This window comes from Nymphaea colorata, chromosome 10, assembly GCF_008831285.2.
Source record: "Nymphaea colorata isolate Beijing-Zhang1983 chromosome 10, ASM883128v2, whole genome shotgun sequence".
Lineage (NCBI taxonomy): Eukaryota > Viridiplantae > Streptophyta > Magnoliopsida > Nymphaeales > Nymphaeaceae > Nymphaea > Nymphaea colorata.
The window spans coordinates 6,658,905-6,719,852 of record NC_045147.1 but is presented as its reverse complement, the minus strand read 5'-3'; the positions used below and the strand labels follow the sequence as shown (position 1 = coordinate 6,719,852).

At 39.5% G+C, this 60,948-nt stretch overlaps 1 protein-coding gene across 1 annotated transcript; it reads left to right on the top strand.

Moving 5' to 3' along the window:
• The first annotated feature begins 12,710 nt into the window (after positions 1-12,710).
• LOC116262899 (RING-box protein 1a) lies at positions 12,711-25,574 on the top strand. The gene is made up of 5 exons (XM_031642437.2): positions 12,711-13,097; positions 13,468-13,518; positions 13,717-13,776; positions 25,019-25,090; positions 25,187-25,574. The coding sequence occupies exons 1-5, from the start codon at positions 12,962-12,964 to the stop codon at positions 25,222-25,224; spliced, it is 357 nt and encodes a 118-aa protein (XP_031498297.1). The 5' UTR covers positions 12,711-12,961; the 3' UTR covers positions 25,225-25,574.
• The last annotated feature ends 35,374 nt before the right edge of the window (positions 25,575-60,948 follow it).

Genomic DNA, 60,948 nt, shown 5'->3' with positions numbered 1-60,948 from the left:
CACTACACTAGACGCAGTGATTTTTTCAGAAAACAGACGTCGCTTGTAAATTCAATAACTTTTCGTTCAGGACTCTAAAATCATGAAACTTGGTTGAAAAATACTAGACACTTTAAGAAGTCCAACGCCACCAAGTTTAGCTTCTAACTAATCTGCATCGAAAATCGCACCACTTACAAAGTCACGCCTGGCACTAGGTCGCCTAGTCGGTCGCCTGTCTTCAACCGCGTAGGAAACTCTCTAGCAATAGGGGTTTACTAAAAAATTCATAACTTTTCAACCGTAACTTCAAAAACTATGAAATTTTAACTGGAGATACCTGAGACATAGACGCTTCCAAAAAGCCTAAGATCGACTAATTCTGATGCCAGAGGTGACAGCACCAGCCACCAGAATCTGGCATAGTTTCTGGTTTTTCAGAAACTGTAATACGCAGGCTGGAGATGATGAGTTTCTGCCTTTGCTACGCCAAACGGACTCTGTTTCTTACCAAATTTGGACAGAATGTGTTCAAAATATTTACGAATAGGTTGGTGCAGGATTCGTTCTAAGATCACTGGAATTTTGCCTGATTCTGATGTTTGATCAGGCTCACTCGTTACCACCAAGACTGCTGCTCTCCAAGACAGCAGGGCGTCCACCGACTGTTGGTCTGCTGGAACGGCTTAAGACACCTTGCCGCTACTGATCCAAACTGATATAAACCAACTCTAAAAATAGAACACCGAAATAAACAATCTGCTACGAACAAAAATCAGCAAGTTGACTGACACCTACGGCAAACTACTCCAAAAACTGAAACTGCTGTTCCACTGAAAACCGACTGCAATAAACTAAAAATTTGTAACTTCAACTATAGGCTGTGCCCCGATTTGGCTCTGATACCAACTGATGAGTTGGTATCAGCTGGTTCAAGTTGACCTTACTACAGAAAACCGACTGTCCATAAACTAAAATCTGCAACTTCTACTACAACTAGTACTCAAAATTTGAAAACTGCTGGAAATAATCAACTGAACCTGTGCGACTGTGCCCCAATCTCGCTCTGATACGAGGCCTTCAGCCCTGTATGGTGCTAGCCGTAGGATTAATCCCATGTACCAGCTTCCTACCAGCCGGTAGTTTTTTTTTTTTTGCTGCAGCCAAGCACAACCATTCTTTAGCCACAGCCAAGCGAACCACGATCCATGACCCTACTTCCACTTTGAGCTTTGGAAACACCCAAAGTGGACTAGTTTGAGGCCTCAGCCTCAGGACCTGCCTATCGCTCTAGTGTACAGGGCTGCCAAGCTGGCTTTTCTCTAGCCTACCCCCGACACCCTCTTGGCCTAGCTGAGTCAGCTCCGTCTAGTCCTCTTTCCCTATCCCCCTCTTCCTCTTGATGGTTTGCTCGTGCATCGCATGATTTACACACACACACCATGGGAGTTGATCATATACATGAGGTGTATTGTGGTTGGTAAACTTGTACTTGGGTATTCCTGCTCTCGGGTCCTGTTTGAATGGATGCATTGTACTCTTAGACTAGTGAGAGCATAGACACATGTAAGAGATCCTAGGGCTACGAGAGCGAACTCACAAAAAGTGGTTTCAGGGCTATGTTGCATGGTTTTCACCCTATAAGCTGACAAATCACACATATAGAGTGTGTTGAGGAACAAATCGAGAGTTTGAAGGCGACCATGGAGGAGATGCGCAACACCTCAGTGCCACTATAGCACTATTTGGATAGAGTTTCATTCGAAATAGTCATACCATAGCCACCGCCATACCCAGCCTATGCCGAACATGTCTGCGTAGGTCCAACAAGCTACAGTGCCCTTGCACGAGTTCCTACGAGCCTAGCTAACACTTAAGCCCGGACCCTCACAGTAGCCTACATCTTGGCCATTTCTGATTGAGCCCACTCTTCACTAGTTGGCTAATCTTTCTCTTCATTGCTGACTCTAGCCCTTTGTAGAAGACGGCCACTAATAGATCCGCATAGGCTACGCGCACTACAACCATCCATTTACTTCAACATCCCCCATCGTACGCCAAGTGGGATTTTGATCATCCACTAGCATATGATTAGTCCACGTACTATGAGCCATCTCAGCCATACATGGCTGCACCACAGCATTCAGCAGCTGCACATCCCCCTCTTCCACCTCCAACGTATGTACAAGCACTACATGATCACTACGCACCACACTATGGTTTGTATGTTCCTCACCAGCATCTTCCACAGATGCCTCACAATTCGCCTTGGGCAATGTATAGACAAGATCATATGTATGGACAGAGCATGCATAGAGGCCATGTCCTTTTCACCATGTTTTGATGATTATGATTATGATAATGAGATTATCCATGAGAATATGTGGGAACCAGCCCAGGATTGTCTATTTGCCTGTAAAGGTCATAAGCCTGATAAGACTCCTTCCATTCTCCATGTCAAAATAGAGTTTCCTGAGAATGGATTCCAAACATTATTTTTCAAAGTTGAACAATACATTATTTGTTAGGCCATACTCCGTGAACAATACATGTCCATAGCAACCTTGCACTTTTAAGGTGAAGCTACCTATTGGTATCAGCAATTTTGCAACAGAACCCCGTACATTGATTGGGATACATTAGCATGGGAGATGACAATTCACTTTGGAGAGTCTTTGCTTACTCACTATGATGTAGAGCTTAAAAATGTAAAACGACCGACCTTCTACATGAATACATTGCTAAGGTCAAAGACCTTAGCACCATGGTAGGTACCATTCCACCCTATACACTCATATGATCCTTCATTAGAAGAGTTCAGGAAGTCACCTGAATCAAAGTCTTGGCCATCCAAGAGTGTTTTCATTTGGAAAAAAACTAGGAAGTTTTCAGCTTTTAGGAAGAGTTCATATGAGAAAGGCTATGCAAACAACTCTCACCCTACCGACCCTTTGTGAGCCACCGACCTCACTCTAAGCCCATATCCAAACTGTCTATTTCTAACTCATATGAAGCACCAAAGATTGAGTATACCTCTAGGCGACAACAGGAAGAAATGACAGAAAAAAAAATTTTGTGCTACAATTGTAATGAGAAATGGTTTTGTAATCATAAGTGCAAAACTTTGCATGTCTTCCTAATGAGGCATATCGAGGACAAAGAATAAGTGTCCTGGGTAGAAGAGAGTTCTTCTGAAGAAGGCAAGAAGAGAAACCAAGAAGAAGGAGAAGAGATCAATGTGATCTATCATACTCTTGTTGGGGCCAATACATCCAATTCTATGAAAGTCAAGGGTAAAATAGGAGTCACTGAAGTAGATGTCCTAGTGGATACTGGCTCTTTCATACCTGAAGAAGTTGCACAAACTATAGGCTACCCACTCAAGAACCACCCTTCATTTGAGGTCATAGTAGGAAATAACACTAAGCTCTCATGTCAACATGTGCTGAGATGTCAAGATCCATTTACAAAAAAACAACTTCAACATGGACCAATAAGTACTCTCGATTAGGGAGATAGATGTGGCAGTAGCTTAGGACCTTAGAATAGGTCACATAAAACTTCAACAAAATGTGTATGTCATTTCCATTGGAATGGAAACAAAACTAAAATCAAGGCTAAAGTCTTACCTATGCATGTAGAACCTAGGAGACCCTCAAACTCCTTTAGGCTAGCCATGAGAGTTGCATTATGTTTGCATACACTATAGAGAGTCAACCACAGCAATTTGAAGAGGATGCCCAACAGAGTTGGCACATATCCTAGACTAGTTTTCTCCACTGTTTGCCAAGCCCACTAGCCAATCCTTGAAACATAACTAAGACCACAATGTTGTCCTAGAAGTGGGTGCGAAGCCCATGAACCTCCAAACCTTGTCTAGTCCACTTTCCTCTCCCATCCTTCTAGTCAAGGAAAAAGATAATACTTGGTGGTTTTGTCGACTACAAAGCTCTAAATGGCATTACTATAAAAGATAAACATCCTATACCGAAGAGGAGAGCACACATGCCAATGATGGAGAAATCACTGTCACCTATCATACTCTTGCTAGGGCCAACACACTAAATTCCAAAAGAGTTAAGGGTAGGATAGGCACCACCGAAGTAAATGTTTTAGTGGATACAAGGTCTACACACAACTTTATACATGAAGAAGTCGCATAAACTATAGGCCATCCCTTGAAAGACCGCTCATCATTTGATATAATTGTAAGAAATTACACCAAGATTCTATGTGTACATATGTGCTGAGATGTTAAGGTCCAATTTCAAAAGAACAACTGCAACATTGACCTTTTTGTACTCCCAATTAAAGGTATAGATGTAGTTTTGGGAATGCATTGGCTTAGAACTTTAGAAGCATCACATGGGACTTCAACAAGATGTGTATGTTGTTTCCATTGGGAAATAAACAAACCAATATTAACACCCAAGTGTCATCCGTGCATATAGAACCACAGGAGGCCTTCAAACTCCTTCAGAGTAGCAGTGGAAGTTGCATGTTATTTGCACATACAATAAAGAGTCAGCTACAACCGTCTGAAGAGGAGGTCCCAATAGAGGTGGTGCAGATTGTTGACCATTCTTCTCTAGTCTTTGCCGAGTCCATTGGCCTACCTCTAAAGAGATCCAATGACCACCATGTTGTCTTAGAGGCAAACATCAAGCCCATAAACCTTCGACCTTACCACTATGCTCACATCCAGAAGAATGTGATTGAGAGACTAGTGAAGGAAATGCTTAAGACTGGTATCACTCATCCCATTTTCCTCTTCTGTCCTTTTGGTAAAAGGAAGGACAATGCCTGGTGGTTCTGTGTCAACTATCGAGCTTTAAATGACATAACAGTCAAAGGCAAATACCCTATATCTGTCATAGATGAGATCTTAGATGAGCTTTATGGTGCATGGTACTTCACAAAATAGACACCTGATCTAGATACCATTAGATCCAAATGGTATCTCAAGATGTGGAAAAGACAACATTAAAGCACATGATGGGTACTATGAGTTCTTGGTTATGCCATATAGACTCACCAATGCTCCAACTACATTTCAAAGGGCTATGAAGTCTTTTTTGAGAAAGTTTGTGTTAGTGTTCTTTGATGACCTTTTAATATACTCTTGCATTTTGGATGAACAACTTGGACACGTACGTGTTGTGCTAGGTGTCAAGGCCTGGTCTGCCCGCCTGATACTCATGAATAACCACCCGGCCGGGTGAATAGTGAGCTCGATACTTGACTCGACAATACCCGGGCTGGGTTGGGCCTCAAGCTAATCAGGTATTGGGCCGGAGCCTGTGGCCCTGTACCCGTTCCCGCCCGAGAATTTTGCAACATAATACAAAAGTCAGGCTCTAGGCCTAGCCCAAGGTGTTCTGAAATCACATATAATCAATGCTACTAAAAAAATTTCAGTATTCTTAGTTTCTAAAACATAATTCACAAACTAACTAAACAAAGATATTGACAAATGACTAGCAATATGAAAAAATGCTATTACAAAAGAAAAAAAAGCTGAGTCATAACATTAATCCTGTCTAAAACTGGTAATCAATACATCAAAAAGTTTTTAATTGTCACAAGCATTTCCTACATCAATAAACAAATATTGTGTGCATCAATAAACATGAAAAATACCAGATTGTGAACTCCAACAATAAACATTCTCTCAGTACATTGCTCCATTGCTCCATTCTCATCCAATCATGAAGGACCGCAAAACACTAGCAATAATTAATTTGCAAACTACATCAAGACAAAACACCACAAAATTATTTACCATAATGTATTACAATCATGCATCAAAAACCTCATTCTTCAGTAGAAGATTCCTCTTCATCCAATGAACTATAACATATAACATTTGAAGCATACTATTACATTAGTATGTTATGAAAAAAACAAACAAACAAAAGTAACCAATATAAGATTGAATATCTTACCTTTCACATGGATTGTTGTCTTCATCATGAATCCAACTTTGTGTACAAACTAATGCTTCAACAGTTTGAGGAGTGCTTGAACATTGACAATCACTAACAACTCTTCCTGTTGCACTAAATGTAAACTCTAAAGCAACTATGGATACAATAATTTCTAGTATCACGAGCCATCTTGAATATTTATATTTTCTTCATTTGCTTTCCACCAAAATAATATGTTGAAGTTTTCATTAGATGTGACTTCATATAGTCTTTCACTCAACTATATATTCAGATTTGTCTGAGTTGCTTGAGTAGAACAACTCAAATAATATGACTTGAAGGCATTAGTTGTTTGCATATTTAAGGCATTAGTTGAGGCCGAACGACCTGAGCTATTAATTATTGTGTTGATGCTGCTACTACTACTACTACTAAATGCATGTGCATGATCATTCACATGATACATCGAGCTGGTTGATTGTCATTTGTCAAAAACACTGGAACATAATAAAAGTAGAGTTCTATTGAGCCAGAACATCATATGATAATTTCCTTGCTGCATTTAAACCCACTGCTTTTTTACTATCTACAAAACAATGCAAACATTTTGGTGATCTTTTTACGTACTTAACATTTTTTTCATGGATTTTTTCATATTGCATCATGCATATCTTGTATGCCCTTTTGAACCATGAGATTTGGAATATGCGCACTACAATGAATATGGAAGAGTAACCTTTTTATTGAAATGAGATGTCTTCCTCCTAAATTCTTTTTTAGTGTACTTATTGCGCTATCATTTGTTGAACAATTGTCAGTGCTAACTGAAGATAATTTTGTTTGAATATACCATACATAAATACATTCTGATAGTGCCTTATACAAACTCTTAGTATTGTGTGACAAAAGTAGATGTACAAAACTAAAGATATGAGAATGCAACTTCCAATTGTTATCAATGTATTGACCTGTGAGACACAAATATCCTAATGTCTATCTCATTGTACACAATCATTTATAAACTCATTGTACACGATAATTTATAAACTCCCTTGACAATGACATAATATCTCACTTCAATGTTCTTTTAAAAAATTAAATAAATCTTGAATTGAAAGATTGAAAATCTTTTATTAGATATTTCAGTTCTTGTAACCTAAATGACAATTCATGTACTATTACTGCTTTGACTATCAACTTTCTTGTATGATCCATATCAAATTTTTGTAATGCAAGAGAAATTGCACCAGATTCACATAGGTTAAAATGATAAAGTTTTTTGTCTGCTATCAATTGTGTACTTTTTCAAACTTGTTTCCATGTGCCAACTTAAGTGACCAGTACTAGAGTTGCTCTCCATCCTCGTTCACCACAATGTATGCATTTAGCTCTTACTTTTCCTTTATACTTAACTAGTTTAAGATTCAGTCACATATATGAAGTCCTTTTTGGGGCCAAGTTTAATTTCAATAGAATCATATTATTATTTTCATTTCCACCCACATCGGATCCTATATCATTAGAGAACATAACTAACTATGCCAATAAAACCCAACCTACATTCAAAAAGATTTCATAAATACATGCATATTGAAATATATGTAACATAAATATTCATATATGTGCAACAAGAGAAATGAACAAACATGCATATTCAAGAGAAATGAACAAATACATGCATATTTAATATAAATATCTATATAGATCCAGAAATAAACAAATACATACATATTCAAATATATGTAACATAAATATTCAAATATATGTAACCAAAAAAATGAACAAAGACATGCATATTCAAGAGAAATGACATCCTCAATAATATAAATGTGTGCACATTGAATTACTGTCACCCATATATGAAAGATTGGTCAGTCAAAGAAAACCATATGCAGCAGTATGTCTCTCCTTCTCTATTCTCATTTTCTATTCATTCATGCCTTGTTGAGTGAAGGCAGCAGTATGCCTTTTCTTGTCCTCATTTCTATTCAATCATAACTTGTTGAGTGAAAAGGCAACAAGCACATCCTCAAGAGAAATGAACAAATACTCTGCACTTCAAAATAAATTCATCATTAAAAGGGTAAAAAAAGTAATGACTTAGCACAGTTCTTGAAAAAGAATTCTTTTGTTTAGACTGAGAAGGCCACCACAACTTTCCAAGCCTTAAAGGAAGCATTTTTATATGTGCCTATTCTTGCCTTGCCCGATTTCTTGAAGATCTTTGTGATTGAGACAAATGCTAGTAATATAGGGATAGGAGCAGTGCCACGCCAAGATGGTCACCTGATCACCTATCTGAGTAAAGCTCTCATGTCTCGGGCATGCCCTTGACTACATATAACAACAATAAGATGCTAGCCATTGTGCTGACCCTTGACAAATGGAGACTCTATATCCTTGACTATCATTTCATCATTTGGACCGATCACCGCAGTCTGAAGTTCTTGACCGAGTAACGTATCACCACCCCTATGCAGCAAATGTGATTTGCCAAGATCTTGACCTATGACTTTGAGTTCTGATACAAAAAAGGCCAAGAGAATGGCGCAGCTGATGCTCTCTCAAGTGTAGAGCATGACCGCATTAGGGATGGAGTAGTCCTAATGCTATCTAGCATTTTTGTTGACCTATGGCCTAAGATAGTGAAGGAAAACTTAGATGAAGAAATAACCTCAATAGGGTCCAAGCTCAAAGAAGACCCATTGGTATGCACCAAGTACATACTTAGGAATATGATTCTTCATTATAAGGATAGAGTCTGGATGCCTACCGAATCCTCATGAATTCCTCAGTTGATGGATTACTTTCATTGTACACCCTTAGTTGGACATGAAGGTGTCCATAAGACCCTAAAACACTTCAAAGAGTCATTCTTTTGGAAACACATAAAATCTAGAGTCAAGAAGTTTGTAAAGGGGTGTTTTGCTTGCCAAGAATAAAAATATGAGGGCATGAAACCATCAGGCCATCTCTCCCCATTGCCTATACCCAAGAAAGGCTAGGTGGACATTTCCATAGATTTTGTTGAAGCCTTACCCCGCTCCGGTGGCAAGAAAACGATTGTGGTTGTTGTTGACCGGTTGACCAAATATGACCGAGAACCTTCTCTAACCCTTCAGCAGCAGGAGTCTTTCATGAGCATATGGGCAAACTATATGGTATCTTGCAGACCATAGTCTTCGATAGGAATTCTCATTTTTTAATTTGTTTCTAGTACGAGTACTTCAAACTTATGGGAACCAAGCTCCATTTCAGGGTAGCCTATCATCCACAAACTGACGAGTAGTGTGAAGTGATAAACCAAACCCTTGAAACCTTCATTTGTTGTTTTTGTAGCCATTTTCCAGAAGAATGGAACATATTCCTAGCTTGGGGTGACTGGTCGTACTATACAAGGTCCCACTCATCCATTGGCATGACCCTATTTGAGGCTGTATACGGTCATTTACTACTTGTATAAGTTATGAAAAAGGTGTCTCTCAAGATCCCAATGTGGACAAAAAGCTAAAAGAAAGAAATGAAATACTGAGTCTAAGAAAGAAAAGTCTAATCATGACTCAAAATAAAATGAGACTACATGACAAGAATCAAAAAGAAGAAATTTCAAGGTGGATGACGGGGTACTCCTCAAAAGGCTTATGTGTGGACAAAAGGTTCTGTTAGCCTTACTCTAAGCTTCTCCTGAGATTTCATGGACCTTGTAGATAGGGAAGACAAACCTATAGGTTGAGTTTACCCTGATTTTTCATGTAAGTTGATTTAAGCATTTTCATTGTCAGCCCCCATCTGAAGAAGTCGATGCTCCAAATGATGAGCCTTTCCTTCCTACTAATCCAAATCGTTAAAATGAGGAGGATTGCGAGAGAGAGCACAATCGTTCGCAATGTTCTAGTCCAGTGGGATTAAGAGGACATGGGTCAAACTTAGAGGACGAAAATGACCTTGACATATTTCCATTCGTTAGGTCTTGTGGGACAAGACCAATCTTAGGGGAAAGACTTGTTGCAGACCTCAGTAAAGGCCCATACCTTTCTAGAAACTATGTCTGCATCCTTCAGACAGACAGTTTGGCTCTACCACGAGAGGTTAGCAGTACCATGCACCAGCCACATCAGGAGAACTCCGACCAGCACGTTTCAGCTATGGAGCTTAGCTGAACCCAAGTAGGTGCACCCAGCTTGAGCCACCTCAAGCTTAGCACACCCACTGCAATGCCCTATGCCACATCAGCAGCTCCCAGACCATGAGTAGGAGGACACTTCAGATTGGTCCTACATGGCACCCTAGACCAGATTGACTCCACCATGGCAGATCGCGTGGAGGACCCGAACTCACTTTGTTGATATCCTCAGCTCACCACATGCTGTTCCTTCATGGCACCACATCAGCACATCGAGCCACCTAGGATGCCACGAGGAGAGTTACAGTGTGCCATGTCTGCCCTAGGCGCACTTCTCAAATTTGCACAAGAGGGCGCCTCCTCCAAAATCAGAAAGTTCCTAAAAAAGCGCCGTCTAACTCCATTCAGCCAATAGGAGAAGGCCATTTGATTTTTTTTCAACATTGTAGGGGACACAACCCCCAAATCTTTTTTATTCTTTTATTTTTGTGTTTTCTTGTTCATTCAAGTATTTTACACAAAGGCTACAAATTGGATCACACAATAGAGGTAGATTTTGATTTTGTTCTGGTTGTTGTTGTTCTTCTTCCTTGTCTTCTCCGATCTACCATTCATGTGAAGATCTTCTCCAAAGATCGAAATGACCATTGAATTCTTAGATCTCTTGCTGCTGGATGCCACTTCTCCACCCCGATCACCTTAGTTGCCGATAAGACCCACTACCACCAGCATTCTTCCTCCAATCTGGGAACTCACTCTCTAATCCCTGTCTGTCCGTTCCAACCAGCGCATGCTGGCTATCCCCGGTGCCATTGGAAGGTCCTTGTGCAGCAACTACACCCTGGATGCATAGCTCTCCCATGTAAGAGAAGATCCTCTGCACCATCCTTGGCAAGTACGCCGTAGACACGTATCTCTCTTGTGGGTGCATGAGATCTAAGCTTCATGTGTGATATAAATGCTAGATCCAGCCCATGCAAGATGTAGACTAGCTTACTAGTACAGAAGCTAAGTCCCGAGTGCCACCAAGTGAACCGAGGAGTCAAGAGCCGTAATCCATCCTAGTGCACGCTAAGAATATCTTCTGATCTTTCTTGTTGAATTACATGTTTGATTTTTGATTTGGTATTGCTCGATCTGCAATTTCCCTTTGTCTTCGGCACCTAGACCTAACCAAAGGCTAGATCTAGCCTCAGACTCCCGTCTGGCTCTAGATCTGCAGACTGTTCTTCCCGAGAGCACCCACGCACCTCAACAAGATCAAGCTAATGTCGGGAGATCCCTGTTGCACTCGCCCTATGCCTAGATCAGTCATGATCCTTGGAAGGGTAGCTAAGTCCAGCCTTCAGTTGAACCCAACAAATTTCCTCTCTTGGCTGCTCAAGTCCTAGCCTCAGCCTAATCCAGTGTTGAGCCCAGCCCTTGACCTGCCTACTAGGCTCAATCAAGGCCAATGCCCAGCACGCCTCCTTACCCCTCTTGGTTTGCCTTAACCTCAAACTAGGCCTTTGGCCAATCAAAGAGCCAGCCAAGAGAATTCTTCTGCCAGATGACTACCTTAGCCGCAGGCGAGTGCAACCTTTCCTTAGCCATAGTCTAGCTATCGTATAACCTGCATGAACCAACTTACACTCAGCACAATCCGATCAAGCTCCCTTCAGTTTGTAAGTGTGCTGCCCTCTAGAGCGATGGAAGCACCCAAAGCGGACCAATTTGAGGCCTCGGCCTCGAAACGCACCTGTAGCTCTAGAGTAATCAGCTCCTAAGCCCGGCCATAGTCACTACTTGGCCTAGTTGAGGAGCTCTTTGCCATCTTCTATTTCTGTCTCCTCTCCCTCTTGATGGTTTGTTCGCGCACTGCACATCGACACTTGCCCCTATGAGTGATTCATTTGTACGTTAGGAGTATTGAGGTTGGGAATACTTGTATTTGGGTTTAATTTGCTCTGGGGTCTTGTCTAGATGGGAACGTCGTATTCTTAGGCCAATGAGTGTCTCCACATGTTCAAGAGATCCTAGGGCTGTGGGGATGGCTCGCAACATTCAGCCTCAAACCAGGCCTTTGGCCCTACATGGTGCTAAACACAGTGTTAATCCCTCGTACCAGCTGCCTACCGCCGGCTGTTTGTCTCGGCCGTGACCTAGATGCCAGCCAGTCCTGTGCACCTAAATTGCTCCTAGCTAACGTGGGATTGACGCTTGGCCAAGCTGACCACAGTCTGTGACCGTGTTGCCTTCTTGAGCAGTGGAAGCACCCAAAGTAGACTGGTTCGAGGCTTTGGCCTTGGGACCCGAGTGTACACGACTGCCAAGCCGGCTTCTCTCTAGCACCACCCCGGCTCCCTCTCTGCCTAGCCAAGTTGGCGTCGTCAAGTCCTCTTTCTCTATCTCTCTTTTCCTCTCGATGGATTGGCCGGGCACCACACGATCCACATGCGCACTGTGATAATTGATCTTGTACATGAGGCGTATTGAGGTTGGGATACGTGTACTTGGGTATTCTTGCTTTGTGGTCTTGTTCAGACCGGTGCGTCGTGTGAGAGATCCTAAGGTTGTCGGGACGACCCGCAAGACGTCGATAGCTTCCTTACAAACTCTTCGTGTGTCACGGATGTTTCTCTTATAAATTTTTGGTACATCGTCAAGGGTTTCTGAATATTAAGAACGTGAAATGTCAAAAGTTTCAGACATACACCAAACTTGGTATCCGACGGATACGAAGTTGATTGGACCTCACCTGAGAAAGCGTGGGCAGAGCTTGGACGGCTGGTAAGGGCTTTTGGGCCACCCGGCCCGAAGCCGCAGCCTTACTCCCGTTGACAACCAGCTTCGCCTAGAAGGGCGGCATGCAGTTTCCTCCTCGGGGCAGAGGAGGCACGCTAGGGGCAAAATTCCTGGTCGCCTGAAGGGTCGCGGGAGGGGAGAGAGAGAGATGGCATCCTTGGACACAGATATTAACATGGTGCCCGCCGGCGAGGGATCGAGCGGCGCCGGCCCAAGCGTCAATCCCAAGAAGCCGAAACGCTTTGAGATCAAGAAATGGAACGCCGTCGCGCTCTGGGCTTGGGGTAACCCCCGATCCTTCTTCCGCTCTCTATCTCCTCCTCGTGTTTTTTTTCTCCTTTGCTTTCACTCTTCCTTTATTTCTTCTCCTTTGCTCTTCCTTTATTTCTTCGTTCATTCACTCGTTCTTTCTTGTTCTTGTTTTCTTGCGGAAACTCCCTTCCGGCGTTTCTTCTTTATTTACCTCGTTTTCCTGTTGCTTCTTTCTTTTTCTTATTTTTATTATCGGTGGTTCTGATTATGTTTCTGCACCGTTATTCCCCTTCATATAGGTCTTTGTGTTTTCTAGTTATGAAATTTTCGCTCAGTGTGCGTTTCGCTCTCCTTGTTTCCTTCCTGATTCCAATTTCATTTCCCTGTCTTTGTCGTCCGCAGATATCGTGGTTGATAATTGTGCGATTTGCCGGAACCATATCATGGATCTCTGTGAGTCTCTCCACTCCTTGTGCGTGCTCGTTTCTTTCGTTTTTTTTAAGTGAAATTTCCCTAATTCGAATTGTCCAAACAAATCATTGGGGCAATTTTCTTAAGAATAAACACTTTTATGATGGAAAAATTATAGGATTACCTTGATATGTCTGATTAATGGACGAATTGTATAATTGGTTGCTAATTGTCAAGCAGGTATCGAGTGTCAAGCCAATCAAGCAAGTGCGACAAGTGAAGAATGTACTGTCGCATGGGGTATGCTGTTTATACTACGAAATATGATTTTTTTTGTTCTTTTTCCATTTCGTTACTCAAGCTATACAGATTGCTACCGATTCTGTGTGCAAATATTTTTAAGGTTTGGTTTCGATTGTGCCTGTCGTTATTTATTTATTTAGACTATCTTGCCTGTTTGTGTGCACTTATTTGTTCTCAGTGTTTTGTTTTCTTTGTTTTTTTACATAAAAGAAGATCTCTCTTGTCTGATTCTCTTTTCCCTGTCGTTGCCTTTGGAGTGCTTGGAAAGAGCAATGATCCAGTCAAAATAATTTTTCCAGCTGATAGTTCATACAAAAAGGATCCATGATCTGTTAAGCATGGTTCTGTATTTGCTGCTTCATGTAAAAGCTACTATCATCTTGCTTTAATAGCAGGTGTTGTCCTGTCTTGCTTGCTGAGGAAGATCCAGCATCTGTTAAGCAAGGATCTGTATTTTCTGATTCTGTGAAATCTACAATCATCTTGCTTTAACAGCAGGTTGCTGTCCTTTCTTGCTTGCTGAGGACATTGTGCGTAATGTGGTAACACAGAATACACGAGGAACACATTTTCCCTCATGCCTTTTGCAAGAAGGTAGTTGAACACATTTTTTGCTTATTTAGCACATTTAGGTGCTTTCTTATGTGCACATGTATGTCTATAATAGTCACAATTATTGTTCTTGCCAATTTGTTGGCAGGGCTTTCCTTGGGAGCCTTTTTTTTTCCAATAAGTCGTTTCGAGGAAGAATAATCCCAAAAAATTGTCAAAAAATCTACAAGATTAAATAAAAATGAAATAAATGATACAAGGCTATATTGTATTTCTATTATGCACCTCGTATCATATCATATGGAGTAGGACCCAGATCCTTTTATTCATTTTTGGTTGTATGACCATCGTCTTACCATATTCTTAGATACTCTAGGATTTGTGTGAGGGAGTTTTTCTTACGTTGTAGTAGAAAAAGTCAATTTAGTGTTTGATTTGCAGCTTGGAGATAGATTTGTGATTGATGAGGAAGAGTTTTCTTTTGTTGTGGGGCAGCCGATATGTATCAAGAAAGGTACAAAATCTTCCATTTCTATCTACGTCACATGGGTATGGGTACGGGTGCCTATATAGGGACGTCGTATATATATATATATATATATATATATATATATATATATATATATATATATATATATATATATATATATATATATATATATATATATATATAAGAATTTAAAGTTTAATAGACTCATGATAGCAATTGGTATAATGGTATTACATTGTAATACCAATTGCTATCATGCTATGTTCATTAAGTAAAATAAAAGCATATTAATACACTAAAAACACACAACAATAATAGCATGGTATGCAATATACAACATGGCATAACATATAAATTTAAAAGAAAAAACTGAAGCTCTAGCAATATACAACATGCATGACATACACGGTAAAAAAAACAAAATCCCCAATTTTAGGATGGAAAAGGACTTGGTCAACTTTGACCGAGTTTGAAAATGGATGGGTATGGTCATTGGTGCATTGATTGTAGTTGGTATGTTTTGACTGGCGTCTGGACCCATGTCTTGGGCCCCTACTAGTGTTGTACCCATTGGACATGGGTACATTACCATTTTAGCAGTACCCGTGTGTTATACATATATATATATATATATATATATATATGTATGTATGTATGTATGTATGTATGTATGTATCTTGAAGATTTGGCTTCAAATGACACAGGCAGACACACATTTGTATGTGCATTGTGAGAGATATTTGAAAGTTAAAGTGGCTTTCACTACATTAAGAAATAAGCCTCGTTCTGTAAGTTCTAATAGAAAAGTACTTGGCTTGGGTAGTAGTGCCCGCCCATTCTGTCTTGCCTTTTTTGGGCAGACGGGGACCATCGAAGAAGTGCCTCGACGCGCCGCAGCCACTACTTTGACTCCTTTTATGCGATTATGAACTAAATGGAACTTCACTAAGAGTTTGGCCGCTTGTTCGGCAGTGCAGTCAGTGGGTGCCACCTTGAAGGTCGCATACTTAGATTAGAGAACCGATCTACTACCACCATGATGGACCCAAGGCAGGAAACCGTGGGTAAGGTCGGAGGTACAAAGGAAACAAGCCCAACCAAAACGGTCCGACAACGGATCGTCATAGTAGAACGATCAATTAGCAATTATATGTTGCCAGCCTTGCATGAAATCGATCAATCTGGGGGGAAGATGGAACCTTGTTTTTTGACTTTCGGGCAGAGCGAGTGGACCTAGCTTTTCTCTAGATTGATGATGTGCTAATGCGGCGCTCTATAGTTCAACTTAAGCTAGATATTCTTAAGTTGTTCTCGAGGCTCAATTGTTCTGTCTTTCTTAATATGGTCTCCCGTTCCTAGTTGGTTCTTGCAACGAGCATTGTTGGAACAAGTCAAGGTATCCCTTTTGGTGTGCTAGGAGTGTCCTAGCTGCTATACTTTTTGTTTTGGGAAGGGGGGGGGGGGGAGGGTGAAACCGACCTTACAAAAAGTTGGTTTATACTGCCCAGATCCACCCCCAACCTCCCTTTCTGAAGAAAAGCTTATTAGTTTAGTTGTTCGTTTCTATTTACTCGAACAACATCTGGACAGGCTCTGTGCTCAGGTGCGCTTAAAGTCAGATCTTCGATTGAAAGGAATTGACCCTATAGGCTTGATCGTCGCTCCTCCCTGTAATCTTTCTATTGGTTCAACTTTAGAAGTAAGAAACGTAAGGACTTAAAAGTAAAGTTCTTATAATTTGTAAAGTGGGTTATGTGGAAATTGTGATAAAAAAGAGAATGCAAATCTCCAACCTATGTCACATAGATACGGGTACGGGTGCAGAGCACTTTCAAAAAATTTGGGTATAGGAACCACAACTGTACAGACATAGACCCACACACATAGAGACACACACAACAAAAAATAAGATTTTAAGCAAACAATGCAATATAACATGTTTTATTAAAGAAAACTAAGTCATTGTCAAATTGCTGGTTGCCTCGCCCTATCCAAGAGCAAGGGCCTGTCTCCCATGGTCTCAGATGTTGGCTGCATCCTGAGGTGGTTTGTCAAAGGCCATTCCAATCGACCAATCTCGATGATTTTGAGTAAGATATCTGGAAATGCCCGGTTTCTTCTTATTGGCACCATTTCAGAAACAACTGGTACATTCAAAAATTGGGATTTTGACCTAACCTCCTTGACCCTCTACTCGTTTTCTTCCATCCGAAGAAAGGAGAAAGGCAAAAAATAGAAGTTGCTAACTGGAAATCCAATGTGGAAAGATTTCGTTGCAAGTTGCAATCAATAAAATAGAGTAATGGTTAATACAACTCTTTCTACACTAAAATTCCATTACTCTTCCAAATCCCAGTATTTCATTTCCGTATCATTTCATGTCTGTATCTGATCTCAGATGGAATATCAAAACCTAGATCCGCATTTGTATTTTTGTCTCGCCCTATTCCCCGAATCCGAGTTTTGCCGCACTTTTCTTCTTTCTACTCAACAAAAGTCAAAGGTCTACTGAATAGGTGCAGTTAGACCATAGAGAACGTTGACAGCCCCTTAGTGTTAGTCAAGGGCTTTTCGTTAGCATTGTATATACATGATGCTTGATGGTTTAAAAGAAAACCTGATTAGTAGACCAAATAGACTTGGTCAACTTTGACCGAGTCCAAAAAATAGACGGATATAGCTATGGTTGTGTTGACTGCATCCGCACCGTGTCTGGGCCGTGTCCAAGGGCATGCCCATACCCATGTTGCAACCTTGTTGACATAGGTACCTCACCCAAATAAAGGTACCTGTGTGATAGTCTGCAAACATATGTGACACGGGTACGTGAATTTAACCCACGTACCCGCATCGGGTATGGGTTGGAGCGGGTCTGGGTCAGACCCGATCCAAAACAAAAAAAATTGTTTGATTTTATATAAACTGAAGTCGAGCTCTGCAGCCTCACCGGCGTTTCCTGCAGCAGAGCTCTACCGCAACTATGACCGGCGGCGACGACGACGTCCGGTGACCCACGACCATGTCTAGTGGTGTCCGGCGGCAGCCAGGTAAGTGTTTTTTTTTTCTTTTCGATATTACAACTTAGGGTTTCATTTTCTTGATTTGGGTTTTTTTTTTTTTTTTTTTTGTTTGGGGATGTTTTTGTTTGAAGATTGAACGGTTAATCCTTTGATCTTTCCATTTATGAAACCTCCCAAAAAAATCACATAGGCTATATGGGTACCTCGACCATGCATAAGGGCAGCCAGTTGGAGAAAAGCTTGGTTGTTGAATAGAGTTAGAGGTTTTGAAGGGAAGATACAGATGGTCTACCATAAAAACATATCTTCTGCAAAACTCTTTCCCCTGTAAACTTGAGCCATCTTGAGCCTTAAGTCTTGTTCAATGCTATATATGATGGATTTAGCAGACTTTAAAATTTTTGTGGACGTGCAAGTTATAGGCTTGCCTGATCTTCCATATAATCGACGGGGGAATCATGCGCTACATATGTAGAAGTCATTTCATGGAAAAACCGTTGTTTGGTGACTTATTGACATATTCTTAGTATTGAACTAATGTGTATTGTTTTATTCCTTCAATTTTCTGTTCATTATATTTTTTTTGCATTTTTTTATTATATGTTTTTTGCATCTTATGAGATTGTAAGAGTGAACTACTAATGTTTTTTTTTTCATTTTATCATTTTTTTAAATACAAAATTTGCTGTAACCGCATACTCACAATTTTCAAAATTGGTGTCCGAGTACAGCCATACCCGTACCCATACCGTACCCGCAACAATGTGACATAGTCTCCAACACATGAGCCTTATTCCATTTTTTGTTTTTTCTCCTTCTGTCCATGGCTGAAGCTTGCAGTCCCAGTCTCTCTTTTCCTCTTGCCACTTCTTCTCATGCAATAGGTAGTCTTCTTCCTCCCCTCTTCTTCTTCCCCTTTCTCCTCCATTTGCAAGATGACTCTGGTGTGGATATGGGTGCAACAACTAATAATTTGTTTTTTTTTTTTAGTTGGTCTTGTGAATTGTTAATTTCATTGTTAGTGGACTGCATATTGGCAGCCACATCCATGGTTTCTTGGGAAATGTTGTACCTGCATCTTGCACCTTGTGTGAGAAATGCATGCCTTCACCACCTTGTCAGCTAGGAAGCTCTATGCTTTCTCTTCACACCAGCCTGAGGCATATTCAACCCTCAATCATTGTTTTGTGATTCAGCTGGCGATAGAAGCTTGCCTGGGACACTCTATTTGGGCAGAAGTTGTTAGGGGGAAGTGGGTAGCTAAAGCAAGTCTTTGGTTTACAAAACCCAACATAGAATATCATGATTGCAGTGCACCATATTTAGGGATGGGAAAAGGTGGCCTGGGATGGGAAGAGGCTCTGTAACACGGGTACGGCTCCAAAGGAGGAGTACCCGTCCGGTACCGGTACAACACCAGTACCGGTACGGGTACGGCACCCGGTACGACAATTTGAGGCGTTGACCATACCGGGTACGGTCAATGCACCGGAGGCCGTATCCGTCCATTTTTGGACACGATCAAAGTTGATCGAGTCCAAATATGCCTGTTTTTTTATTTTAACGATTATGTGATTTTATCTTTTAAAACTATTTTAACGTTAAAAAACCTTAAGTTCGAAACCCTTTTTCGTTTTTCGTTTTAAGTTTTCTCCTCTCCGAGTCTCCGGCGACGGCAGCGGCAGGGGCGGCGAACGCAGGGTCCTCTCCGGCGATGGCAGCAGCGAAACAAAGGCGACAACAACGGCGGAACGGCAGGGCGACGGCAGCGGCGACTGTGAGGGTATTTTTCATTTTCCACCCCTGCCTTCGCCGCCGGTGACGACCAGCAACGACAGTCGTCGATCTTGAGATGACAGTCGAGTTATTGCTGGCAGCAGACCATACCGGCGACGGCAGCGGCGACTGTGAGGGTATTTTTCAATTTTTTTTTCATTTTACACCCCTGCGGCCCTGCCTTCACCGCCGGCTCTTAAGACTGTTTTTTGTGTTCCGTTTGCGTCTGTTTTTTGTGTTCTATTTTCCAAGTGTTTCGTCAGAGATATGCATTGACTGTCAGAAATATGCATCTCTGTTTGTGTTTGTGTTCCCTTTATTTGACCTCTTAATAAGAAAACGACGGCAGGTTCTGAGATATATCGTTTCGTGATCATCTCTGCGTCTTCCTTAGTTATTGCTGTGATATATCGTTTTGTGAGAGGATTCGTCTATTTGGAATGATCCCCATTTCTATTGGTTCTGTGTTGCAGCTCTTTTGCTAGGTGCTTTTCAAACATAAGTTGTAAGAGCTGATAAAGAAAATGAAATGATGCCTACAGGAAGCGGAAATGTAGAAAGCAGTAGTGGTAGTGTTAATACCGCTACAGTAGAGAAGGATAATTCATCTCAGCCTCTTTGGCGCTATGTGAAGAAACTATCAAAAGGACTAGGTGGTGGTGGGAATGTAATGTTTTCTTGCAAATTTTGTGATATGATGTTCACGGGCTCTTATACACGTTGCAAGGCACATTTGTTGAATATTTCTGGCGTTGGAATTAGACCATGTCCAAAAGTTACCAACGAGGAGATTAAGATATTCAAAAAAGAACAAGATGCAGCTGAGACGAAGAAATCTTCATCCAGATCAAGTGTGTCTGTTCCTCTTTATGCTACTGAAGGAGGTGACGATCCTTCAAAGAAAAGAAAAACATTAGCACAAGCATTCAATAATATGAGAAGGGCAGAGATGGATAGAAGGATCGGAAGGTTCTGTTTTTGCAAGTTCACTTCCTTTTAATGTAGCCAGAAATCTTTATTGGAAAGATGTTGTTATAGGTTTGGCTAATTGCAGTTTGAGTGGTTATGTACCCCCGAGTTCTGAGAAGTTAAGAACAGTAATTCTTGCAGAAGAGAAGGCAAATATTGAAAAATTATTAGAGAAGAAGAAATTTTCGTGGATACAATATGGAGTATCCATTGTTTCAGACGGGTGGACTGATATACAAAGGCAGCCACTGATAAATTTTATTGCTTATTCGCTTGATGGACCAATCTTCTTGAAATGTGTTGATGCATCTGGGGAGTATAAAGATGTTGAGTATTTAAAAGGGCTATTTATAGAAGTCATCAAAAAAGTGGGTGAAGATAATGTTGTGCAACTTATTACTGATAATGCTCCAGTTTGCCAATGAGCAGGAATGAATTTGGCAAGTGATCCCAAGTATAGTCACATATTCTGGACTCCTTGTGTGGCACACAGTATAAATCTAGCACTTAAAAGTATTTGCGACCCATCAAAAGATGATCCAAATGCTGGTTTCTTGTGTTCATGGATTGAGGAGCTTGAGCATGATGTCAGAAACATCAGAAATTTTGTTGTAAATCACAACAATGCTCTTGCTATATTTAATAGACATTCTGATTTGAAATTGTTGAAGGTAGCAGAGACTCGTTTTGCATCCATTATCGTAATGATAAAAAAAATAAAACAGGTGAAACATGCATTAACACTTATGGTGACTGACAATGATTGGGAGTTTTATCGGAATGTTGACATCGTGAAGGCTCAAGAAATTAAAAAATGCATTTTAGAATATGAATGGTGGGTTAAAGTTACATATTTTCTGCAGTTTAGAGAGCCTATTTGGCAGATGCTGAGAGAAGTTGATAAAGAAGGGCCCATGTGAGAAGAAGAATGTTGCACTTGATGATTCTGAGTTTTTCGATCATGTGCATAGAATTTTAGTAAGAAGATGGAACAAAAGCAATAACCCTTTGCATTGTATGGCACACTCTTTAAATCCCAAATATTATGGACAAACATGGTTGGCAGGAGGTACTCGTCGTGTTCCACTTTCTCCTAATCGTGGAACAAAAGCAATAACCCTTTGCATTGTATGGCACACTCTTTAAATCTCAAATATTATGGACAAACATGGTTGACAGGGGGTACTGGTCGTGTTCCACTTTCTCCTAATCGAGATCCAGAAATATCAAAAAATAGGGAGATTTGTTTGGGAAGATTGTATTCTGATTTTCATCGGTTAAAAATAATAAATAATGAGTTTGCGAGCTTCTCTGGTGGAAGAAATGATTCAATACAAGCTGCAATGGCAGGAGATGAAGAAGATCCTGTTAATTGGTGGTTGTGTTTTGGAGCATCGACACCAAATCTCCAACAACTTGCGCTGAAGTAATTATCTCAACCTGCAACCTCTTCATGTTGTGAAAGAAATTGGAGCACTTATTCTCAAATTCACAACATCAAGAGAAATAAGCTAACTAGTAAGCGAGCAGAAGATTTAGTTTATGTCCACTCCAACCTTCGCTTACTTTCACGTACTTCAAATGATTATAGGTATTTCTTTCTTTTTGTATCTTAGATATGTGCACATGATTTAGTTTATGTCCACTCCAACCTCTTCATTTTTTAAAAGAAATTGTTGCAACTTGCAATTCAGGATCATCCAAGTATTGGGATGTTAATCCAGAGGACATTGATGTGGAACTTGAAAGAGAACATGATTTGCATGCTTTTAACATGGACCTTATAGAACCTGTTGCTCCTTCTAATCTTCATGATGCGACTGAGGAGAATCAAGAAAGCTGACATGTTTGTATAATTGTATGTTAATTACTTCCATACTGTATTTTGGACCATGATTTTATTCCGTTTGCAATTTTTGGATATATATGTGTGAATATGTTATTTTGTTTGAAATTTTTTGATATATATATATATATATATATATATATATATGTCCGTGTGTGTACGGCCGTACCCTGTACTCAAATTTTTTAAAAATGGTCCGTACCCGTACCGGTACCCGTACCCGCACCCGTACCTATGTGACATAGGGAAGAGGTTGATCACCTCACCGCACCTTGGGAATGGTGGGTCCATCCATTCATGGGTAGAACCTTGGGGATTTGGTATTGTGAAGCACTTGCTTTCTGCCTAAGATTGGAGGCTTGTAAGTATGCTCAGGCAAACCCAACCCTGTGCAAAAGAAATTTATGTGGGGTCCTAGTGACATCCTAAGACTAAGATGGGGCTCTTTGCCATTTTTACTGGTAGGCATATCTATGATTCTTTGAGAACTTGTTGGGTTCTTGACTGGTCAAGATCCATCTTATGGAAGTGTAAAGCCCCCATTGTCCATCTGATTCCTTTTTGTAAGCTTCTAAGAACAAGCTCCCCAAGAGTGAGGCTAAAAAGATTGAGGTTGATTTTGGCTAGTCAGTTTTTCCTATGCAAGATCATGAGGAATCCACCAAGTATTAGAGAAAGTATGGAGATGTTTTGATGAAGTTTGATAAGAAGATTCTGGAATCTAATGACCTCAAGACTCTCTGAAAGAGTTGGGTGTTTGGTTCTTTTTGGAAAGAATGGCTGTCACACGTGTAATGTGGTTTCATCCCTTATTGGGAGTTTTATATGGAACTACATGAAATAGTATGGGGAGAGGTTTTCCCCTTTGATGTTGTGCAAAATCCTATGGGATGATTGAAGGGTATTTGAATGAGAGGGAATGCTAGTCCCTAAGAGAGAATGGATTTGGGACTATGGTGGTACACTTTTGTGAGGGTGGATATGGGCCTCTTGATGTGGATTCCAAGCTCTTTTCCAGCTTGCCTTTCAAAGTTGAGAGGGGTGGTGGGCCTCAGGTACGCTTTTGCAGTCAAGGAAGTAAAGGTTGATTGGATTTGTCCAGAAGTAACGATCCCCGACCAGCTAATGGTTGCAGTTTTTGGAGCGACATCCTTGACTTAGTTCCCATCCTCTAGAGAAGGATTTGCTTGGTAATTGGACGAAGGTGTGGCATGGCACAACTAGATGGTTCATTATGTCTCCCCTTGACTTTACCTCCAGGTGTTTGAAGGCCTTTACTTTCTATAGGTTATCCTTTTCTCTAATTGTGACCCTGCACTCCTTAAACCTAGGTCACATGGGTGCGGAGTGCAGGTGCGGATGGGATAATTTTTCAAAAAATTTAGGTGTGGTTGCAGGTATGGCCAGGATGTATATATGTGTGTGTATCATTTGTTATATAGTTATTTAATTATTTAGTAGCCTCATTTGTCTATATTTATATATAAACTTTTTTGTATTAGAGCTAGTTTAGTCATGTGTGCATTTAAAATGGTCAGTTTTGTCCTGGTTCAGCTGACTGAACCACACGTGGTGTGTCGGAGAAGCACCTCTCTACCAGCGTCAACACGGGTGTGACACAGGTGCGGCAGCCTTTTAGGAGCTCCCCTGTGACATAGCCTTAAACACTATCATATGGAGCAAGTGAGGCTTTGATGTTGAGAATCATTTTCTTGGGTTTTTTGTACATAATGTAGGGAGTGGGGAGAAAGAAAAGGTGGGGGGTTGGAGATGGGGCCGGGTGGGGAGAGGAGAGAGAGAGGCACATGCGCAAATATGGCTCATTATAGGGTCCTTATGGACTGTCCTTTAAAAACTACAAAACGAACAATTACGATGTGTAAGTGTCCAAGAAAGATGTGAGACGAACAGCAAGTCAGAACTCACCTTTTTTGTTATCCTTTTCCTTGTGGATATAATTTCATTATGCTCCTGAGTCATTGAATTTCGAATAAATGCTCTTACTTTTGGTTTGTTACAGTATTTTGTATTATATTTTGCTTAGAGTTTTTTGTTGGTAGAGTCCTTAAATATCTTATTAAAATGCGTTCTTTGATTCCCCATGCCTGAATCTTGCATTCTTTAGCTAAAGGGGAAATGTTTTTCCTATAAATAAACCCTGAACTTGAATGACAAATATCTATACCAAGCTTGTGTACTGGGAATCATTTTATATTGTTTTTCTTTCATGTTAATATTTCTTAGCACCTAGAGGTCATGTTAGGTTTCGTTTCATGAATGGTGCTCTGTTTTGATTGTCGGTTCACTGATTAATGCATTATCTTGATTGCTGGAACATGGATTTTCGAACTGGAAATTTATTATGCTTTTAGTCCTGGATCTAGACATACCAAGTAGCATTTCCGCTGCAACAGTGGTAGCATTGTAAAATTTCTCTTTTCATGTAGTTTGGGAAATTCTGATGCTGAGAAAGCAATATTTTGTAATATACCTTCAAAAGAACGTGTTCATTTCGACCTTTATACTGAACTTTGTGTTGTGCCTTGGGGCTCTTAAATATTGTTCATGAGCTCTGGTTTTTCTCAGGAGTCTGCAACCATGCATTTCACTTTCATTGCATTAGTCGATGGCTGAAGACACGGCAAGTTTGCCCACTGGGTATATTTCTTCGTCTCCTCATGTCATGTACCTCTTTTGTGGATTGTTTCATTTTTGCTGCGCGAACACTGACCTGCTCTTTTGTGCTGCATGCAGATAACAGTGAGTGGGAGTTCCAGAAATATGGCCACTAGAAATGCACCTTTTAAAGACGGGATATGGCATTTTAGCTTCCTACTGGACCTACTTTGTCTTTTTTATACCAAATGAACAAAACAGTTACATGTTCACTCACGTGGCCCAAGTTTATAGCCCTTTTATCATTTCCTGAACCCATGTTATGAGGTTTGGAAGTGTTGCCAGAGTCGATTCTCTTTTAGCAGGTAGATCATTCTGCTTGTGCCTGTTCTGTGCGACTAGGTTCACTTAAGTTTGATTATGCATCCATTTTCTGCATTTCATGAGGAACCTGGGTTTTTTTGTGGCTGTAAAGTGACTTTAAAGTGTATGGAAAGTGACTCCAAAGCACTGTTAGGTACTGAAATGCTCTACCGAAGTGTATGCATGGATACATAACCGCCACCACAGGAAGGCAGCTACCAGCAGCAGCACGAAATCTGGTGTGCTTGGTTGCCTTTTCCGGGTTGTTTCGGTAGTCCTGACATTCCGACACAGGAGGTGATGATTTCCCTTTTCCGTGCCCATGTGAACATGAATTCTTAGTCTTCGACATGGCTTCATGAAAAAGCTTCTTCCAGTTGCACCTCGTAAGTTTGTGTAACCAGCACGGCCTTCTCTTGGGCGTGAAGCTGTTTTCATTTTAATGCTTGCAGCATCGTAATCACCAGATAAAACTGGTCGGTTTCAAACGAACTGTCGCTAAATGTTGGGCTAAAGCTGTTGTTAGTGGGCCATGAGCTACAGCCCTAATTCATATTCACTATGTTTGACCCGGACTCATAAAGAGTATTTCTTGGACTATAATCGAGCCTTAATTTATGTTCCCTATGTTTGACTCGCGCATATCACTAGTGTGATTTACCCATTTTACATCGATTTTTTGTTTTTTAAAAAAGAGCTTTCCAAATAGGCTATTGCGGCATGTGGCAAGCTTATATTCAACTGCGCTATGTAAAAATGCAAGATGAATCACCAAAAGCCGCAAAGGATTGTAGAATTTGAAAGTCATGATGGAACAGATCAACAACAAGTTGCATGGCACGGGACAGTATTGCGAATTTGAAAGTCATCGATTTGATCATCGATGAGTCGGTTAAGATACTGGGTGAATGCATGTGCATTCATTAGTTAAAATTTTAGACTAAATGTTTGGTGACTATTAGACTGAATGTAGAATATTACGACCCAGACACGAGACTTGTTTTTTCCCGTCTTCTTTGGTTTACTCGTTAATGATTCATCGTACCTTCTACATCATCTTTTACTTGTTTTCTATTTTTTTGTCATTTTCAATTTTTTCTAAAGTCTTTATGCATTTACATTCAATTTTATTTTTTCCCTTTTTGAATTTTTAAATATTTTTTTTTCAAATTTTATTTGATTTTACAGCATAACCTTGCCCAACGGCTTGCGCCTCGGAGAGTTATGGAAAAAAAGTCAATGGTCACGATCAAAACTGTGGCTGCAGCCACCATCATCTTTGCTAACTTGCAACAAAAGGAGTTGTAGCAAAAAATATTAATGGCCACGGTTTTTGTACTCATTACCCATCACGTTATACGGTACGAGACAGTAAAATATTGGAATAAGGGATCTCTTTAATAAGGGTTGCTGTAGTTATTTTCAAATTTAAACAATTTATTGTGTAAAAACAACGGCCAAAAAATTAAAAAGAAACATATTGTCCTTTGTGAGTTGACTTTAGACGTCGATTCATAAACCGTGCCGGTAGCCGAATCCAGGAGCCCCAACAAATTTAATATGGGTGCGATAGTTATTTTCAAATTTAATCAAAATGCACAATAATCAGATAGGCTCTATTTAAAGCTGGATTGCGGCCAAAATCTACGTTCTAAAAGTTGATCACGACATGCTCTTTAAACGAAAATATATATCTGGATCATAGTTTGATTTGGATAAAACTTTATCCTCAAACTAGATAGCATTGTATCTTTTGCATTATGTCAACAAATTGATATGACTTTAGCGCATTAAATCTTAAACCTACCCATTGGGTCACGTCCATCCACCGGCCATTCATATCTAGCAGATTTTTGGTGAAGATTTGCCTCGTAAGGCCTTGGAAAAGTTTGCGGATCTCTTTTTTCTTTCTTTGGTTGCATGAAAAGGTTTTCATTTAGGTGATGTTTGGACACAATCACAAAATACGGGCTTAGTATTTCAATTTTTCAAGTAGGGGCGTCGTTTCTAATTTAAGGTTGTCGAATAAGAGTCTTATCATTACCGTCGCTCTTTATTTTTGCTAAAAATATTAGTTATAATTAGGGAGATCATAATAACCACCGTTCTTTTTTACAAAAAATGAAAAATGCATTTCACTGAAAAGAAATTTTGGAAAATTTTACATCATTCAGCGTATCATAATTTAACAACAGTTTTTCAGATAAACTCATCGGGAATAAAATGCGAGGCTTCACGTGGGATTAAATAAAAGGCAGGCTCTTAAACAAAAACATTCAATTATATAACTAATATAAGTAAATATTTTACAAAAAAGTTATTGTTTGACAAATGTTTTTCTCATCTTTCCTTGAGAAAACACGAAGAGTCATCGATTCAATCAAGTTTAGCCAAATTGTGCCTTGTTAACATGAGGCCTAATGAACTATACAAAATAACAAGAAAGCATGTAACTAAATGTTCCATTAAACACAAGAAAGAACTATATAAATGTTTTGGACAACATAAGACCTTTCCAGGATCGAGCAATGCAGAAAGTCAGATAATGAATACAAAAAATTACTAATACAGAATTATAATGTCCCCTGTTAATCATGTGATGGACCTTAAGGCCCAGTATCGATGAAGTTAGTAATACCGTTTGGAGAGAAAAGAGCACCAGCGGTTTCCTCTTTTTGTACGAAGAGTACCACGTTTTTTCAGAATGACCGTGAATAATATGAATCGACTTCATGACAAGGAGGGGACGGCCACCAGCCCGCAAACTGTCAACATCCCAACTTGGTTCAGGGATGGGCATAGCCAGAATACATTCTTGATACGTTCTGTGACAGACCGTCGACCATCTCATCCACGCTTTCAGTAATTGATTCCTCCTGCACATCGGAGAGATGAATAATTCAAGAATACAATAAACATGATAAAAGACGCCTGAAAAACAGCAAAAAGGAAAGCTAAGATGGAAAATTTTCACTTTAAGATTCTTTTCATGGCCTTTGAATTACAGGTGCGTTATGGTTTTCCGGCACCTCTACTGCAGTTTGGGAGTAGTGCAATGGTGGTTTCACCTAGACGGATTTGGCAATTCTGATGGTACAATTTGCCAGTTGCAGGAACATGGTTTTAGCAATTTCCGTTCTAAGATACCATACTTGTCAATCTTATGTTGGCCTTTTCATCACAATGTAGCTCCCATTGAAGGCAATGGTTAATGCTGCTAGTTTAGCCCAAGTTTGGTTGAACTGACACAAACAAATGACTGCAGGATCAGGCTCCTTGTTTACTGAACTTGGTTATGACTAAAAAGAGCAGGCTATTATGAAATCATAAGTTGAGTTTTAGCTGGATGATAACCAAAGCTAGAGTTTCATAATTTTATGATTGATCAAAGCAGGCAGGAAATTTCAAATATCAAATTCTCATGCTTTGTCAGAATACTTGTGTTAACTCACTGAAACCACATAGCATTGACAGACCTCTGGTTTACTCTCAGCCTTTACAGTCACGCGCTTTGATGCACTGATGCTGGCACTCTTCAATAAATTTGTGTTGTAATAAGTTTTTATCAAGCTAGTTGAAGCTGGTACTCTGACATCTTCACTTTGAGCGGGTCCCGAAGGGCTTTTGGTTGTAACTTCAGCAGTACACTTTTCTGTAAGGATCATTTGGTGGGCCGGCATATGTCTATAAGGAATTTCAGACATTATAGTTGTCTTAATGTAAATATCTACTTAAGTGATTGCATTTTGGGATATTACGTCATTTAATATGGTATGAGGTAATTTTGTAATGTATAGATACCTGTATGCAATTACAGACTCTTTGATGGGTTGAATCCGTAATTGCTCTTGATATAAAATGGTAGTAGTGGTCCATGGGGTCGTGCAATGGTTGCCTGAAACGTTGGTTTCATAGAGTTGTCTTTTTTCCATCTGAGAGAGACCGCACGTGCGCCGCACAGACCCTGGAAGATCCTATCGTGATCTACCATCCGTGCAGTTCAGATAGATTCAAGTACGCTTCCGCTACAGTTAAGGTTTTGATTCAATGATTTAGCATGAATATGATCATATTTAAGGCATATCGTTTTTTGTATATGCATGAGGGAAATCTCCCATCAATTGGTATCAGAGCACTGTTCATTGTTGAATCGTTGAATTTTTGTGCCTCGTTCCCTTTCGATTCTTCCCCTGTTCTCGGCAGCAAGATTTTTTTCAAAAAAAAAAAATGTAGAAAGGGGGGGACGACCTCCATCGCCCAAGTGGCAATGGAAGCCGTTCGGCTTCCGTTGGCAACTGGAGAAAGATGCAAAGGGAATGGCGACGGCCGGCGAGGTCACTGTCGCTGGAAGGGACGGTGTGGCTCTACTTCCTACAAAGATTAGTAACATACCGAGGCAGTGATGCATGCTGCCTCTCCAATGGACTACTTCTTTCACCCTTGCCATAGTGCTCCACTAGATGTGCAAATTGCCTCTTGAAGCGATCAACAGCACTGTCAAGACCGACAAAAGAAACAAAGGTGGAGTACATATTTTAGTTTATATTCATATTAACAAGGTGTCTGAAAGCACTTTGTTTGCCCACCCCATACATTTTATTAAATAATCACAATTCCAATAAAAATGAGAGTCAAAGGATGCAATGTCTATCAAGTTCATGGTAAAGTTGTAACTTGACACTAATTGGTAAAACCTCACAACACAGAGTATGCAATGTTCTGAGTATGCAACATAAAAGAAAACCACTTAAAACATTGCCATCAAATGCTTTTAAGCAATGACCTATGTTATCAACGGGATGCATATGCTCCTGCCTAGCCTCACTTAGGCCCCAAGGCCTGCTGTCATCCACATTGGCTGATCCCAGGCGATGTACCACATCTAAATACTTTGGGCCATTGCCTAGGGTACCTAGGCTTGCATAGGCAAAAAATAGCCCAAGCAATGTTTTCTTCTTCCTTTTCCTTTTTTTTCCCTTTTTTTTCCTCCTTTTCTACGGCACCTAGGCTTGCAACAAGCATTTGGTACTGAGTTTCCTCCTCCGTAGGTGCCAAATCGCCTAAGCAATGTTTTCTTCAAAAACCTAAATTCTATTGCTTTTCTTTTGTCCTTCTTTTTCCTTTTTTTTTATTCTACAGTTCTTATGCCATTTGAAGAAGACATTCTTCTATTTTATGCAGATTTTTCTTTCTCATTATTTTGGATGTGTGTGTGTGTGTATATATATATAGGAATATTGGTATATCCAAGACCACTTAGGTCACAGACAAAATCGACCTCTTAAATTCTTGTAAAAAAAACATTTTAAACACAAGAACCTTCTAATATGTTTATAAATACTAATTTGCTATGCCACATAGGTAAGGGTGTGGATGCCTGTATAGGTATAGAGCATTTTCAAAAGACATGGGTACAAGGACACACACACACATGTACCAAGAGAGAGAGAAACTAGTAGGTAGAAATTCTTAGGTGCCAAACCCTTAAGGAATCATCTTGGCTATTAATTTTTTCAAAGTGGCTGGTTGAAAAAAATGAAGGAGAAAAAGTTGTTAATTAATGATGTATGACTAAAATACCCTATCTCCTTTGTTTCATTGATTTTCTTTCAGCCGCCCATCCTGACAAGATTAACAACCAAGATAAATATTTATAGATCTAACACCTAAGGGTCTTGTAACTACTGAACTTTCTCTCTCTCTCTCTCTCTCTCCATATATATATATATATATATATATATATATATATATATATATATATATATATATATATATATATATATATATATATATATAAAAGATTCAAACAGACAAAACAATACATTCATGATTCATAACTTACAAACAATGAAGAAAAAACTAATGATATATATATATATATATATATATATATATATAAAAGATTCAAACAGACAAAACAATACATTCATGATTCATAACTTACAAACAATGAAGAAAAAACTAATGAACACAATATGAAATAGAATCATAAGATGATGATCAGGAAATAAGCTTAGTTCATCTCACATAGAAGATTCAGCATACGTGACCGCAGCAGTCGTGCATGTTGAACCTTGTTATAAACTTATATTATCTAGGAATTCAAAGAAGATATAAACAAAAAAATGGTTATACGCATGTATACGATGCGATTAAAAAAGAGCACCAATTTTAAGACAAACTTAAGGATGGACACGGCTCTGGATGCGTTGATGGTCAGCATCATGTGCGGACTGTGTCCGACAGTGTACCAGTACCCGTGTCGACACAAATACTCCATCCAAACAGTGTCCATATTATGTAGCTAATTTAACATAAAACATGTCTTAACTCTACGTCATTACTCATGTTCTTTTTACGAAAGTTATTGATTCTTTTACTCTTAAATTTTGATGTTATAAAAGCCATTCATTTTTTTATTACTATAAAACATTATTAAACTCAAAAAAATTATTATAGGATATGCTTCTGTTAGAGCCGGATCCCAAATCAGTGGGATCCAAGGTCTTTAATAGACTATAGGTTCCATCTCCTAGTGAGATGAGTCGGGTCGGGTGGACAACCTATATGTGTATTAAACCCTATCCATGACACTTGTATATAAGCCAGCGAGTTTCACCCTAATTGTTAATGAGAAACATCTGGATTAAGTGAGAGCTGGGCTTTCATCTGTGGCGTGAGTAACTTGAGAACAGCTTGTTAGCAGGAGCTAACAGTTTCTCATCGAAACATTCTTAAGATCATATCCATATGGTTAGATTGTACAACAAGGTAATTTATGATTCAGTTTTGAGGGCTTTGGTTGTTGTCCCTGAAATACTGGTCTGAGATCTACCATCTACTAATTCACTCCTTCCCCGCTTCCGACCCCCACCCGCTCCCAAGTCTCTCCCACACATCCACACACACATATACTTAAAATGGTCAATGTCATGCATCTGTTGACAAATCATATATGTTACAATGTAATACCAATCCTGACTTCCACTAATCCTAACAATTCCAAACTTTATGTGCATCTCTCTCATTGAATGCTGATTGTTGAGCATTCAAAAGTCCGTATCTAGTTTCCTTGCACACATACAGAAACACACACACACACATGCATGTATATACAGTTACACTCTAAACATTTGTATGTTGCTGCTTTGCATGCCTATACATTGATCTTCCTATTATTCTTTCTCATTTATTAGTATTACAGTAGAAGACAATTTTATAACAAGCAATGTCAGTATCGAATTTGTGAATGTTGAGGACATCTGTATCATTTTTCTTGTTTCGATTAGTAATTTTAGGTTTTTGGGCTTTAAAAATTACGATTCAGATTTAGCAGTTAGCAATTAGGAAATTAAAAGATTTTGCATGTTCTATAACATTGAAATGCAATTATTTAAAATTGCCATACATTTTATGGAATGTATGACGTGTTAGTGTTACCATACATTTTATGTTTGTTGTCAATTGTGAATATGAGAAGGAGGGGACTGTTAGTATGCCTAGTCTTGCCTAGTCCCACCTAAACTTTGTCAAGAATTATATTTTAATGTACACGTCTTTGTCTATTATTTCTAGGGATATTTTAGTCTTATTCAAGATATATATTGATAGTGTCTATTAGGGTTATTTTAGTCATGCATATCATGACTTACTGTAAATGACAGCCTTGTAACTAGTAACACCCCACATCATGTGATAGAGGGGTGTATCATGCGATATAGTGTGATATGCTCAGAAACATACGATTTCGGTGGAACAAGAGGGGGGGGGGGGAATAAATCTCTTAGTGGATTATAAAACCTTCCTCCCATTTGACTCTCTAATTCATTTTTAGCATGAGCCTAAATCTTACGAAATTGTACCTAAAATGGAGTAGAAAGACACAATGGCTGAGTATTTAAATGCTTTAGAAAGAACAGTTAATTGAACTTAGTGAAACTTCCTGCTTGAAAGAATGTTGTTGGCCGTAAGTGGGCCTGTAAGTTAAGAACAAAGGTAGATGGAACAATTCAGTGCTACAAGATACGGTTAGTTGTCAAAGGATAAAGTCAACATTTTGCAATCAACTATTTTGAAAAAATTGCTCAGTTGCAGGCATGACTACTACAAAAGTGTAGCTTGCAATGGCCTCATCAAAGCAGCGGCAGTTGGGACTTATGGCAGACAGACATGAATAGTGCCTTCTTAAATAGTGACCTAGATGAAGAAGTCTACACTAACATCATGAACACTGTAATTCAAAAAGAAGAGTGCAACTAAAGAGGACATTATATGGTGATAAGCAAGCTCAAGAGCTAAATTTGGAAAATTCAATGCTTATTTCAAAATAGCTAGGATTAAGATAAAGTTATTGTAATCCACCTTTATTTGTATCCTCGACAACAAACAAAAGTTATCATGATCCACCTTTATTTGCTACTGGTGATTACTTCATCAAAATTGATGATATGATAATGAAAGGAAGATTGCATCAAATTTTTTAGATGAAAGATGTTTAGTACTTGGAATATATTTGGGTATTGAGATTGCGTATTCAAATATACCTGTCGCAATACAAATATATGCAACTGACCTAGGGTCCAAAATAAGGCTCCGTAAGGACAAGAAAAAGTTGGAATATCCATATGAGCCAGATTTTAAATTTAGAAAACTAGACAAAGGAATTAGAAATGTTGTTATCTGTTAGAATGCACTTTTTTCATCGTGTATATGTAGAGGACTGGTTGTATGTTATTTTATTTCTGTATTTATATTTTCTACTTTTGTGTTTCTATTTTATTTTTCCGTAATTTTTTTTATTTTTGTTTTGTATTTCTGCTGTTCAAGGCAACATTAAGCTAGCCATCGGCTAACTCCAACAGAGAGACTTTTAGATGTTGGGGCTAGCTCCATGGCTAGCCCTTGTTTCCATCTGTATAAATAGAGGGAAGAATCCCTCTATAGCATCATCATTGTATTTCCTCTCCTTATTCATTCTTGTAGTTCTTCTATACATCTCAGATTCTCAATTAATCCGTTTTCAGTTTCATGCCTTAGCAAAGACCAACTGTTTGTGTTTAATGGGTTCTTCAAACCTAGAGTGCTTTGAGTCTTGGTACTCTTTGTTGGCTCATTTCCAGATACTTTGTATTTTACCACCCATTCTTACATGAGTGCAGATCAACTTGGTGTCTTGATATTTTCCCAAAGAGTTCATGAAATTGGTGTGATGAATTTTATCAGCTTGGTTTGCTATTTCCTTATCAGAAGTCTATGCTGATTTTCTCCAACGAGCCCGTGAAGAAGTATTGTTGCTTTCTTGAAGGGATTTGTTTTCAGCTATTCTCTTTTCCTTTAAGAAGTATTGTGTTTTTCATGGCAGAATTATCTCAAAGCCATTCCAACAATTCTAATTTCCTATTGTCAAGATTGATGGTAGCAACTATATTTTCTGGCAGGATATTTGGACTTGTGTGGATAGGGCTGCACAATGAGTCGAGCCAACTCGGGCCTGACTCGAAATTGCTCGTAAACCTCTACTTAAGCTCGGCTAGTTTATAAACGAGCTGAGCTCAAGTTTACATTTATGCTCGAAATGTTAAATGAGTCGAGTGCAAGTTGTAAGAATTTGACTTGTTTAAACTCGGGTCAGCTTGACTAGTGTTAACTGTTGTTAGATGGTCGTTCATGGCTGAATTAATTAAAACTTAAAAAGAAATGAGAGATGTTAACATAAACGAGATAAGCAAGTCTAGCTCGAGCTTGATGCTATATCGTTGAGTCAAGCTCGAGCTTGATGCTATATCGTCGAGTCAAGTCGAGCTCGATCTTGACTCGGCTTGTGTGCAGCCCTATGTGGATACATAGGAGGTACAATCACTCAACCTACTCTAAAACTTGTTAAGTATGAAGATGTAACAGATAAAGCTTTTGATGAGAATGAGAGAATTAAGCAATGGAAATGTATTACAAAATATTGAACAATTGGGATATGGAGAATGAAAAAAAAATAGTCATGGACTTTTAGTGAGGTTGAACCCAAAATAGCCTCAAATCTAATTCATTACAAAAGTGCTAGTGAAGCTTGATAGTGAAGTTGCATGTTTACTCAAAAACACATGGCTGATAAATAATATCTTCAAGAAAAAGTCACAAACATTAAAAAAAAGGAGATAATAATGTGGAATTTACTTCGCTTGCAATGAATTTTTCCAACTTCCGGCAAAAATGGGAGGACATTGTCAATGCCTTGAGTCAGGAAGGGCCAAAATTGAAGAGAGATTTTATACTTTCATGCAACAATTAAGGCCAGAATTTGAACAAGACCGAAAAGGATTCTCTCCACCAAAAAAACATTAGCATACCTTTAACGACAATAGTGGACTTTCCTTTGACATAGTCTTACTATATCATGCTGAAGCTTTGGATTGTGGTAAACAGATAGAGATCACACCTCTCAGATTTTTTTTCCCCATCCTTCTTCACATCCAGAAACAGCTAGGAGGTTGAAGTCTACAAAGAAAGGAGAGTAAGAAGAGGGAGGAACGATAAAAGAAAAGTATTAGGAGGTCCACCTTATAAAAATAAGAAAGACATACTTAAGTGGACTCTCATACTAATAAAATTTCCTCTTTTGACATGTATCATATACATATAGTATCTCTGCATTCCTACTTATGCTTTCTGCTTTATTTCGTGTATTTCTGCTGTTCAAGGCAGATTAAGCTAGCTGAAGAAGAAGAAGAAGAGGAAAGGGAGAAGAAAGGAGAGGAGGGGAACAATAAAAAAATATTAGGAGGTTCACCTTATTAAAGAAAAGGAAAAAAACAGACTTAAGTGGACAAACTTAATTACAAACAACGCCCTATAATAATAGCTTTCGAACCCCTCATACTAACAAATTTTTATTTTTTGACATGTATTATACATATATATATATATATATATATATATATATATATATATATGTGTGTGTGTGTGTGTGTGTGTGTGTGTGTGTGCATGTATATATATATATATATATATATATATATATATATATATATATATATATACATGCACACACACACTCACACACACACACACACACACACACATATATATATATATATATATATATATATATATATATGTGTGTGTGTGTGTGTGTGTGTGTGTGTGTGCATGTATATATATATATATATATATATATATATATATATATATATGTGTGTGTGTGTGTGTGTGTGTGTGCACGTAGAGAGAGAGGGCTGATAGCAAATTATGTTATCTCAGTATTTCCACTTGCATTTTTTGATTTTATTTTCTGTTTTTAATATTATGTATTTCTGCTCTACAAGGAAGCATTAAGCTAGCCCAACAGCTAGCCCTTGCTGCCTTCTCTATAAACAGAGGACAGCATCCCTCTGTAGCATTATCCTTGTATTTCTTATCCTTGCTCATTCTTGTCGTTCTTCATACATTTCAACAAATTTGTAGGCAGTTTTATTATGCATTATTGCACAGTTCACACTAACTGTTTGTGTTTTGGGTACGTTGAACCATAGTCACAAATAATGGTTTGGAGTTATAAATGGTGAGCTTTTTCCAGGGTATAATTGAAAGCTTGAAAAAAAGGGAAAAGTACAGTACCAAAAATTTTCCGAGTATGCTACGAGTCTTTGTACTCTTTCTGGGTTCATTTCCAGATCCTTTGGATTTAATCAAGTCATTCTTTATAGTTATCTAGCAGACATGTCGAAGCTTGATATATTTAGCCGATGTAGTAAAAAGCATATCATAATGTGTATCGGTTGGGCTGACCTACATGTGTACCATAACATATCTTAATTGTATTATAAACATATTGTAAAAATTATTTTTAAATTCATAAAAAATAAAAAAATAAGAAAAAATAGAGAAAAATTCAAAAAAAAATCTCTCGAAAAATTTTAAAAACTATGTTCTATATAAAAAATTTGTCACAACATAATGAACATTCATGATTTATTGTTCATAAGTAATGACACGTTAATAAAATAAAGTCTAAACTTTAAAGTATTTTACATCACATCAAAACGTATAATTTGTAGTCATTCACTGTCAAATGAGAATTGAAATAATGTTTATGATTAAATAACACCATGATTATTACCAATCAATATAATAATAATTACCTTCTTCATCTTCATCCTTTCAAGCTGGTGATTTCTCCCATAAGACAATGATTTCTTGGCGACTTCTTTTTAAAATGGTGAAAACTTATCCTCCCACAACTCTTAGAAGCTGTAACACCCAGAAGTTTAATCTTGTATTGAAGATTGTGAGAGATCAGCAGTTGCTATTCTTAAGGATCAAGATTTGTTTTTGTTTTAATGTATTTTCTTTATATAGTTGTTAATCAGAAAGTTGAAGAGTTGACGCCCAAAAAAGAAAGAAGTTTTTTTTTTTTTTTTTCGCTTTGCCCTCTACCCGTGAACTTCTCTTCTCTCTTTACTCTCGCTCTACCTCTCTCTCACGCTGCCCTAGACGCAGCTTGCTTCCCTCTCTCTCTCTCTCTGCCCGAGGGTTTCTCTGCCCCTCTCTGCGCATTCCCTCCTTGGTGCCTTGCAGCCTACGGTCTCCTCTCCATCCTGCCATTGCCAAAAAGGGAGGCTCACTCCATAGAGGCCATAGCCAGCTGCACGTCTTGAGGCCTTAGCCACTCGACATCTTTATCAAGGCAAGTCTTGCCGAGCCTGTGAATCAGAGGAGAGGGCCAACATTTGGTATCAGAGACGAGGTTGTATGCCAAAGCTCCCTCTATTCAAGCCGATGTCGATCATCACAAACGAGGCAGTGCGGGATATTGCTAGTGGGACGTTCCAGTATCCGCTGCTCACGGCGACCAACTACACCAGCTGGGTGATTAGGGTCCAGGCCATGATGGAAGATCAAGGCGTCTGGGAGGCAATCGAGCCAATGGCCGGTGTGGCTGTCGACACGAGGAAGGACAAGAAGGCTAGGTCGCATCTTCTCCAAGCCCTCCCAGAGGATCTCCTAATGCAAGTGGCGAAGAAGGCGACGGCAAAAGAGGTCTGGGATTGCCTCAAGACGAGATTTGTTGGGGCAGATCGCGTGAGGAATGCACGCCTGCAGACGTTGAAGAGTGACTTTGACGCCATGAGGATGCAGGAAGGAGAGTCGTTGGATCAATATGCGGGCAGGCTCACCGGAATGTCCGTCAGGTATGCCAACTTAGGGGGAAAGCTGAGCGATGCCGCCTTAGTCAAGAAGCTATTTGACACCGCTCCAAATCAGTTTCTTAGCGTAATCGCGGGCATAGAGCAGTTTTGCGACCTCGACACAATGTTGTTTGAAGAGGTCGTGGGACGACTCAAGACGTACGAAGAACGCTCTCGTCCCCGAGCATTCGGTACCAGTAGCAATGGCGATGCGCAACTGCTTTTCATTCAGGCTGAGTGGGAGGCACGGCAGAAGAGAAGCGGCAGCGACCCGTCGTCGACCCGAAGGGAGACGGGTCACAGGGAAGGAGGTGCTCACAACCGGGGTGGTCGCAGGCGTGGTAGAGGGCACGGGAGAGGTGGAGGAGGCAACTTCCAGTTGAAGGACAAAGCAGGTGGCTCTGGAGGCGATGGTCGTGACATGAGTCACATCTGTTGCTTCAATTGCAACGAAATGGGGCATTACGCAAACCGATGCATGGCTCAAAAGAAGAAGGAGGAGGTGCATCTCACACAAGCTGACGACACCGAGCCAGCCCTGCTACTTGCAGAGTTGGAAGAAGTGGTGTCTGCAACGCTTGAACCACAAGAATGGCAAGATCGGCAAGATACCGTCCTGCTGAATGAGGAGCAGGTATGGCCGGAACTGCACGGGACCGAGCATAGCATGAAAACTACCGATGTCTGGTACCTGGATAACGGCGCCAGCAACCACATGACCAGAGATAAGGTCAAGTTTCGGGAGTTGGACGAGGCAATCACCGGTAAGGTGAAGTTCAGGGACGGCTCATCAGTGCAGATCATGGGTAAGGGTTCAATTCTATTTAGATGCAAAAATGATGATCAATGGCTGCTCCAGGAAGTATATTATATTCCAAGGCTTCGCAGCAACATCGTGAGTCTCGGGCAACTCACTGAGGCAGGCCACAAGCTGGTTATGGATGAGGATGAACTGGAGGTATTCGTCAAAAATCCATGGCAACTGATCATGAAGGTGAAACGCACGTCAAATCGACTCTATCGTATCGACCTGCAGATTGCAAGGCCAGTGTGTCTCCTGGCGAACCTCGAGGATCCAGCATGGTTGTGGGCATGCTCGTCTCAGCCACGTCAACTTTCAAGCAATGAAGATGCTTGTAAACAAGAAGATGGCAACCGGGGTACCACCTATCTCTCATCCTGCTCAGTTATGCCGGGAGTGTTTGGTGGCGAAGCAGACGAGACAGTCGTTCCCGTCGGCAGCCAACTATCGAGCGAAGGAGCCACTCGAACTCTTGCACGCTGATCTTTGCGGCCCGATCATGCCACCCACCCCTGCCGGTAATAGTTATTTCTTACTAATAGTTGATGACTTCACTCATTGGATGTGGTTGTGCGTGATCAGAACAAAAGACCAGGCATGCTCGGCGTTTATGAAAATCAAGGCGCTGGCCAAGAACGCGTGCGGGCATCACGTCAAGACGCTCCGGACCGATCGTGGAGGCGAGTTCCTCTCTCTTGAGTTTGCCAATGTGTGTGAAAAGGCGGGCATTGCGCGACACCTCACTGCACCATATTCACCACAACAAAACGGTGTGGTGGAGAGGAGGAACAAGACGGTGATGGCGATGGCAAGATCTCTCCTCAAGAGCATGAGCATGCGGGGAAGATTTTGGGGAGAGGCGGTACGACACGCAGTCTACCTGTTGAACCACTTGCCTACGAAGGCCATGGGAGAGCGCACCCCGTATGAAGCTTGGAGTCATAAGAAGCCGGATCTTGCACATCTTCGATTGTTCGGCTGCACGGCGCATGCCATGGTGACAACACCACACCTCAAGAAGCTTGATGATCGCAGCCAGCCAATGGTGTATCTCTGCATCGAGGATGGCTGCAAAGCACACCGATTATTCAATCCGCGATGCGGGAGAATCCATGTAAGTTGTGATGTTAAATTTGAAGAAAAATTAAAGTGGAATTGGAACATGGATGCAGGAGGCAGTGATTCGTCGAATTTCACTGTTGAGGATGCATCAACAGTGGAAAACTCAGTTGCAAGCGGACAAGCAGGAAGGTCGCTATCCATGGATCTAGGCTACCCTACTTCTTCATCGACAACGATGGGTGGCGAAGCAACGCCGGTGGTGACGCAGGCTCGGAGATTGCTGGCGGATGAAACTGTCGCAACCTCGGAGATGGAGGACAGTAATGACGGACCCGTTCGGTATAGACATATCGATGATATCATGCGAGACGCTCGGCATGTCGAGCTCGATGATGAAGACGTCAAAGAAGAGGCCATGCTTGCGGCAATAGAGGAGCCATCGTGTTACCAAGAGGCAATCAGCCAACCGGCATGGGTGGATGCGATGGCCAAGGAGATTGAGTCCATTGAAAAAAATTCGACCTGGATGCTGACAACCCTACCGGTTGGAACCAAAGCAATCAGACTCAAATGGGTGTTCAAATTAAAGAAAAACTCAGACAGAGAGGTGAACAAGCACAAGGCCAGATTAGTCGCAAAAGGCTATGTTCAACGGCAAGGGATCGACTTCGATGAGGTGTTTGTGCCAGTCGCCAGGCTCGACACCGTGCGAGTCATCCTTGCCGTCGCAGCCAACCGTGGGTGGCAAGTTCATCACCTCGACGTCAAATCAGCATTCCTCAATGGCGAACTTGAGGAGGAGGTCTATGTAACTCAGCCAGAAGGCTTCACGGTGAAGGACAAGGAGCATATGATGCTCAAACTAAGCAAGGCATTGTACGGTCTTCGACAAGCACCTCGTGCTTAGAACATGCGATTGGATCGAAGCCTGAAGCACCTTGGGTTCACAAAGTGCGCGCTTGAACAAGCCATGTATACGAGGGGAAAAGACCGCACCGGCATCATCGTCGGAGTTTATGTTGATGATCTAATTGTAACAGGGGAGGATTCGGAGGTGATCGTTGCATTCAAGCAACAGATGATGGCTGAGTTCAAGATGAGCGATCTCGGCTTGCTCAACTATTACCTTGGGATCGAGGTGGTACAAGGCGAAGACGGTATCCAGATCAAACAGGTAGCCTATGCCAAAAAGGTACTAACTCAATTTGGCATGTTTGATTGCAATCCTACTAAAATCCCTATGGAACCAAGGTCACAGCTGAACAAGGATCTCGAAGGACAACTGGTGGATGCAACAGAGTATCGACGAGTCATCAGATGTCTAAGATATCTTCTCCACACAAGACCAGATCTTTCGTATGTCGTCGGTGTAGCGAGCAGATTCATGGAGAGACCGACAGTGATGCACCACAAAGCAGTGAAGTAGATTTTGCGTTATTTAAAAGGCACAATCAACTTCGGTCTTGTATACACCAAAGGAAAAGGAGAAGAGGTGATTATCGGGTTCACGGATAGTGACTTGGCGGGTGACGTCGATGACCGAAAAAGCACCGGAGGCATGGCATTCTATGTAAATGAAAGCCTAGTCTCATGGAATTCGCAGAAGCAGAAGACCGTTGCTCTGTCTTCATGCGAAGCTGAGTTCATGGCAGCAACTGCGGCAGCATGTCAAGCACTTTGGCTCAGAGGACTGCTGGCCGAGCTGATTGGAAGAAAGCCACAGGCGGTGAAATTGTATGTGGACAATAAGTCCGCAATCGCACTGATGAAGAATCCAGTTTTTCATGGACGCAGTAAACACATTGATACAAAGTTCCATTTCATACGAGAATGTGTCGAAAGAAGACATATTATTGTGGATTTTGTACGCACAGATGAACAACGAGCGGATCTTATGACAAAGGCATTGCCAGCGGCAAAGTTGGCAACAATGCGACACTTGTTGGGTGTTCGAGATCTCGAGCCACATCAGGATTAGGGGGGAGAATATTGCTCTAACTCCTGAAGTGGAGGAGCTCGTGAAAACGTCTGGAGCTCGTGAGAAAAGTGTGAGTGCGTGAAGGAGTGAAAAATGGAAACGGGAGAAAGTGTGTGCGGTTCCAAATCGTGGGGAGTTAAAGAGAAATGGAGAACGTGAGGAGAATGTGTGTGCGGTTCCCAAGATCATGGGTGATGGAGAAAATGGTGGAAGACTTGAGGCCTGAAATGGTGGGAGTGACCGGCGGTTACTAAGTTGAGGGCTGAAGTGGAGGAGATCATGGAAAGCACGATCATCAGCAGTTGCTATTCTTAAGGATCAAGATTTGTTTTTGTTTTAATGTATTTTCTTTATATAGTTGTTAATCAGAAAGTTGAAGAGTTGACGCCCAAAAAAGAAAGAAGTTTTTTTTTTTTTTTTCGCTTTGCCCTCTACCCGTGAACTTCTCTTCTCTCTTTACTCTCGCTCTCCCTCTCTCTCACGCTGCCCTAGACGCAGCTTGCTTCCCTCTCTCTCTCTCTGCCCGAGGGTTTCTCTGCCCCTCTCTGCGCATTCCCTCCTTGGTGCCTTGCAGCCTACGGTCTCCTCTCCATCCTGCCATTGCCAAAAAGGGAGGCTCAATCCATAGAGGCCATAGCCAGCTGCACGTCTTGAGGCCTTAGCCACTCGACATCTTTATCAAGGCAAGTCTTGCCGAGCCTGTGAATCAGAGGAGAGGGCCAACAAGGAGGTGGTGCTCGTTGGTAGAAATGGTGTAGCAGTGAGCAGGGGGTTGTAACCGAGAACCGCAATGATCTGCTCCTTGGGCGGTGAGATGATGGTGGCGTGCTTGTGGGTTAGGAAGACAATAGCAAACCAGGGACCAACGGGCAATGGTCGTAATGGGCCATGAACATTTAGGCAACGAACAGGCAACTGTGGTTGATGGTGGTTGATCAACACTAGGAAGGAAAAGCAGAAGGTGGGAGCTAGCAGAATCCTCCCCCATGCACGAGCTTCTCTGGAAACAGCCTGATAGGTAGAAGTGAGATGGGGAGAGCCAGGATCCATGCGGTGATGGAAGGAGAGAGGGAGGGAGAGAAAGAGAGAATGTAAGAAGAAGAGGAAACCAAAAGGAACAAAAGTGAGGAGGAGGAGGAAGAAGAAGAACAATGGGAAAGGAGGAAAAATGTGACGACGGGAGGAAGCAGAACGAAGGAGGGAGTGAGAATGCGACCCTAGAGAGAGAGAGAGAGAGAGAGAGAACGGAAGAGAGCAAGTAGGAAATAAGAGGGAAAATGAAGAAAGGAAATGAATTGTTAAGATGAGAAATTTTGCAAATTAAAATTTGCAATTAACTCTCAACATTGTTTGTAAGGCCTCTCTAAGATATCATTTAGTTAGATTTTAAAACTTTGAAATTGAGCTGAAAATCCTTTTAAATTTATTTAAACTCATCGATTGAAAATTATTTAAAACCCCTTGAAAATTGATTTGAAAATACCTGAAAATTGATCTTGATTAATATCAATTTGGAAGTGATCTCAAAGGCTTGGGTATTTTTGAATTGATTATCAAATGCATCTATCATTTTAAAGCTCAATTTGAAAATCCCTTGAAATTGTGGATATATATCCAATATTTTGGATCTTTACATGAAAGTCCTGAATTAATTTGGAAGTCCAGTACAAATCTATTGAATCTAATTTTCAAGGTAACTGGACTTTTATCTATTGAATTTGATTTGGATTTTTAAATAAACTCAAATGTTTAGTTATGTGAACCAACTTTAAAAAATGAATCTTAGAACTGGATATGAGATTACCTAAGGCTTGATAGGATCAGAATCCAAATTTGAAGATAATTTGAATTCTAGATAGTAACTGATTTGGATAGCTGATTTCTGTCCAGAATAGAAAGATATCATGGATCATCAAATAATTCTCAAAAAATGAGATTCTCTAGAAGCAAAGATTGGATCATATATCATAATTGTCAATCAGGAGTCTAGAATAATGAAATTGCTCTTCATATATCAAATGAGTGAGATAATTGTGAGATTAGACGCACTGAATTTTTCCTTCAATTCATTTTGCAAGATTTGTCTGTTCATTATTAGCAAATGGGCATAAAACTGGAATTTATTGAAGATGATAGAACAATTGAAGATGATAGAAAATGGGTTCTATGGTTGCATGATGATCAAAAGTAGGAATAACTGAGAAAATGAGATCAGACCAAATTCAGGTGTAAGGCCTTCAATTTTTTTTAGAAGTAGTTTGAAAATAACATATAGAGGGGTAAAATGGTAATTTAGTAAATAAAAATAACATTGTGATGCCCCTCTTTGCTGCTATGCCAGTAAAGGCAATGCTTAGTGGCAAAGACTAAATGCACCATTTTTAAAAAAATAAAAGTGCCCCAATATACTGTACTTGCTATGGTAAAAAAATGTTGTTGTTCAAAACATTGTTCAAAAAGATGCTCCAGCTTGAAAGCTGCCACGACATTGCAAAAAGTGCTTGTTCTAAAATATTTGTTCAAAGTCTTGCTCATAGCAAAAGATGCTCAATGTGAATAGTAGTGTGACATCGTAAGAGATACTAGTTTGATCAAAACATGGTTTGAAAGATGCTTGTTCCAAGATACTTGTGAATACTATATGTTCATGATGGTCAGAGTTATGCTTATGTGAAGCCTTATTCAACAGATGTCTTAGTATGTTTAGTATGTTCACTCATGCGACATCGTGAGAGGTGCTTGTTATGAAAGGTTTTTTTAAAAGCTTGTTATAAAATAACAAATACCCCAGTCTATGGACTGGTTTGACATTGTGAAAGATCCTTGTTTCAAAAATACTTGTCAAAACATGGTTCAAAGATGAGATGCCTCAGTTATGAGGAAAAAGCTCTTTGAAAAATAGTTCAAATCTTGAATCACAAAGTCAAGGCCCTTGGTGCTCAAAAAACAAAAGATGCCTCAGCATGAAAACTACTGCAGAATTGTGAAAGGTACTTGTTAAGACATTGCTCAAAATTACCCAGTGGGGCTGATTTTCATGAAAGTTCTTGTGAAAGTTCATCGTTTGATGAAAAGTTTCGCTATGTTCAAATTTTACATCCTATACAAAAACATCTATGTGATCTAACTCTTCTCGAAAATTAGAATCTTTAATGATTAGTGTTATCAAGCTCTCTATAATGAAATTCTCTCTATTCCTCTCTATTCCCAAAACATAAGTTCAGAAGAGGCATTCTCAATTAGGGAATCTTTTAATGAAGCAAACACTATTTCAATTGCCTCTGGTTATCAAGACTTTGCTGTCTCTGGATGAGAACTTTGGTCCAAATGACGCTTTGCTTTTCATACAGACACTCTTTCTTTTGGTTATTTTCTTTGCTCTTGTTTTAGAAATTTTTCCTTCGTATTTGGCACTTGGGCTCATGCTTATCTTTTTCTTTTGTTTTCTTGGGCCAACCTTCGCCATGCAGGGGAAATACAACACAATGATACAGGCTACTATAGAGCGCTACCAGTTTGGTAGTTCTGTGCAGCTTTGTCTAGCTTTCATCCCATTCACCTAATGGGTTCCCACCAGTCAAAGATGTTCAAAAGTCTCAATCTTCATAGATTGAACGTAAATCAACCTTACACCACCTAATACTCTGAATCAATGATTTAGAAGGATCACTACACTTGCATCAAGCTCATCTCTTAGCATTCATTTCGCAATGTCATGCCTATTTTGCTCGTTAAATTTAGATCTTTGTTCTTAGGCAGATTCTATGGGGTCCCTACACCCGTTGGACTTTCAAAGTTAGTGACATTTCCTAAACTTGATTCCTTTGATTTCATTGAACAGCTAATTATATTTGTATTATGGTCCTATTGAGATCTCTATTGTTCGATTTCTATAATCATTAATCAGAAAATTTTCTTTCTTTTGAAAAGAAATGAGGTCATGTTGACATTTTATCAACTGGGATACAAAATGCAATAGCTTAGTATTGACTCTTTATGGAATGATGAAATTATGCACAAGCTCATATATACTTGTGCGAGCCAAATCATGAATACTCATATGCACCAATGTGGGTAATTGCACATAGAAGTGTGACTGGTTTGTGTCAAAGCATGGAATTGTGCAATGAACTGCAACTTGTGTGCGCTCACATGCTCTTGTATGTATGCGAGTGCGAGTTTTGAGGTTTGTACCCATGTGTTTCTGTACACACGTGGATACAGGTTTTTGTATTCATGAGTTCTTGTATGCGCACGAACATGAGTTATGAGGTTTGTGCCCACGTGTTCTTGTATGCACATGGATACGGGTTTTGTGTTCGTGAGTCCTTGTAAGTTCACGAACACGAGTTCCAAGGTTTGTAACCATATGTTCCTATATGCACATGGATGCAACATTTTGTGTTCATGATTCCTGTATGCTCACGAACATGAGTTCTGAGGTTTGTACTCATGTGTTCATGTATGCATATAGATACAGGTTCTTGTGTTCATGAGTTCCTATATTCTCATGAACACGAGTTCTGAGGTTTGTACCCATGTGTTCCTATATGCACATGGAACAGGTTTTAACATGTAAACGTTAAGTTCATTGTAAGGCGAGTTCAAGGGTGTGGGAGAAGAAAGTTCATCACCAAAGTGTTGGAGGGGCCTCACGATGAGAGTTCTGGCGAATGCAATATGAGTTCCATGGGGATGCATCAAAGACGCAAGTTCAATTTACACTACACGAGTTTCATACACCTAGAGCACAAGTTCGGTGATTTGATTTTAAACTTGAGAATTTTTCAGATTTTCTTTCGAAAGCATAGTAGAGCATGCCCATTTGGTCGATCTTTCCTTGAATTGATTTAACTCTTTGATTAGAGTGATATGAAATTATTTTAATATTTATAGTTGGAGTCAATTTTAGAACTAAATAACCAGTTTAATTTTTCCTAGCTAGATTTATCCCACTAGGAAAGTTTAAATTTCCTTCTAGAAAATTTATGATTGGATGAGTTGGATAACACGGCCAAGAGCAGCCAATGTAAATTTTCCTAGGTGGCCAAGTAAAGATTGAAAATGATGATGCGGATGCCACCTCATCCTATTTTGACATCCACCAATAGGAAAGAAGACCTTAATCTCTTGTTGGTTGTAATGTTTTCATTAGGATTGATGACATGGCAAAGAGAATTAATTCTCTTTAATTTTGAAACTCATTGACCTACCTAGTCACATGTATGAGATAAGAGAATCTAGCCTCAATCAAAGCCCATCATGGGCTCACTAGGTCTCCACTTTTGTAGTTTTCATATTAGCGTAGATTTCTTTTCAATTATAGTTTGAATCACATTCTTAGTATTTTAGCAATTTTGAATTCTCTTTTGATGAATGTGCACCAATTTTATTGAACTTTTTACTGAGCATAGCTCAATCGCCCAAATAAATCAAATTCTCTTCGGTTGGTCTAAGTCGGACTATATGATCACATACTCTAAATTAAGATTTCTATGGTTCATGATTCCAATGGCAGATAAATTGGCTAAGTGAAGTCTATAGAGTTTTAAATTCACACTGAAACTGAGTTTTCAGAATTAGCTCCTCGTTTTTCATCCCAACCAATTTTAGAGATCTATTTTGGCTTTGAGTTGAAGTTGAATTTGCAATTTTGTTTCAAATTTGATAGAAGTTTTGATTTGCAATCCATAGTTCCAAGTTAATTTAGAACTGAGATTGTAATTGATTTTTAAACTTGGGGTCTACAATTGGATTGGATAGGCATTGAGGTGGTTTGTTTCGAATTTTGTCTGAAAAATTTTGTAAAATTTTCAAAATTATCATTGAAAAAAATATTGGAGAAATTTGTGGTTTTAACTGATGCCCCTGTTTGTTGCCGAGTGAGCCTTGGCTTCGCTTAGCAGCAAAGTCACACACACCAAATTTTTGCAAATTTTATCTCGAAAAACTTGCTTTCATATTGAGTCTTGTTACTCTTGTGATGAGCAATGTTGAACCACTTGAAATTCTTTTGTTCTAATGTTTGAGGGCCATCACTTGTCGACGTGTCGTTGGTTTTGATGGATCATGTTATTATGTTGTTTTTAGAGTATTCTCTAGATTCTCTTCGATCTACTTTCTAAAGCAAACGTTTGACGTTAAACAAAACTTTCAAAAATTCAAAGCTCTTGCTGAAAACTTAATAGGGAAGAAAATTAAGAACTTCCAAAGTAATGGGGAGGAGGGTTTAGAAGTTTGGAAAGCATTTTTCATCTGCTGAGATCCACCATAGGGTATCATGTTCTCTCACGCAATAGCAAAATGGGATTTCTGAAAGAAAATGTTGACGTGTCATTTATGTTGGCCTCACTCTTATAGCACATAGTCATGTTCCTTAGTGTTTCTAGAACTATGCCTTCATGGAAATGATGTACTTCATTAACAGACTTCCACCTAGCACCAGTTCTCTAAGTCCTCTTGAGAAAACTCTTTAATAAGAAACATAGATGGTTTTCCCAAGACTTTTGTGTGTGTCTGTTTCTGAACATGAGAGCCCATAGAAGTCATAAGTTGATTTTTTCCTTCTCAACTTGTGTTTCTTGGCTACAATCCTAATCATCATAGTTATATTTGTGTTGATAAGACTCACAAACCTGTTGTCTCTAGGGATGTCACATTTGATGAGAAACCTTTTACTATGGTGAGTAGCCAAATGTCAATCTTTAGGTTGTGAAAGATCAGGGTCCATCATTATGCATTGTATCCAAGACTGTACTTGATTGGATCACTAGAACCAATGCCATAGCCAAATCTCATCCTCAGCCTTTGCAAGAGCATAATGAGAACAACGATACTAGCATATCTCCTAACAATAAGCAGTATGATCCTTTTGAAGAAAACTCTCTCAGATTGCATCAATCCTATCACCAACACTTCAATGGGCTCACCCAATGATTACTCGAAGTTAGGATGGCACTAGGAGACCAAATCCTAAGTATGCTCTTCCAGTTGCATTTATTGCAATATGTGAGGAAGAGGATGAACCTACAAAGTTTCAGGAAGCAGCTCGACACCCAAACTGGAGGCATGCAATGCCTGTAGTTTACAATGCTCTTCTAAAAAATGAGACATGGAAGTTAGTGCCTAAGGTCGAATCCCAAATCAAATTTGATTGTGAATGGGTCTTCAAGATAAAGGAGTGTGCTGACAAATCCATTGAGTGATACAAGGTCAGGCTAGTAGCAAAGGGCTTATCTCAAGAAGAAGGTATTGATTTCTTTGAAACTTTTAATCTCATCATTAAGCCAGCTACCATTCGTGTCATTCAATCTCTTGCTGTGAGTGAGCATCGGAAAGTCTGACACTGTTAGAAGTAAACAATGTTTCCCTTGATGGCTCTTTTGAAGAAGCCATTTTTATGATGCAACCAACTAGATTTGAGAAACCCAAGCTTCCCCATCATGTCTGCAAGGTTAAAAAGCTCTCAATGGGCTTAAACAAGCCCCCCACACGCATGTTTTCATGAACTAAGATCTTTTCTCTTGTCTATTGGGTTTGTGGGATCCAAGGCTGATCCTTCTTTGCTTACCTTTCATCAACAGCAGGGTGTGGTCTATCTTTTAGTCCATGTGGATGATATCTTGATTATAGGAATTCAGATAGTTGTATTAAAGAAAACATTAAGATAGTGATAACTTCACTATGAAAGATGCCGGTGGTTTACATTATTGGCTTGGTATAGAGGCCAATTGCTCGAATAATGAACTGGTCTTGTACCAAAAGGAATATATTATTGAGCTCCTCCAACAAGCCAGAATGATGGAGGCCAAGCCCATATCAACTCCTATGAGTTCCACTATTAAACTCTTTGGAAATTGTCCAAAGTTCAAGGACCGCACCTTGTATCGTAGTATAGTCAGTGTTCTCCAGTATGTGACCTTCACGAGGGCAGACATTGCATTTAGTGTTACAAAGTTTGTCAGTTCATGCATGAGCTAACAGAAAATCAATGGCTCGCCATGAAAAGAATATTAAGTTTTTTGGATTTCTCTCTTCAGTATGGTCTGGTCTTTACTCCTTCAAGGCATAGAGAGATTAATATTTACAGTGGTAATGATTGGGCAAGATCCAAACAAGTGATGTTCTACTTCTGATTATGTTGTATTTTTGGGATCAAACTAAGGTGGGTTGTGGTGTCTAGATCCAGCGTACAGGTCAAATATAGGATCATCGCTAATGCTACTACAGAAGCTTCTTGGCTAGTTTTTCTTGCATGAGACCTTCACATTGAATCAAAGCCACCGTCAACTACCTGGTGTGGTGTGATAATGTAAGTGCTGCATCCTTAGCTGCCAATTCTACATTTCACAGCAAAAGCAAGCACATCAAAGTCAACATTTATTTTGTAAGAGAGAATATTGTTTTCAGCATATATCGTCTAAGAACCAGCTAGTGGGCGAGATGGATAAACCTCTCGGCTGTAAATCATACCATCAAGATCGACTCAAGCTGAACGTTGGAGAACTGACATTTAGATTGAGGCCGGGTGTTCAAGATAAAGATAGATGCCACAATAATTCTAAAAGCACAGCAATCGTAATTTTTGTTACCATGATAGTCCTAGAGTTGGAAATCAAAGAAATCAAGGAAAATCGCATGATGATAAGGTAACAGGGAAAGAAAGCAACCACTGAGATCTTTATTGTAATCAAAATAGAAAGAGATACTTTTGTTAAGAAATAAAAAATGTACTTTTGACCCAAATGTTCAGGTTGAATTTCCCTTTTGTAAGTCTCAAAATATTTATCAACAGTAGTTGTAGCTACAAAAGCTCCTCCCGCAGTGATTGAACAATACAAGAGGTTGACAGCTGTGGTGGCTGTCGTGGATGTAGATCCTTAGTGATCAAACCACGTTAATAGTGTCATCTCCTTTCTTTCTTTTAGCAGCACTAACCAAGGTTCTACATGTCCAGACACATGAACTATGAAGAAATTAGAATTCTTAGACCCCTGGAATAGCACAACAGCCACATCAAGGCTCTAACTGCCAATTCCAAAGATGGGAAGAAGAAAACGTAGCTCTAAGGAAGCCAAATGAGAAGGTGAAAGAGTGATCCAAGGTTGTGAGAAACACACTCTATGCATCCTCTAGGTGCTTGCAATGTTCTTGCATATCCCACCACTTTTCAAAACCCGAAACATAGAGAAGGTTAAGCAACAAAGATGGTGCACTGGTTGATGGATGGACATATATGCACAAAGGAGGGATTTGGTGAGCCAACCCGAATAAAGCTCCAAAAGATATATAACCCAACAAAAAAACATCATAGAAACCATAGATAAAAACTCATTAGATGGAGAAAAAGAGTAGAAAAAGAATTGAAAACCCAAAGAAGGTAGAGAGGAGCCACTAAAGTAGCGCTAATGCTCATAGAGACTGAAAAAGAGGTGCGTGCACTTTTTCATTGCAGCATGCATACTCTCAGCTCTTTGCATGTTTATTATGCCTACGTAACAATGTTGCCTTCCATATGTTAATTCCCATTTTCCTTGTTTCTTACAACCTTTGCAACCGTATACCCTCTTCAAGGTTATACACATTAATCATTTATTTTCATATAAACAAAAAAGTGTCATCATTTTTGCATTAAAAAATGCACATTCTAAAGCTGTCCTTAAGGTTTGTCCTTAATTAGGTATGTGTAAAGACGATGATATATATCTGGATATATATGAGATACTGTGGCTTCTATTGCATTACCGCTATATATGAGTACAACTTTAGGTTGTTCCCCATTCATTGATTTTGTAAAGACAAAAATGCTCGGCCTAGTCATAAAAAAATGTGGAATAAAAAGTGCAATTCCCTAAATGATGTCCCACTACCACCAAGAAGTATTAATGTTCATTATTGTGATAAAAACAAACACATTTTTGAAGCATCTATAATATACTTTCGACTTGACTCTATGCATAAAATATTGTGGCATAAAATTATTTGGTTAGTCACCTTGCACTATAGACTCTATGGTCTGTGTTTAATTGATTTTGAAATTAATCAATCAATATACAGATTTTAACATTTTTCAGTGTTTGTCATCTTTCTCCCCAAGTGGTTTTTGTAACCATGGCTTTGAATAATTGCACATTCATTCGACCACCACCTTCCTATACAAAGTAATTATAAGCCCTTTTTGGTGCAATGCCAGTACTATTGGTAAACCACTCATTGTAAAATATGAAGATGTCACTTTATGATGATGACTTTAATTAATTCACTCATTGTAAAATATGGAAGATGTCACTTTATGATGGTGACTTTAATTAATTCACTCATTGTAAAAGATGAAGATGTCTCTTTATGATGGTGACTTTAATGAACAAGAGGCAGATATCAATACCAAAGCATGGTTATGGCAACATATGTAGGTGCACATGACATATTCTTTAATTTAAAATTTATATGTTGGCCTTATTATCAAATTGCATTTCTCCTAATAAAAGTAAAAGAGTTAGACGTATTCTGAAGTCTTGCACCTGCATTAATTCTTATCACAGCCAGATCAAAAATTACCATCATGTTCATTTTTCTCGTCACTAGCAATGACGCTACCTTCAAGTGTATCATTCAGACCATTTGCCAAAAAAAATTGTGTGCGAAAATACTTTAGGGTGCATCATCCGTGTAAATTTTCTTCGTTACCATAACTTTATGTAAAGAGTTCACAACTATTTATAAACACTTCAAGGCATATGAGAACGTTCACAACTATTTGTGGAATACACATGTAGCAATTAAATAGCAATTGTTAATAGTGCAAATAGTTGTTATCCACATAAAAGCACAAAAGTACGGCTTACCATACATATTAGAAAATAGGGTACGATGAGTTACTAGTGTTAAGCAATTAACAAATATGTGTTTTGATAAGTTGCTGCACCTGACTGCAAATTAACATATATGATGATAGCAATTTAAATATATCAATTGAACTATTAATACAAAGTGTATAATACATCACAAATATAGCAATTTATCATATACATGTATTGCTCAAGGGGCATAACATAACTGGTCGGAATAGGAAGCATGTTCATGACAAGTCTCCGCTTTAATTCTTGTGGGTGTAACTTTTTTGGGCGGTTAAAGGGTGGAGATGCTCCGTTGAGCTGAAGGTGGCTGCTAAATGGAGGGGCCTTTGGGCTGCTTCATGGGTTGGTAACCTTTCGCTCACTCCAAACATATATGTGATTGATACGTAAAGATTTGCCAATGATTAATAGTAATTTAACTTATATATGCACCAATACTTAGCAATATATTGTATAACTGTAACACTCACCTTTTGTAGGTGGGCCGGATCGAGTCCAGACCCGGACCTGAATCCACCAGCATGGGAGCCCGACACCGCCCTCTTCTCCCTCGTCTTTCACTCTTCTCCCTTGTCTCCCCTCTTCGTCTCTCCCTTTGCTACGATGACAACACAGAGAAGAAGGAAGTGAAAGAGATAACAGCAGTGACGAAGGTGTAGGCCGACGGCGGTGGCACATTGGGTGAGCCTTGTTGTTCCTCTGCTTCTTCCCTCTTCTCTCTTCTTTCTTCTTTCTTCTCCTCCTCCCTCTCACTTTGTTTCTGTCGTTGCCCTCTAACCCGAGTCTTCCCCTTCCCTCACGCACGCTCTCTCTGCTAGAGCTCTCTCTGTCTCTTCCTCTCTCTCTGCACGCCCTCTTTCTCTGTATTCTTTCCTGCACTCCCTCTCCTTACCGCCAGCCTCCTCCCACTTGCATCTCTCGTGCTCTCTCTCATTTTCAGATTAGTGATTGGTTTTAATTGAAAACGCGAAGCTTAAACCTTTTGGTGATAACCTCTAGGGCTGAGAAGAGGCCTACTGGAGGGCTTTTTGGGTCGATACTACTCGTTGATTCCCTCTTGAGGCGATTACATGTGCCTCAATGATTTTGTTTTATGTTTGTATGGATTGTGAAGCTAAACTAGTAGAGAATTTACCACTTGTATATGTTTGTAGGTATATTGGGCACGTCCAGTAAACCTTGAGCAACTAGACATGAAGCTCGAGGCATTTTGGAGTATTTTGTGGACACGCAACAGGTATGACGACATTCCAGGCAAATTCCTGCCTGGGGCCAACTTGAGAAAGTGTGTTCCAAGGATCGTTAGATCCTAAGATTTTGATGTGATTGAATTATTGTTTTGTGAGTGAATGTATGTACGCATGCGAATGATTTGATATGTGGTAAGTTTTGTTTAGAAAAGTTATTAGAAGCTGGTTTTGAAAATTGTTACGCATTTGCATGTGCATGCTAGAATTGATAACTGCTTAGGACAAATGAGGTGGGGTATCAAGTCGAGTGTCTCCTCGACCCCAGTTGTGCATTAGAAAGCATCCTAGAATGATAACTGCTAGGATAGCTACGAGCCAATCACGGATCGAGACTACTCTCCAGGATTTGGCTAAGTTTTGAAAGATGTGATTGATGTGTTTGTTAAGATCTGAATCTTTATGAATGTGAATGTTGGGATTTGTTGCATATGTATTGTCGCGGGCAATGATGCAATTGAATGAAATTGAAGGGTAATTGCACCCATATTGTAAACGTTAATGATTGTAGCCCTCGTGTCGAGGCAATTGGAGGTGTGGGTGTACTCATGAAGTGAACCAACCTCATGAACTAGCCAATCATTTTGTGAAAGTGTAATTATAATGATAAGAATGAAAGAATAAGAGATGAGAGGCCAGTGGGTGGTGGCATTGTGTTTGGGAGTTGTCTCGTCTTTGCCACTGGTCTCGCCTGCTCAGAACGCAAGCAGTGCAAAGCCCCAGTGTACTATTGTGTGATGTGCTTGGAGCGTTGGGCTCCCGCCTTCCCAACTTGGGTGTCCTAAGGAAGACTGAGTATCTCTCATTGGAATTCACACATCCATGGATGAGTGATTTACCGCTGTAGAAAGAATACATCCATACTATTTTTGGGCCACCACGGGGATTGTCTCCCTGCTATAGGCCACCCGCGGTGTGCACGTGCCTGTGTTTGCACCCACAGGAACTGTCAATTCACTGAAGCTAATGAAAATGAAAGTATATGAATGAAATGTATGTGAATGATGTGTATGTGAATGGAATGAATGAGAATGATGTGTTTATGCATGCCTTGCATGTGAATTGAAATTATGTTATCGTGGCCATTGAGTAGTCTTTACATGTCGTGGTCTATGTGAGGGGCCTTCTTGACGAATGATGTGACTATGCCCTGTCACGACATGATGATGACTTGCTTTTATAATTGTGATTATCACATATTTGAGCTCTATCTAATAGGGTTAGAGATTTTCCTGGCTTGTTGCCATACTACGAAGGCTAAGCCTTCAGTTGTTTCCTTTTTCAGGTTTTGGAGGACCCGGGGCAGTAGGTTGATCAAATGGCTTCACTCACATCCTACTGGGGAGGTTTTGGGTCATTTGTAGTGTCGACACATCTTATTTTGATTTTATTGATGTCTTGTTTTTGTTAGGCATCAATTATATGGTTTGGGGCATTTTTGTCATATACAGATGTAATTTTGTGTGAACTGAAAAATGTTATATAAATGAAAGTTGCCCCATTGTTTCGAATGACATAGCTCCCTCCTTTTTTCATTGTTGTGTAGTCGCACCTCAATGCTTTATGTTTAGAAAAAAAAATTGTTTGAGGGTCAAAAGGTTGGGTTGTGACAATAACACAATATTACCACAACTATTTAAGTCATATCACATGAAATGGTTGTACGGTACCAATTACATGTGCTCCAGTTTCTTTACTTGTTAAGTACAAGTCCATCCATTTGTATTTGCCGATTGAAATAAACTTATGAGATGTTAATATGATGTTGTAAATAGCACAAAATGTTTGGAACAAAAATAAAAGAAAAAAAGATGTGGAGAGGTACGCATGACTTGGTAATACTTCTTATGGTTTTGTTTTTCTATTTATTTATTCAACTGACTTCTTGTAGTATTACTTTTTCCTTTTTCATAGCTCCTTAATATTCCGCGTACAAGATGAAGATCACTAGATGTTCCAATGTTCTAGCCTTTATCATCTTCTTCACCAACGTAGGTCATATCTCCATTGATTGACTTCTCTAACAAGGGGAAAACAAGACATATTATTCGTTCCATGAAGCAGAAATTGTGTTCACATGAAATATAGTACAATATATACTAAAGGGCGTTGAGGAAAAGACACTAGAAATATTGTTCTACTATGTATTCAAAGACATTTAGATAAAATCACAAGTATTTAAGTTTAATTTTACTATCTTTTTGTTAACGAATAACATGGAAGAAGACATTTTATAGGCCCTATAATAAGTCTTTGAATACCGAGCATGCGAAATGGATTCCTACCTAACACAAAAGCATCTTTGGGCCAAACATTGAACATGGTCCCTGGCCCTGTTAAAGGTGTACTTCCATCTAAGAGAGGTTGAGCTGGAAAATTCGAAATTTGTTCTCTTCGTGGACAAGTTTTAGAAAAGAGCTAAGAAAGCCAGTCAAATGGCGACAGACATGGGGGAATGCCACACCCTCGTAGTGGAGGCCACACTGGAAAGGTCAATGCTTCTTATTGTGTTTTTCAAAATCATGAAACAGATCACGAAGCCAACCCCGATCATCATCGTCGTACTCGTACCCACCCACCCCAAATGCCTCTCTGCAAGCGCTGACCATCACGGAGGCATTGGTTGACGGAATCGAACGGCAAAAGCTACAGCAACAACGTCCTGCTCAGCACCCAAAATCTGAAAGATGGGAAGAGAGGCATCCAAGAGAGTGGAGACTAGAGAGACTGTCGGAGCAGTGGCTGCATTGGTCCGCAAATCGGGCGATGATGGTGTGAGGTCGAGACATGGGGGGGGGGGGTTCCTCTAGTCGACGGACTGCGTCAGTGGCTGCAACGTCGCCTGAACCACAAGGTCGACGCTCGGCAACGATCGGACGGTCACGAGATTCATGCCCTTAAGCCTGTCATACTCACTACATAGACCACATGTTTAATGTCTAGTCTACTAATAGCTAAATACAGTGTTATCCGTATCCTACGATGGAAAACCTATACGATGTGGGCACAATACACAAAATGCATGTGTATTGTCCCTGTACCGGCTGTATCTTACAATACGGCCCTTGTATCATATGCTATGGCTCTGTTTTCAAAAATGGGTCTAATGCCCCTTTTTTGTTGAGATTTTTTTTTAAGTTCCTCTACCCTTTCATTTACAATGCTCCTATAACAACCTGACCCACTCCCGCGCTCGGGCCCCTGGTTTGACGGATCCCAACCTGCCCCCTAGCAGTTTCGGTTCCAATCCTAAAAAGGCTAGGAACCAAGACAATCATCTCATTAATAGCCTCCTTTTATAAGTCATTGAAGATCCCTCACAATCTTCGATACAGGACTAAACTTCTGGGGTGTTACAATCTACCCCCCTTAAATCACACACGTCCGTGCCTGTGGGACCCCAGGTCCAAGTGTTGAAACTGCTCTGATACCACTATAACAACCTAACCCCACTCCCGGGCTCAGGCCCCTGGTTTGACGGATCCCAACTCGCCCCTTAGCAGTTTTGGTTCCAATCCTAAAAAGATTAGGAACCAGGACAATCATCTCATTAATAGCCTCCATTTATAAGTCCTTAAAGATCTCTCACAATCTTCAATACAAGATTAAACTTCTGGGTGTTACAGCTTCTAAGAGTTGTGGGAGGATAAGTTTTCACCATTTTAAAAAGAAGTCGCCAAGAAATCATTGTCTTATGGGAGAAATCACCAGCTTGAAAGGATGAAGATGAAGAAGGTAATTATTATTATATTGATTGGTAATAATCATGGTGTTATTTAATCATAAACATTATTTCAATTCTCATTTGACAGTGAATGACTACAAATTATACGTTTTGATGTGATGTAAAATACTTTAAAGTTTAGACTTTATTTTATTAACGTGTCATTACTTATGAACAATAAATCATGAATGTTCATTATGTTGTGACAAATTTTTTATATAGAACATAGTTTTTAAAATTTTTCGAGAGATTTGTTTTTGAATTTTTCTCTATTTTTTCTTATTTTTTTATTTTTTATGAATTTAAAAATAATTTTTACAATATGTTTATAATACAATTAAGATATGTTATGATACACATGTAGGTCAGCCCAACCGATACACATTATGATATGCTTTTTACTACATCGGCTAAATATATCAAGCTTCGACATGTCTGCTAGATAACTATAAAGAATGACTTGATTAAATCCAAAGGATCTGGAAATGAACCCAGAAAGAGTACAAAGACTCGTAGCATACTCGGAAAATTTTTGGTACTGTACTTTTCCCTTTTTTTCAAGCTTTCAATTACACCCTGGAAAAAGCTCACCATTTATAACTCCAAACCATTATTTGTGACTATGGTTCAACGTACCCAAAACACAAACAGTTAGTGTGAACTGTGCAATAATGCATAATAAAACTGCCTACAAATTTGTTGAAATGTATGAAGAACGACAAGAATGAGCAAGGATAAGAAATACAAGGATAATGCTACAGAGGGATGCTGTCCTCTGTTTATAGAGAAGGCAGCAAGGGCTAGCTGTTGGGCTAGCTTAATGCTTCCTTGTAGAGCAGAAATACATAATATTAAAAACAGAAAATAAAATCAAAAAATGCAAGTGGAAATACTGAGATAACATAATTTGCTATCAGCCCTCTCTCTCTACGTGCACACACACACACACACACACACACACACATATATATATATATATATATATATATATATATATATATATATATACATGCACACACACACACACACACACACACACACACACACACATATATATATATATATATATATATATATATATATATATATATATATATATATATATATGTATAATACATGTCAAAAAATAAAAATTTGTTAGTATGAGGGGTTCGAAAGCTATTATTATAGGGCATTGTTTGTAATTAAGTTTGTCCACTTAAGTCTGTTTTTTTCCTTTTCTTTAATAAGGTGAACCTCCTAATATTTTTTTATTGTTCCCCTCCTCTCCTTTCTTCTCCCTTTCCTCTTCTTCTTCTTCTTCAGCTAGCTTAATCTGCCTTGAACAGCAGAAATACACGAAATAAAGCAGAAAGCATAAGTAGGAATGCAGAGATACTATATGTATATGATACATGTCAAAAGAGGAAATTTTATTAGTATGAGAGTCCACTTAAGTATGTCTTTCTTATTTTTATAAGGTGGACCTCCTAATACTTTTCTTTTATCGTTCCTCCCTCTTCTTACTCTCCTTTCTTTGTAGACTTCAACCTCCTAGCTGTTTCTGGATGTGAAGAAGGATGGGGAAAAAAAATCTGAGAGGTGTGATCTCTATCTGTTTACCACAATCCAAAGCTTCAGCATGATATAGTAAGACTATGTCAAAGGAAAGTCCACTATTGTCGTTAAAGGTATGCTAATGTTTTTTTGGTGGAGAGAATCCTTTTCGGTCTTGTTCAAATTCTGGCCTTAATTGTTGCATGAAAGTATAAAATCTCTCTTCAATTTTGGCCCTTCCTGACTCAAGGCATTGACAATGTCCTCCCATTTTTGCCGGAAGTTGGAAAAATTCATTGCAAGCGAAGTAAATTCCACATTATTATCTCCTTTTTTTTAATGTTTGTGACTTTTTCTTGAAGATATTATTTATCAGCCATGTGTTTTTGAGTAAACATGCAACTTCACTATCAAGCTTCACTAGCACTTTTGTAATGAATTAGATTTGAGGCTATTTTGGGTTCAACCTCACTAAAAGTCCATGACTATTTTTTTTTCATTCTCCATATCCCAATTGTTCAATATTTTGTAATACATTTCCATTGCTTAATTCTCTCATTCTCATCAAAAGCTTTATCTGTTACATCTTCATACTTAACAAGTTTTAGAGTAGGTTGAGTGATTGTACCTCCTATGTATCCACATAGGGCTGCACACAAGCCGAGTCAAGATCGAGCTCGACTTGACTCGACGATATAGCATCAAGCTCGAGCTTGACTCAACGATATAGCATCAAGCTCGAGCTAGACTTGCTTATCTCGTTTATGTTAACATCTCTCATTTCTTTTTAAGTTTTAATTAATTCAGCCATGAACGACCATCTAACAACAGTTAACACTAGTCAAGCTGACCCGAGTTTAAACAAGTCAAATTCTTACAACTTGCACTCGACTCATTTAACATTTCGAGCATAAATGTAAACTTGAGCTCAGCTCGTTTATAAACTAGCCGAGCTTAAGTAGAGGTTTACGAGCAATTTCGAGTCAGGCCCGAGTTGGCTCGACTCATTGTGCAGCCCTATCCACACAAGTCCAAATATCCTGCCAGAAAATATAGTTGCTACCATCAATCTTGACAATAGGAAATTAGAATTGTTGGAATGGCTTTGAGATAATTCTGCCATGAAAAACACAATACTTCTTAAAGGAAAA

Coding starts and splice junctions, on each gene's coding strand:
- LOC116262899 (XM_031642437.2), top strand. CDS start 12,962: ATGGCATCCTTGGACACAGATATTAACATGGTGCCCGCCGGCGAGGGA. Junction 13,098..13,467: donor CGTCGCGCTCTGGGCTTGGG/GTAACCCCCGAT, acceptor TGTCGTCCGCAG/ATATCGTGGTTGATAATTGT. Junction 25,091..25,186: donor ACGGCAAGTTTGCCCACTGG/GTATATTTCTTC, acceptor TGCTGCATGCAG/ATAACAGTGAGTGGGAGTTC.